Here is a 72089-nt window from a genome sequence, read left to right on the forward strand (position 1 = left end):
AACAGGGAAATGCCTTTGCAGATGAAATTGCTAGAAACCCTGAGAGTATACACACTAGTAGGATGTATGTATTACGATCCCAAGATGGGAGATGGGAAAATATATATACAGAGATCAAAGAAATACAGCAGTTAGCTACAGAACAAGAAAAAGCAGAATGGAAAAAGGAAGGAGAGTTAGATGATGAGGGATGTTGGAGGTCAAACAAAAGATATGCTGAAATGGAAGTTACCTTATGCTTATTTACTGCCCTTTGTAACCAAGGCTCATGGGCCTGCTCACGTTAGTGCCATAAACACTATCTCCCAACTAGAACAGGTTTGGGATAATCAGCACATTCAGAAAACAGCTGAACATTTGGTTAAACATTGCATGATATGTCTACAGCACAATCCTGGATAGGGAGTATCAACTCCTACTGGTGGATTTTCTCCACGCCAGGCCCCCTTCGACTACTTCAAATGAATTATATTCAGTTAGAGCGCTGTAATAATCTGAAGTATGTTTTAATAGTGGTTTGTTCTTTTAGTAAGTGGGTGGAAGCTTATCCAAACAAAGGCAACACAGCTGTGACAACAGCTTAAATCCTGTTCAAGGAGTTATTCACCCGTTTTGGGGTTTGTAGAGTCTTATGGAGTGACAATGGCCCCCACTTTACAGGCCAGATAATAGCTAATGAAGGGTTTAGGGGTAAAACAAAGGTTTCACGCTGCTAATTACCCCCCAGGCAGCGGGTCTAGTAGAGAGGTACAATGCTACATTGAAGTTAAAACTAGCAAAGATACAGGCAACAACAGGCCTTAATTGGCCAGATGCTTTGCCCCTAGCATCGTTATCTGTTCGTTCCATTCCACATAGTAAAATTGGATTCTATCCCTATGAAATAGTCTTTGGCAGGCCTATGAATGTATGGTGACCACCCAAAGCCAAATGTGATAAAGGAAATACAGTACCCTATTTTGAGTGATTATCTGAGAAACGTGACTGAAAAATTGTCTTTAATTTACCGGCAGGTGCATGAAGCTATACCAGACAAATCAGAGGGTCCAGCTCATGGTTTCCAACCTGGAGACTTTGTGTTAATAAAAAAAATTAAGCACTCTAAGAACTTGTAACCTCGTTGGAAGAACAATGAGCAAGTTCTGCTGGCCACCCGAACTGCTGTCTGTGTCACCAACAGACACCATTGGCTAAATGCAGAACACTGCAAACAAATCCCAGTGACTGTTTTCCAACCAGAAGGCAGAAACGATTTGAAAAACATCTTACAAACTCAGAAAAGTGTTGCTCCCCTGAATGAAGATACTTTGTTTCCTGATCAAACTACGCCTTTGGCAACAAGGTACAATTTTTGACCAAGGAAAGGAAGGACCAGATAGAGATACCGGAGGACCAGTTTCAATTAGTGGAATGGTTCGGCTGTGACACGGTAGGATCACAGAATTGGCTGAACTAGGTTCAGAGTGGGTTGTGATACGTATTCAGTGGTGCCTGGGTCTCTCTCCGACCAGTGGTTGTATTGTTACCGAGAAGGAGAAAATGCAGAGATTGGGCTCCAAGCTGCAAAGTAATGACTAGACTCTGTGTTTGGTGATTCTGATCATAAGGTTGATAATATTGCCAGCAGTGTTTTGGACAATGGAGAAAGTAATTCTATTTTGAAACTTATTGCCCACTACTACTCCTGTCCTCACGGAACATTATTATTTCACACTTCCCTACCACAAACGAAAATACGAGTGTCCTACCTCAATAACATTTTATTACAAATGCTACATCATACTCATAATGCCACGAACACTACCAACTGCTGGGTTTGTGGAATGATGCCAGCCCATCAGAAAAAAGGAGGAACTCCTCTCATTCCCGTACCATTCTGACAGAATGGCTCTTGTGGAGGCTGGTTCACACTTTTGTGGGCCTCTGCAATCAATAATATTACTCTAGCTGATGTTGGAAGACTCAATGTCCGATTAAAAAAGGTATGTTACCCTGATGATAAAGGTCTGCCGCAGGCTATAGGAACTGTATGGGTAATGGAGGAGTATCACAGAGGAAATTCCTCCGCAAGATATGTTTTTCCTGACCCTCGAATAGCCAAAGGTAATGGACCTCCTATTATCACTGTAACCAGAGCCGGAGCAGATCTTTGTGTTAGTAGCATTGGCAGTATTCCTGTGGGAAAAAGTGACTGTACTACAGTATTGAATATCACTGAAACAAACAATAGTAGTTTCCTATCTTCAAATAACACTTATTTCATTTGTGGAAACAAAGGTTATTATCATATACCAGTCCTTTGGTCTGGAACTTGTTGCTTGTCCTTTTTGCTTCCTCCTGTATTCTTAGCACATGCATATTATCACAAAGACCAGAGACTGTTTAATGACATTTCTTTGAATAGACTTTCAAGAACTCTAAATAATGATGAAGTAGAGCAAACTGAACAGCATTACAGCAGTACATTGATTTTAACTTGGGATTCTCTTTCTTTGTTAGGGCAGCCCTAAATAGTAGGAAGATTAGATGTCTGACCCGGGTGGTAGAAGCAGTAATTAATAAAACAGCAATGGCTCTTGGAAATATTATGGAAGAGCTTCAAATTACGAGAATTGTAACATTACAAAACAGAATGTCCTAGACACAGTATTAGTTGATTGTGGTGGAGTATGTCGCATTATCGAGTATTGCTGTGTGTTCATCCCTGACCGCACCCCATCTGTTTATGACGCTATTTCTAAATTGCAAAAAATAGCTGCAGAAATACATCAAGACCAAGGAACACGGGCTTGGTCTGAGTGGTTATGGGGAATCATTTCTACATGGGGCTAGAAACTATTAATGGGAATAGCTGCCATAGGAATCATCTTTCTCACCTGCTGTTGTTGCATTCAATTTGCCCCTATGATATGTACAGCTTGTATAGCTTCTTGTAATAATATTAAGCATCCCCGATTAATGTTCACGAATTAAATCGCGAAATGATGATGCAAACTGAAATTTACGAACTTATGAATATTGAAATCAGAGATTAATACATGTACTTTTAAAATTGATTCACCATAGGCTGAAAAGGAAGGACTGTTAAAATGTAAATCTGATACTCTTGTTTTTTGATTAAGCTGTGCCTCATCCATTTTTCACTCCTGCCCTGCTTGCAGCCCGGCTCTATCCTTGAAACCGCATCTGTATAAACATGAGTAAAGAATCTAGATTGGGGCATTGTAGGCTGTGTAATCAATCAATCAATCAATCATAGCATTTTTAAAGCGCACTACATACCTGTGAGGTTGTCAAGGCGCTAGAGGGGGTGTTCCATGTCTTGGCGGCAAGGTGGGAGACTGATCTACCGCCGGCAATCACTCTTCGGATGCGGAGGATGGTGGCGAGGGCGTGATCTGTGAAGCGGAGCTGGCGGGCGGGGGTGTAGAGGCTGAGTCATCTGTTGAGGTATGGTGGTCCAGTGCCGTGGAGTGCCTTGTGTGCGTGGGTGAGTAATCTGAGGTTATCCTCTGGTGGAGGGGGAGCCAGTGCAGGCCTTTTAGGTGAGGTGTGATGTGGCTGCGGCGCGGGATGTCCAGGATAAGGCGGGCGGAGGCGTTCTGGATGCGTTGGGTCAGCGGAAAAGAACAGCTGGCGTCCACACAAGACACCGAGGCTGTCGATTCTTGCTGTTACCTCATTTGTGTGTTTTTCCCAAAGCTCTATATGCCTCTGGGCATCCCTTGTTTGTGATCTTTTGCTATAAAAACCCATGTAACCCATTGTTCAGTGTGCTTTTTCCAGAGTATCTCTATCGTGCTTGTGGGATGGGCCTCCATTCATGAATGCTAAATAAATGATCCATGGTTTGTACTTCACTCCAGTGTCGATTCCTCCTTACTTGTTCAGAACCCGTGGACTAAAGGGTGACTCTGCACCAGTGGATTATTAATAATCCACTTCCACAGGGGAACAGCTGTGTGTAAGGACTGCTTGTGAGTTACTGCTCATCCCTGCGGCAATACTGCAGGGGAGTCAACTTTAAAAAAAAGGTGACACTTGCGCCAACCATTAGCCATTTGGAGGCTACAATTTTTTTATGACACAGGAAAAAAGCCAATCCAAAGTATGAGAGGAGTCAGACTCCACAAAGCCTATAGGCTCGACCTAATAAAGGAGGACGAAGGAGAAAGAGAAATATAGGAAAAGTTACAAAGTTACAAAGCAAGAAAGTACAGATAAAAAAGAATCCGCAAAAGTGAGGTTAAGACACACGAAGTGTAAGGTGGTTGAAAAAAGAGGCGTTTGGAAGTATCAGCTTTGATAATTAGCAAACCTGCCATTTGGCAGCACTAGAGGAGGGCTCCTAAGGAAAACTCTTGGACTTTGCAATTATTATACACATTAAGCACTGGTCATTGAGAACGACTGTAGTTACAGTAGCCCGAACTAAAATACTAAGCATCTGAGTAACCTTTCATGAGACCACAAGCCAGATTCTCCACATCTGGTTCAGGGTGCTAAGAAGCTGAATTCACACTGTCAAAGTTAGACTTTTGTCGCAGATTGCCTTTGTGAATCGGGCCCAATGTTTTCACCTATGCCGTGCAGTTTGCATGCAGCTCTTTGATGACAGTACATAGGTCACTGTACTATGCTAGATTTGCAAGTTATCAACTGCAAGTAACAAAAACTTCTCTGTGATAAAATCAATAACCCACCGAGCTATCCACATAAAACACTGTTCTTTCATCTGCATGGCACACATCCTTAGCAGCAGCCTTATGAACCCTCTGCGCAACTTTGTGATGAGTCAAAACTGCCAATAGATAAAACAGTGATCTTTCCAGTAGGAACATTAATCACTGAAGTTATCTTGAATTTTTATCTTTGCCTGCAAATTGCTGTACACATAAGGACATTGGCAGGTGATTTTAAACCCCTAGGTTAACTCTAAACACAGAGTCCCATTAACTCAGCGCTAGCTGCCAACTGCAGTTAAAAGCAGGACCCTAAAAAGGACCCTGCTGTTAACTACTTTGAATCCCCAACTGAGTCACTGGTGGAAGCTGGGACTTCCACCCCAGCAATCTATAGAACTTGAGACTCACAACCATAGACAAACACACATAAACAAAAACACATCTAATAATTGTTATATATTTTCATTTAATTCACAACAAAAAATATGAAAAAAATCAAAATTTTAATTCTAATTGAAAGTTTTAGAGTGTTTAAAAATTTTAGATTTTGTCTGATGATGATGCAATATGTTCGATTCTAGCATATCACTTTGGCATTTTTGCTCCTAATGCATGCTCTCTTTTTGTCAGCACATACCAGTGCTTCAATCGAGGCTTTCAATCATCAATTCTAGGTTCTGTTTTCAATGGTTTTGCTGCTCCCGCAAATCAAGATTAGGATACTAACCTTGATTTACCAATTCCTTCATATTTACAGAGAGTTTTAAAAATTTTTATGCAGATATACTTTATTATAATTATTATTTTTTCAGACTGTGTGGACCTCCAGAGTAAGTGTCACGGACCCCTGGGGTCCGCAGACCTTAGGTTAGAAGTGTTGCCAATAACTCATCAAAGGAAGTAGCACATAGAGTTTGTAAAGATTATTTGTGCTAAAAAATAACATAGACTGGTTTGTCCAAATTGGGGAAAAGCCTAAGAACATGTCACTGAATGTATTTAAACATATAAAATTCAATGGACTTAATTCATGCAGCCCTGCTTTAAAACATCAGATATCAACCCCTAGAATGTTCTGCATAGCCATCCAGCATTTTGGGGGGTGCCTGCCTGAGCATCCCCACGTGTAGTCTTGCAAATTTACGACAGTCTTATATTTCCGGTAGTACTTGAATTGACCAATATTTTTTAAGGCAGGTATATGCAGCTGCAAATCACCACTGCAATTTGAGTTAGCCTTTCCTCCTCAGAAACACATTTAATCTAACCACGTACAGGAGCAAATGAACAAGTAATATTGGTTTGGGGATAAACATGCAAAAACATCTGAATACCCACAAACATAAGTATGTACGGAGTATACCCCACAACATTGATAGTAGTACATTGATAGGACCCTGCATTGATTTATCAACTACAGCGATCCCCACTAAATAGATTAAAATGTAAAAGTGCACTTGATTTATGGATTACGGTTGATTAAATACTGTTAATTTAATTTATTCTAAATTATTTGACAGAAAATTACATAGGGTTATATTTGAGGTTGATATGAAAGCAATGGGACATTTTTCACTTATTTTAATGCAGATTACTTAAGGATTGGGGCTAGGTTAAAGATAATTAACTTAATTGCAAGAAATGTATGTTAATGTAGATTATAATTAGAATAAAGGTAAATTTACGGATATTTCTTTTCATTAATTACCTTTTATACAACAAAATGCACTGATATGGTTAGTTTTATGGTTAATTTACCAATCTGCAATTGATTTAAATAAATGATTTTTAATTGAAATACACAGTTATGGTTAATTGTTTAGTAATAAATTATAGTTAATTTAATCTAATTAAAAGTGAATTAATTTGTGGCTCGAGTCAGCATGTGTACTAAGGTAAGATTAACTAAGTTTAAGTATAACTAATTATTTCAAAAAAACTTACCAGAAATAATTAATTGTTTGAATTAGGATAAGGTCAATCAATAAATCAAATTATACGTAATTAGAATACATTAAGTGTGAGGATAGTGTTAGGACTAGGTTAAGGAGTATAATGATTAAATCGATCAACATATCATTAAAAGAAATTCGTAGAAGTGACAAAGATTAATTGAAAAATATCAGAAAACACAAGTATATTTTGGCGCCTGAACGTAAATGTATGCAAAAAAGTGTATTAACCAGGTCCAATCCGATTTGTGAAACAAGCCATCAAGTAGAACTCCATGGGTGCTGCACACCTGTAAAGGAATTATATCTATGACTTGATGGCTAACTCCAAATACTTGATGTAAACCCTCCTCTGCTTCTTTATACACGTGATTTGGGATCAAAGTGAGTGAGAGTTCAAGTGAAGTCCATGCTGTTTCAGCAACAGAAGTCCAGCTTCTTTTCTTTGGTGCAAGCAGAGCAGTGTATGACATAAGCTGTGTGTTGGTATCTCCCTAGACAGTCTAAACAATTCATAAATATGTCATGCAAAACCCTAGCAAGTACAATGTCAAAAAAACAAAACTATATGGAAAAGTTCTGGATTTATTATTTTAAAAAGAAGATTTTGTTAAAAAAACAAGATAAAAAATATTTGTGTCACAAGATGCAGTACATAAGGTATTCAATCACAATATACAGCTTACATTAAATCAATATAAAAATTCATTGTTAAAAAGTGCATTATTCAGACAGTGCATAATTGCATATTATCAAGGGTGTGGCGAGATTAAATTAAATTCCGACGCGCGTTTCTGCGCTATACCAGCGCCTTCTTCTGGGGAATCAAGCCACAGATTCCTGAAGGTAAATAAGAACAATATCTATATTATTCTACTCTTTAGTTTGACAGTTGCTGCAAATCCTTTTAACAACAGTAACAATGTAGGTTTAGACATAGGCTAGCATGACAAAGAAACATAATATTATTTGGAGAAAAACTATGAAGTGCCTTAAAAAAAAGAAGAAGAAGTGAATACATTTTGATAGTGTCTAAATTAGTTCAGGGTGGATCTATATCTTGACCAGTCAAAGGCAGCTATGTTAATGAAAATAGTTGAGGTGACTAGGCATGAATGAAGATGTGATAAATGAAGAGAGTAATAGTGCAATACTCAAGTGAAAATCATAAAATCACTTTTTTTCGGAAACAGGCCAAAGGAAACATAATCCGGATACCTGAGTCTCTAGAAGCCAGCGAGGTATAGGGTATTTAGAACTGTTCTGGTCCTTGAAATTTAGAGGCGGTCGTTATTCTGAAAGAAAGGGGTGTATTTTTTTTAAATGAGTCAGGTAAGTGTGTAAAAAAGTATAACTCAAGTGTTTTAATCCGAGCTGCTAGTATGAGGTTCACTGTATGTTTGCTAACCTGGAAATGAAGTAGGATACTGCCTCAGGGGGTGCTGTATAAGTTCAAGTCCTTCATAGATGTAGTTTGTAGGTGTTCTTCTACTTTGTCTCGTGTTGATGGATTAGTGCATTTCTCCGATCGGGTAGAGCTGTTTTAGGCAGATTCTAGAATATATAAACAATGACTATGTTGAAAGGTATTCACTGTTCATAACGGCCATTTTCTCCATTATCTGGTCAGGCTCTCTAATTACTCAATACATGGGAAAGCTGCCCGGCATGTTTGTACGGGGGAAAAGGGAGGGGAAGAGTTTTACCTTTTAGAGAATGGGAGCCCATCAGGAATGGTTTTCAAATAAGCGATGTTGCTTCTAGAGGACCATTAGAAGATAAAGATTTTGATAATTTTTCCTGTAGATTTCGGTTGTTACACATGATTAACCCCTTCCATGCTGGTGACGAACCCTAGCCGTCATGCACTACGGTGCTCGTGTGCTGATGACGGCTGGGGTTCGTCATGGCCCGCCCCTGTTCGTTTGTTTACCGCACGGGGGCGGAAACCGGCCAGCAGGGAAGGGGTTAATGGTACAAATAAGTGGGGGGTGTCAAGCGCTATGCCCAATCATGTGTAACAACCGATATTGCTAAAGACACTTCCAATCTCTTAGCCGATTAATGTGAGTCATTATGAATCTTAGTCACTCGCCTACGCCAGGTCCCGTTATATTTACTTATTTATTTATTTTATGCGATTTTTAAAGCGCGCAAATACCCTTACCGGTGTCTGGCGCTGGCGTAACAGAGCTCTCTCCTGAGAAGAAAAAGTGGTAGTTTATGCAGAAAACAACCAAGTCTTAAGCTTCTTTCTGAAGTTAAGAAGCGTGGGAGCGGTTTTAATATGGAATGGTAACGTATTCCACAGTTTGGCTGTCGCTATGGTAAAACATCTGTCTCCCCAGTTGTCTTTCTTGTGCGTGGAACCTTCAGCAGATGGGCTGTTGATGATCGTACGGTTCTTGAATGCTCAAGCGGGCAGAGAGCTTTTTTTAGAAACAGTGGGCCTGGATTATTGATGGCTTTGTAGGCTATGCATAAAGCCTTACATTTAATTCGACTCCTGACTGGGAGCCAGTGCAGCTTTCTGATGTAAGGGGAAGTGGATGTGAATTTGGGGATGGTTAGTAAAATCCTGGCCACGGCGTTTTGCACCGTCTGTAATCTGTTGAGGACCTTTTCTTGAGCGTTCAGTAAGAGGGCGTTGCAGTAGTCTGTTCTTGAGAACACCAGGGTACTAATTAGAGTTTTGCCCGCAGACGGCGGTAAATATGGAAGTAGTTTTTTAACTCTTTATAGAATATAAAAGGATGAGAATACCACCGAGTTGGCATGTTGGAGGAAAGTCATCTTGTTGTCAAATATGACTCCCAGATTATGTACCTTGACTACCGGTTGGGGGGGTCTCCCATCTGAGGTGGCCACCACTGAGGGGACCAGATAGGTTGCAAGTTCCCGAATGTCATCACCTCTGTCTTATCAGAGTTTAGTTTGAGACAGTTAGATGACATCCAGGAACTTATTGCCTTCATTCCCTCTTGAAAGTTGGCTGCAATTGAAGTACCATCGTTGTATACCGATAACACCAGTTGGGTGTCATCCGCATAGGTTGTTAGGGCATTTCCATAAGATTTTATAACCCTCGCTAAGTCCGAAACATAGATGTTAAAAAGCGTCTGACTTAGCGAGGAGCCCTGTGGTACTCCGCAAGGGAGAGAAACGGTCTGGGAGGTGTAATTGCCCATCTTAACTGTCAGAGGACGGTTAGCCAAGAACGAGGCAAGGAGTTCTTTGGCTTGCTTTTTATTCCTAAGGCCGAGACACGGTCGATCAAGGTGACATGATCGACCGTGTCAAAAGCAGCGGAGAGATCTAAAAGTATTAATACCGCAGATCCTCCCTTGTCCATTGTGGTCCTTATCTCATCTGCTGCTTTAAGTAGCGCTGTCTCCGTTCCATGACCTTGTCTGAACCCAAATTGGGTGTCATCAAGTAGGTCGTTGTCGTTAATGAATTTCAAAAGTTGCGTGTTCATGATTTTTTCGAAAATCTTTGCTGGGAAGGGAAGAAAGGCAATAGGTCTGTAGCTGGCGGGAAGAAGAGGGTCCAAAGTGGGCTTTTTTAAAAGTGGCTTAATGATAGCCTTCTTCCAAACAGATGGATAGGTGCCTGTTAGAAACATTGCATTGCAGATTGTGGTTAGAGCAGGAGAAATAGCTTCCGGGATGAGATTCAGGATGGCAGGAGGACACGGATCAAGGGGGGACCCCGATTTGGTGCAGGCAACAAGATGGTGAATGTGTTCCTGAGTGGTCGCTTCGAAGGTGAGTTAGTGATAGGGAGTGCCCTGGGGATAGGAGAGCGGGAGGAATGAGAAAAGGTCAAAAAGATGCAACTAACTTTATCCTCGAAAAATTTGGCCAAGGAATCCGATAGAGACTGAGATCCTTCTAGGCGCGGAGCAGGGGGGTTGGACAGATGAGTGACCACCTGAAATAGTTCCCCTACCGAGTTTTTCGCCTGGTTGATTTGGGAGGTGTAGTAAAGACTTTTTTCTAATGTAATGAGTTTTTTGTAGTTCGAAAGGGCATTTTTATAAATCTTTTTATCAGCAGGGCTGAAATGGCGGCGCCACTGCCTTTCCAGGTTCCTGCAATATTGTCTTTGTATTCGTAAGAGTTCCGTGAACCACTGTGCTGAAGGAAGCTTCCTACTGCGGTGGGAGGTTTTAATCGGAGCTAGTTTGTTACAGGCTGTCTTTAGATTGTTCAGATAATGAGAGGACACTAATATAGGGTCCTGTTCATAGGGGATATTGCTATCTTGCATCATCTCCGCTAAATGGTCAAGGTTAATATGTTTCCAGTCTCTAAAAGAGACTAGGGTCGAAGATGTGGAAGGGGGTTTGATGGAATTAATTTTAATGGAAAAGCAAACAGCTGCATGATCCGTCCAGATCAGGGGAATTACCTGGGTAACGGATATATGTGGGTTGTTGGTAAATAGTCCATCTAAGGTGTGACCCGCTTGATGAGTGGGTTCTTTTACCATTTGCAGAAGACCGGCTGCAGCTAGATCGTTAATTAACTGTGATGTGTCTGGGTCGTTGAGGGCTTCAAGGTGGAAATTAAAATCTCCTAATAAGGTGAAATGTGAGGATCCTGCCGAGGCCTCAATCATGTTGCCTATGTTCGTAAGAAACTTCGATCTAGACCCACGAGGGCGATAGATTAACATACCCTTAAATGATATTTTACCAGAGAGGCCAATAGTGAAAAGAAAAGCCTCACACTCAGAACAGTTTGATTCTACAATTGTGAGCTTAAGGTGGTCTTTATAAATAATTGCTATACCTCCACCCTTTTTTTTTAGGTCTATCCAGTCTGCAAACGCAGTAGTTTGTCGGCGTGGCTGCTCTAAAATCTGGGCCAGAGGATTTGTCCCCCCAAGTCTCCGTAATGAATAGTAGATCCAATTTGTGTGTATCAATTAGATCGGATATTTCTAATTTGTGTTTGGGAAGAGATTCCACATTTATTAGTGCTGCTAACACTTGTTGTGGGGCAGTCGTGGGGGGGTTAGGGGTATCCTCTGTACACGTCGAACATTTGTGCGGGCCTAAGATAGGATTGGTATATCCAAATTGTGGTGGGGCGTGTGGTATTTCTGCTATGTGTCTGAGGTTCAGTAATTGGGCGGATGTGTACGTACATCCCGCCGTATTGAAACCCGGACGTGGCACTGGTGTGACAGGGAGGGTGGCCCTAGGCCCGTCCTCGGCGCGGATGAGCTTGCCTTAAGCGCGCCTTCGGCGCGCAATCATCGCGCCCGCTGCGCTTCCGATTACAGAGCATAATTTATGGTGAGTAGTGACGTGGCTGGGGGCGTGGCCAGCGTCCGTGGGCGTGTCCGCGGGTCAAGTAATGGCGGCGTAGCTCCAACAACACTCCCCTGCTACAGCATGTAGTCGGCTGGGCGGGGTGTTGTGAAATAGAAGGCAGTGGCCGAGGGTAAGTCCAAACACAGTATCACATTTATATCTAAAATTTTTAAAAAGGTGAGTAAACTCCCGGCTTTTCGCCTCAGGAGCGAGTTCTATCAAACACTGCGCTAGCAGTCAGCGCGCGTTATGTAGGTATGGCAGGGGGCGTGGCCAGAGTCCGTGGGCGTGTCCGCGGGTCAAGTAATGGCGGCCTAGCTCCAACAACACTCCCCTGCTACAGCGTGTAGTCCGCTGGGCGGGGTGTTGTGAAATAGAAGACAGTGGCCGAGGGCAAGTCCAAACACAGTATCACATTTATATCTCAAATTTTTAAAAAGGTGAGCCAACACCCGGCTTTTCGCCTCAGGAGCGAGTTCTATCAAACACTGCGCTAGCAGTCAGCGCACGTTATGTAGGTATGGCAGGGGGCGTGGCCAGCATCCGTGGGCGTGTCCGCGGGTCAAGTAATGGCGGCGTAGCTCCAACAACACTCCCCTGCTACAGCATGTAGTCGGCTGGGCGGGGTGTTGTGAAATAGAAGGCAGTGGCCGAGGGTAAGTCCAAACACAGTATCACATTTATATCTAAAATTTTTAAAAAGGTGAGCAAACTCCCGGCTTTTCGCCTCAGGAGCGAGTTCTATCAAACACTGTGCTAGCAGTCAGCGCGCGTTATGTAGGTATGGCAGGGGGTGTGGCCAGCATCCGTGGGCGTGTCCGCGGGTCAAGTAATGGCGGCGTAGCTCCAACAACACTCCCCTGCTACAGCGTGTAGTCGGCTGGGCGGGGTGTTGTGAAATAGAAGGCAGTGGCCGAGGGTAAGTCCAAACACAGTATCACATTTATATCTAAAATTTTTAAAAAGGTGAGCAAACTCCCGGCTTTTCGCCTCAGGAGCGAGTTCTATCAAAACAATTAAAATAAATGCTTTACTTTTTTCTCATGCTTGTTCTTACCACTCGACTGTTTCCACCCAATTCTGAATATTTATCTATTTTCAATTGCATTGAAATTAAGCCCCAGTAACATACTAAGACTCACTGAATTCTTTATCTACAGGAAAAATTATCAAAATCTTTATCTTCTAACGGTTCTCTAGAAGCAACATCATTTATTTGAAAACCATTACTGATGGGCTCACAGTCTCTAAAAGGTTAAACTCCCCCCCCACCTTTTCTCCTGTACAAACATGCCGGGCAGCTTTCCCATGTATTGAGTAATTAGAGAGCCTGACCAGATAATGGAGAAAATGGCCGTTATGAACAGTGAATATCTTTCTACATAGTCATTGTTTATATATTCTAGAATCTGCCTAAAACAGCTCTACCCAATCGGAGAAATGCACTAATCCATCAACACAAGACAAAATAGAGGAACACCTACAAACTACATCTATGAAGGAATTGAACTTACACAGAACCCCCTGAGGCAGCATCCTACTCCATTTCCAGGTTAGCAAACATACAGCGAACCTCATACTAGCAGCCCGGATTAAAACACTTGAGTTATACTTTTTTACATACTTACCTGACTCATTTAAAAAAAATACACCCCTTTCTTTCAGAATAACGACCGCCTCTAAATTTCAAGGACCAGACAGTTCTAAATCCCCTATACCTCGCTGGCCTCTAGAGACTCAGGTATCCGGATTATATTTCCTTTGACCTGTTTCCGACAAAAGTGATTTCATGATTTTCACTTGAGTATTGCACTATTACTCTCTTCATTTATCACATCTTCATTCCTGCCTAGTCACCTCAACTATTTTCATTAACATAGCTGTATTTGACTGGTCAAGATATAGATCCACCCTGAACTAATTTAGACACTATCAAAATGTATTCACTTCTTCTTCTCTTTTTTCAAGGCACTTCATAGTTATTCTCCAAATAATATTATGTTTCTTTGTCTTGCTAGCTTGTCTAAACCTACATTGTTACTTTTGTTAAAATGATTTGCAGCAATTGTCAAACTAAAGAGTAGAATAATATAGATATTGTTCTTATTTACCTTCAGGAATCTGGGGCTCGATTCCCCAGAAGAAGGCGCTGGTATAGCGCCGAAACGTGCGTCGGAATTTAATCCAATCTCGCCACACCCTTGATAATGTGAAATTATGCACTGTCTGTATAATGTACTTTTTAACAATGAATTTTTATATTGATTTAATGTAAGCTGTATATTGTGATTGAATACCTTATGTACTGCATCTTGTGACACAAATATTTTTTATCTTGTTTTTTTAACAAAATCTTCTTTTTAAAATAATAAATCCAGAACTTTTTCCATATAGTTTTGTTTGTTTCACATTGTACTTGCTAGGCTTTTGCATGACATATTTACGAATTGTTTAGACTGTCTAGGGAGATACCCACACACTGCTGTACCCTGCCCTGGAAGTTCTTATAGAACCAGGGGATCCCTGTTATCTCATTTAAATGACATAAGCTGCTACAAAATGTTTAGCTACAGCTCATCATTTTTGAAGGCAGAATTCCTAAACAATTAATGCACTTCAAAGCCTTTGTCTAGTAGAGGCTGGTGTAAACAGGGCTGGACTGGCCATAGCAGGCACTGGACGTTTCCCCGGTAGGCTGCCAGGGTAGGGGTTGGTCTCGGACCTCTGGTGGGCCGTTTTTGCTACCCGGGGCCTGTTTTATATTGGCTCCCTATAATAAAAGCAGCTGTGTTTTTAACATGCGCACCTTCCCTTGCCCCGACGGCCGACTCAACTCAATTGCCAGGGATGGTTTAACTTCCTAATACGGCCTTGGTTGTAAGGGAAATGTGGCCGGGCAGCGTGGGGAGGGGAAGCCGGGGGGGGGGGGCAGCAAGGGGGCCTGAAACATTTAAATAAAATACTTACCTGCAAATCTTCTGCTTCCTGCTCTGATTGCCGGTCTTCTCCCCTGGGCACAGACTGAAGCTCCCAGCTTCCCCTGTGGCCAACCCTGAGGCTGCTCTCACCATCAGAGTAGTGTCGGGATTGGGGGAGCTGGCTTGTTTTGCGCTCCATCAGGAGCTGAGAGCCTGTGCCTGCTGATCTCTCCACCCAGCAACATAGCTGAGTTGGAGAGATGTCAGTGTACCCGATGGTTTAGCCATCCTAAGACGGCCAGACAAACCATCATGCACACTGACAGCAGGACCCACCACTCCTCCTCCCCCTGCTGCAGTGCTGTTGCCCCGCACCCAAGATTCAGCCACAGGATGAAAAATAAAATGATCTGCATTAAGATAATTTTAATTTTCTTTTGTCTCTGTGGGCAGTGGGGTGATGCTCCTCTGCCATAGCAGAGGAGCCGCGCCTTCCTTTGTGGTACCAATTTGATCTGGACTGCATCAGCTATTTCAGCATTGCAGTATTCAACAATTGCGAAAGGTTTGGATTAACACCAAACTTCTTCTCTGGGCTCCTTGCTTCTGCCCCCCACCACTGGGTGAATCATTTTTCCTTAAAAGATACATTAGAGAATGTATCCGTTGTCAAGGGGAGGGGCAGAAACTCCCACTAGATTTCTTCCAGTTGTCTACTGCTGATTCCCAGAGAATGCTAGTCCTTTATCAGCATTGTAAATAGCAACCTGTTTAGCCAGGATTATGATCCCAGTCAAACTTTATAGCTTGATGGCCTGTTTGTAGTGACTTGTAAAATTTAAAAATTTTTAAATTTTCAGGTACTTTTAGACTTGGCAAAGAGGCAGCTTTAGTTGTCTTGCCAGCCCCATCTAACCTAAATATTATAAATTAATAAAAAATGCATACACATGGACATACACAGAGAGGCTTTGCGTCTGACCTCTTGACCCATTAGTCTGTTCAACTGTACTTCAGATTTTGCTTCCACCCAGGTCAACATACAGGATGATGCACTGTTCAGCTAACTTCGGCCAAAGGCTCTCTGGCATTGTGAATCACAGTAACACTGTCATTCACTGATCTGCTTGCAACAAAGAAAAGAAGCTGGACATCTCTTGATGAAGAAGCTTGGACTCCTGCCTGGACTTCATTTGAACTCTCACTTACTTTGGCCCCAACTCATGTGTCTAAAGAAGCAGAGCAGGGTTTACATCAGGTATTTGAGGTTAGCCATACAAGTCATAGATATACTTCCTTTATAAGTGAGCGGCACCCATGGAGTTGTGCATGTTGGCTTGTTTCACTATTGAAGTCTATGCTGAAAATAGAAATAGAATAAGAAAAGTAGCCATAGCACACGTTTGAGAAGAGCAGACCTATTGGTTTTCCCAGTATCTGTTGGAAAAAAATAATTTTTGGGAGCTGATGTAGCTACATCTGCGCCCTAAAGAACGGACACAGTCTGGGCCACTATAGAAAAGTTATATTGATATAGCTTTAGTTTAGCTCATGTTGTTAGTTGTGTAATTTCAAACAACGCAACAGAGTGCAGTGGCGAAAAGTGTAGTGTTACATTGCAGCACTCAGCAACTTATGTAACGAATAATGCATTGATGGTAATTACAAGGGAGTAGTCTTAATCCCAAGGTGATAATTTGGTTGAGAAAGCCTCAACCACTGTTTGTGGCTTGCTTCATCATTGGTGACCTCATCCCACCCTGGTAAGGTGGTACTAGGACGGACTGAACCTCACTGTGAGGGTGTTCTTCATAAGAGTATACTGGACAGAAAGGGATCCAGAACAGCTAAAAATATCTTGTGATAAACCCTGGATTATCCCTCCATTAATGGGTACCTTAGGTACTGCTAAAATAACAGGAAGGGATGTTAAATACATTTAATGACCCATTCCTCTCCTCTATGCCAACATGTTTCTGCCCACTCATGTGCCAGAACCAGCCAGGGGAATTTGTCACGGTGCTGAGGATCCCTATGCAAAAAGAGCAATTGATGGACAGGATGCTGAACAATGTCAAAACTTCACCACCAGTACAGAGATCTGGTCCTAAATCCATCGTCTTTGTGCTTACTGCACCATTCCAGTTTGCACCCAGCCATATGTAAATCAGTCTTGATCCTGCTCCCCATGGGAATATTGTAGCCTGATCTGCCAGACCAGGTTCTACCCAGACCGGAAGCAAGCATCCTACGACCAGTTTCTGCATATCACCCCTCATCAGCAAGGATAGCTTGACTCCAGTGGCATGGTGAGTATGGTACCCATGTCTGGGAATATCCTTCCATCCATTCACCCCCAGTACAGAGATCTGGGCCTGAATGCATCGTTTTTTTGCTCACCATGCCATTTTAGTTTGGACCCATCCATATGTGAATCAGTCTTGGGTCCCGAAGTGGGTCTACTGCTCACTATGCCACTGAATTCAGGCTAGCCTGGCTGATGGGAGGTGATACTCCGAAAATGGTCCCAGGATGTTTGTTTTCTGGTCCAGAGAAGACCTGGCCCGGCAGTTCGGGCTAGACTGTTTCCATGGGGAGAAGGGTCAAGACTGATTTGCATATGGCTAAGTCCAAACTGGGGTGTCATGGTGAGCAACAAAATGATGGATTTAACCCAGATCTGTGACTGGGGGTGAATTTATGACAATGTTCAACATTCTGTTTGTCATCGTTTTGTGTTGCTAATGAGGATCTCTAAACATATTCCCTACTCTAAATTGAGTCTGGGTGAGGTGCAAAGTTGTAGTGACAGGCTTTTCCCACCTTAACACCTATTATAGCTTTGATCCCTAACTTTGGAGAACTAATACTAATACTAAGGTGGCATCATCTGTAGTCACACAGTTGTCATGAGCAATACCAACCAGGAACCTACTTGGTCTCCCAAACACCAGCACCTTGCATAATTTCCTCTGTGACACTTGTCTCCATTTTCTGGATATAACAACCTAGAAACAGGTGAGGTGTTACTCAACTGTCAATCTAGATAAGGCAGCTTCATTCTTTTGATCAGCGTGGCTCAAGGAAAATGTAATACCTTGTATGGAAACACATGAGAAATAATAAAAAGAAAATGTCACCCAATTCCTTGGTGGTGGTCTATAACTAGTGTTCAGCCAAACAAATCACCTTGAGTTTCACATGTGGTAGATAGCTCTCCTCACATACTTCTAACAATAACATATGACTGGTGTCCTCCAACCGCCAAGCTTTCAGCTGCAAAAATGCCAAGGCCCTCATTTAGATAACGCTGGTAACAGCATTATCACTGCAAATATATCTTTAAATGGTAAACAATTTGGAAAAAAACAGAGTTCACCAGCATTTTTCACACTTATAAGCGCAGTGTTATCTCTAAATTCTGATGATGGCAAGAGGCAGACCTTTCTGAAAGATTTTTAAGTTGCCAAGAAACACGTCCAGCACACATGTCTATCATGCCCAATTGAACTGAATTATAGCTCTTAACTGTGCTTGGCCATGTTGTAACATACTCAAGTCATCTAGTAGTCGCCCATATGCAGATGTCAATATTTTATTCAAGGAATAAAAATGTCTAAAGGATGTATTCATGCCATTGTCTACCACTTGCCATGCTTTTTCGAAATTCTCTTTGTCAATTTTCCCAATTCTTCCAGTTGACTTCCTCTGTGAAACTTTCCATAATTCATTGTAAACAGCATTAATCATGTGTTTTTTCTCTAGAAGCTTGTGGGCCTAAAATGAAATCAGAAATATCCATGTTTTCTCAAGTTTGTGGCAAGTATTGTTTTACAGCCTGTAAACTGCAGTGCTGTAACCAATGTTGTCATAATTTTTCTACACTGTATGTGGTAACTATAACAGGCATGTATACTCCCGCTATTATACCATGGATCAGGATGGTTGGCTTTGAAACCTCAATTGGTTGAAAGAATGCAATAGATGCATTCATCTGTAGTATCCGGCCATAAAGTTCAACATTCTGTGTTGCACATGAATGTATTGTAAGTACCATTTCTAATCATGTAATTTATAATGTCTTCAGACATGTTTATTTTCTGTTCCTAATCTATGAATCGTGCTGCTTTAGGAATGACGGAGTTTCTACTATCTTTCATACTAGCAGCCAATCCCGACGTTGTCCGGGTGCAATGAGGCTTCCAGGTAGCAGGAACTCCCTTACCTCGCGTCATCCTACTGTGTGATTGTCGGCTCATAGAAGGTGCGAACGGAAGGCCAACTATTGGTTCCTCACTCTCTCTGACACAGCACGTTAGGAGTTTACAATCCCCAATGAGGCTGCATCCTCCACTCTGGCCTGCAGCAGATTGCGACTTGGAGTATTAATAAACGTGCACCACACACGACAAATTGCCCTCAAATATTTGTACTCAGTTATTTATGGTCTCTGCTGTCAGGTTTGTGTAGCTCAGTCAAAATAGCCTTTTTCACACGAGGGGCGTCGCTTACCTCGCGTCTTCCTCGGGGGCCGTCTCAGCCCCACGGCCCCATTGTCGCCGCCGCTCTCTTCCACGCTCCTCCCGCCGAACGCAGCATTCGTTTTCCTCCCCACGGCTCCGCACATTTCAGTGAACCCGGTGTCAGTTCCGCGCCATCTCAGCCCCACGGCCCCACTGTCGCCGCCGCTGTCTTCCGCGCTCTTCCCGCTGAACGCAGCTTTACTTTTCCTCCCCGAAATTTTTTCTTAGCCCCCACCAAAATTTGGCTCTAGTTGCGCCTCTGGAGGGCAGCCTTTGAACCATCAACAGAAAGCAATGTGCACAGCATAACTGTCGCAAACAATGAAAAATACCACGAACTTTAAATTATTACGCAGACGGAACCCATGTTTTCACCTGGCGCACGTGAGTAGTTCGGTCATTTTGTTAAAAGTTGTATTATGGGGGTTGTAGTTCCTGTTCCCGTTTTACATTAGGACATGCAAAACCACAACTATAAGAAAGCCAGGAAACAAACAGAAATGGTAATCTACTCCCACCTGCCATGATACGGTACTGAGACAACCAACAGAGCGGCATTTACGGATGCACGAGGTCACCGCTACTCCAGAGACAAACTATAACTTTCCACCTTGTAACAAAGGCAGCGGGACTGCTCAGCGTTAGCACTTCCTCTGTTCGGAAGGTTGGAAAGTTGCTCTTTCTTGCAAACATGTTTTCAAGGGAGTAACAGAACATCATGCTCCGAGCCCTGACTGCAGCCCATGGGCTGTCATGGAAGACGTAAATGATAACCCCCGCATTCCTCCCATCGGCGATGTATTTGGCGAGCTGTTTGCCGTGGCACCAAATGCTCAGTTTCACGTCCGAGCAGGAACTTAAACGCCGTTTTTAAGGGAGTTGCGCGTAAACAGAAACACAAATATGACAGTGGACGCCTACCGTAAAACCATCCAGTCAGGGGATCCAAGTCAGAGAGTACATCCATTGTAAAGTGCTGAGGGGGGGTCAGCAAGCAGCGCCCAGCGCCCAGAGGACAACACAAAACAACAGCAATGGTAGTGTCCTCCTCGCGCTCCTGATGATGTCAGCACGTTAGCGCACACGGCCGGTGCTACTTCCAAGGGACTACTTTTTTTTGTAAGGTATATTTTTTAAACAACGTATATTTTTTGGAGGTATATAGCCTATGTCACTCTGCAGACCCTTCCAATTCCAATGATGTATTGGGTGTTTGGATTGGCGCTGTTGTTCCCGAGTTTACCCGCCTTAAAGGTTCCCAGTTCTTACTTTATAATAGTAGTATAGATTACCAAATCCTAAACTTGTAATTTGCTAGAGTTTGCTGAATTCTTTCATTTAGAAAATCAATTCCCCGGGTTTCAGGCATGCTCCAAATAGGACTTCTGTGCTTTGAATTTGCCAGGATTTCATTCTCTACACACTTTTCAACTCTACATTTTCTTTCCCAAATGCTCATAACTTTGTGGTTTTAATTTTCTATTGAGTTCATAAGAATAAATCAACCTAGTGTTTGTCAACATGTGGTTTTGCACTGCTTCTGCATTCTGCTTGAAATAACAAGCAAAAGGGTCTGCTCTTTTCTCATCTGAAAAATACGGAAATTCCTTCATGCAATATGCAGTTCTGTCTAAAGGAGGCATCATGCAGTGTTCCTACTGTGTGCAATTGAATATCTCACCAAGGAACGCTGTTTCTGTGTAAGTAAAAATGTGCATAATACATTTATCTATAATTATAAGCATTTAAATAAGGGTCTTCATTTTGAAAGGTCGTATATGCTTCTAAATCGGACATCAAACATTTCACAGATTCTATATTACATTCATCCGAAATTCAACCAGCAGTTATATTTTTATCCATTGAAACTTTTATGACATACAGTAAATGTAAAATCTAAGTAGCCGCCATATTCTGGGTATTTAACTCTTTTCCAGGCCATATCATCCGGTGTAGAGTAAGCCGTTATGTTCACAGCTGACAAGTCTCTTCGAACTCTGCTGGAAGAGCAATGAGATTGTAGCTTCGTTTCTCCAATCTGTGGTAAATGTTGTTCAGAATGTAGGGGCAGATTTACAAGCCCCTTGCAACACTTTTACTCCGCCGTTGTGTTACTTTAGTGACGCATGGGTGTCATAAACAATGCGGCCAATTTATAACGTGATGCTTCTAGGGAGATGCTTTACGTTGTAAAGCCCTTCGTGACATTATAACTGTGTCAGGTATAATGTATGCATGGTGGGCGTTCCCATGCAGGAAAGCCTCGTAAAAGTGATGCCGTGAAATCTACAAGATTTACATGTGCCACTTATAGGACGCTACTGCATCAAATCCTTATGCCTGATTCAAGCAGGCATAAGGAGTGATGCAGTTCAATAAATATAAGCCTCAACATGCAATGCTGGAGTTGTGTCGTCCTTTCGCCACGACTCCAGCAATGCATGACTTTTGGACCAACAGATGCGTCGGAATTTCTGACGCATCTGCTAATTTGTGCGCCATGGTGGCGCAAGGTTATCGCAGCCTGGCTCAGGAAAACTGACGCACCGCTACAGATGCGTCAGTTTCTTGGAAATCTGCACTGTAGTGTCTACTTAACAATAAAACAATAGTTAAGCCACATAATAAATGAGAATGTTCCTGTAGCAAGCCAAATATAGGACCACAGTGGCATCAAATACCTGTCACAAAACCAATGCCAAATGGTGAAACATTTCATGCATTCTGCGTTTAAAGAATTTGAAAATTGTTCAATTGCAATGTATTGAGATTCTGTCTCATCAAAAGTTCTGGATCCAATGGGCAGCATTTCCATAGATGGTGGCTAGGTAGAGGGGTCATAATACACCCCAGTTCCTGATTGCGCAGTTGTCTTCATAGAAACTAATGACCTAATTTAGGTGCTGGCGGGCGTCCCATTTCTTCCATCTCCCTAACGGAGGTGCCGTCAATCAAATTGAGAAATTACCACTAAGCACAGCAGTCCCTGCCAAGCTTTTTGAAGTTTGGTACATGGCTCCATCAACATGATGGAGCCTTGCAACAAACTGGTTTCCTTTTCATTTTTAAAAAGAGAATCCCAAAGAGGAATTTTCTTTTTGAAAATAAAGAAGAAAATGCTCCCCTCAGCATGGGAGTCCTCTCTGCTGTATTTGAGTTAGAAGACTTTAGAGAATCGGTCAGATGATGCTTTTTGATGTAATCAGTTAATACTTGTCTGTTCTTTGTTGAGCCAGCGAGGGGAAGCAAGACTATAGGGCGTGGGCCTTTTACTCCCAAACAGGTACGGGCGGTCGATATGCAGGCCCAAACACAATTTTACAAACAAGATCAAGGGACACCCTCTGTTAATGCAACAAAGAGATTCTCGAGACCCACAGGCAGAGTCAAAGTCGGCTGAGTCGACTGAGCTGAAAGGGAACTCCTTTCTGGTGATTCTGAAATGTGTTATCCGACGCTCCTGATAGTGGTTGTGCTAAACTTGAGGCAACACTTAACACATCTTCATTAAGAGCGCTCATGTCCCTTGAAGGGGTCCCCTTATCCTTGGACTGGAGGGCCGGACCTGTGGCTTGGGAGACTAGGTCCTTTGGAATGGCCACCTCTGTAGGTTTTTCTAATTCAACTATATTCTCCATTCCTATCATAGGAGCTATGTCTGAAGAATCGGCTGGTAGGGTAGATGGAAGTGTAAAGGGAATTAAACTGACCGGACACTGACTCAGAGATACAGGACCTGATTGTTTGCCAATAACTAACACTTCTGGCTGAACCCTAAAACAGGAGCGTAATGAAGGAGTCGCTTTAACCCCGCTAATAGGCACCCTACTTTTTGGCATTCTAGGTTTAATAGACTTCCCTTTCACCTGGTAAACCTGAAAGGCAGAGTCACCACCAGTAAGCTTGGCTCTTTCGACAAGAGAGACCTGGACTCCACAGGAAGAGGAGAGTTCGGCAGCAGCAAGAGTTTGTGATGCCGCCACCTCAGGGAGATCCTTTCTGTTATTCATTTTTCCAGAGGTAGTTTAAATACATTTTTTAACCTTTTTACCACTTACGATAGCTTTCTTAGGACCCCCCTATCACCCCTCTTATAGATTTCTTTTGTGTTGTCCCAGCCTCTATCTGTAAACTTCCAGCGGTAGGAGTGGTAGCCTCCCGTATACTAAGGGGAGACTGTTGTGTCTCAGGACGCTGTGCTGATAAAGGAGAAGACCGTTTTGCCTTTAAAACGCCTTCAGTGCTTCTAGTAAACTCCTCCACAGCCTCCCCACCCTCTCCAACCTTACTGCTGACTCCGTTTTCTTTCTGCTCCTCTTTGTTTTCCTGTTTGCAGCTGTGATCTAGGTCCTTCCCACGCTGAAAAAAGCAGGTGATACTGGTTTTATTGCCCCCTCTAAGGAGGCCCCACGCTACAGCCTTACACCCCCTCCTGAGCTCCAGCACGGCTTCCAACAGTTGGGGGGAGTAGAAAAACATATCCCCTCCACTTCCCTGCACATCTCTAGCTCCCCCAGCAAGCTCCTCCCCTCCTCAGCGGCCCCCAGGAAGGAACCGCGAAAGAGCTGCACCCAGGACCAGACCTCGGTCCACCGACACCGGCCCTAGCCAAGAGAAGCCCAGAAGCGGAAAAATAAGCCCTGTCATGCGCCGCTAAACAAACACAGCATCTCCAGTGACGAACCGGCGTCTCCCTGCTTCCTGGCTTCATGGAAGGAATCCAAGCACCAGCACAAGCGCGAGAGTAGCGAAGAAACGCTCCAACCGCCAACACTCAGGTAGCGGCCCCCCTACTCCTGCTCCCCCTCCTCTGATCAATTACGAGCTGCTGTTGCTCTCTGGGTCCATAGAGGCTGGCGCAGAGATCCTGGCTAGCGGCTAGCAATCAGCCGCCAAGTTTCTCCCAAACCTATGTCAAGTTGTGGGTCATATAGACCCATCTCGCTCCTAAATGTAGATTATAATGTTTTTACTTCGATTTTGGCAGCGAGATTGGGTCTTATTGTGGGAGATGACTTTCATCCAGATCAGAAAGGTTTTGTAAGGAATAGGCAGCTCTCTGAGCTCACATATAACCTTATTGGGGCTATAGATCTTGCCTCTACCTATTCCCTCCCGCTGGCTGCTATGACTTTGGATGCAACCAAGGCCTTCGACAGAGTGAATTGGATTTACCTGTCAGAGGCCTTGCAGAAATTCAACCTAGGGAGCAGATTTTGCCACATAGTACAGCTGATATACCAGAATCCCACAGCTAGACTGTTGGTTAACGGGAATATCACCGAATCCTTCAAGTTTACAAGAGGCACCCGACAGGGCTGCCCACTCTCCCCTCTTCTATTTGATCTCTAGATTGAGCCATTTGCTCAACGGTTTAGGGCGGATTCCAACATAGTGCCATTTAAGTATGAGGAGTGGGAGAGGAAGGTAGCCCTGTATGCGGATGACATTTTGGTCCTCTCTGCGGATCTACAGTCAGCTTTTTTTGCGTTCTGTGATAACAAAAGACAAGCCTTTGCTCAGCAAAGAGATTTCATCAGATGAGAGGGTAAAAATGGGAATCACAGTGGGAGTATCCGTTTCACATCTCAATATGGCTTGGGGCCCCACTGATAATTTCCTCTTTCTTTGGCGCTCTGCTGTATACCATGTTTCCCCCCTGGCTTTCCCTCCTCGCTCTACAAAAGGTTGTGCAGAACGATTATCTGAGCGGCTGGTGCCCGGTTGGGGATCTGAGTCATCTGAACAACCTGATGATTCAGTGAATGTGATGGGCTGGTTACTTCTAAATCTACCCCAGGTGTTCTGTCTTTTTTGGATCTACAGTGGTGTAGTAATCTTCCCTTAAGTAGAGGTAGGCTCTCTCTTTAGTAAAATTCTTGATGTACTTTGTCACTTTATCTGCCTTCTTTTTGAGTTCAAATGTATTAAAGTCGTCTATTGTCGTACTAAGTTATCCAGTAACGTTTTGGCTTCTGCCCCTCCATCACCACCTAATAATTCTTTTTCCAATTCTTCAATCTCCTTTGGTTCAGCTTTTGTGTGTTCTATTGCAGTTTCCACCCCTAGCACCATCCAGTGCCGTGAGCAGGTGGTGGAAATATTGCTGAATTTGCCTATGAATTTAGGATCCTCACAGAAAATACCTGGGATGTTCCTAACCTGAAGCCCTTGGGGAACTATTTCTGCCTTTAGGTACTCTGTGAGCATGCGAGCATGCAGCTCAGTTCTTACGTGTTTTTTTCTTAGCCTTTTCTATCTTTTCAAGTAACTGGGATTACTAATACTAGTGGGTTGAGCGGAAAACAGCGATGATCCACTAAAGATCTTGGCAATGTATTCGTCCGTGTACAAGGGCGCCTCACGGTCTGACATCATGACCCAGAGAAAGAATGAACCTATGATTACTCAGGGTATGGGGGAAATCCTTTTAAGAAGACATCTCCCTTGTGGTGTAGCCACCGTTCTAAATGTTGAAAACAAGAACAAGGGTCACCCTACTCACTAGGAACCAGGATAAGTACTGTGTGACAGAACCAATGGTTCCAGCGTGAAAGTATTTATCTATATTGGTAATACAGTGCACAATCGCAATGGTCACGGGTAACAAGGATGTCAAAAAGAGAGGAGACCGAGTACACTTCTGTTTGGTATCTCCCTTGTAGTGTAGCCACCGCTCTAAATGTTGCAAACAAGAACATGGGACACCCTACTCACTAGGAACCAAGGTAAGTACTGTGTGACAGAAACAATGAAATGTGCGTGCTTCAGTGCGCACTTTATGTCACTGGCATGCATATCGACCCCTGTTTACAGACTTTGATAATTTGTGAATTACAGAGTACACCGTGACGGTACGATCAAGTACCCACGCCCTCATTTTCACCATTTCAAAGGAGCAACTGCCCTGCCCACACATAAGGCTCTACATTGGTAAGCGGCTTTGTATTGGGAGGCTTCACCGTTTGTGTTACACACATTGTCCTAGGTCCCGGCCATTCAACAATATTACTTTCTTTACCCTGCAGATAGAACCTCTGACCTTACCATAGGTCAAGCCCACAGGAAGTCTTGCCTCTTAGACAGTGGCATTTGCCTTGTTACATATTCGTGGTTGCCAGTATCCCTCCCCATCTTCCACACTGAGGTAAGGAACCATAGACATTGCGGCCGCTCTGCACAGTATTCCACTTTTTCTGCTTCTCTAACTGCATTCCTCTTTCTTTTCTCTCACACTTGTAGTGCCCGGCTGGGTCCAGTGTGAGTATATATTTACTTTTTCTTCTCACTCAACCGGTGTTCTCACTCTCCTTTCACGTGGCTGCATAACTCCATATTTTCAGGTACCACATGGCGTTGTTTATTCCTTTTAAATATTGTAGTCACTCCCTAACATCCTTGCTGACATTGTTTTTCTTTGACTCTTAGATGTCCCTACATCCGTAGCTCCTAAAGAGACCCTATATCCTATGAAGGGTCGAAACGCCGTCGACAAATGTATAAAGCGAACCATTTTATCATCTCTGTTTATTCTATATAGTGGCTGTAATTATTGTAAATTCATAGTTGGTAGTTTTTTTAAAATGATGGAAACCAAGCTCCATATATCCCAAATTCACTAGTTTGTCTTTTCAGTTCCATTCACACTGGGGACACTAAGCACTGCTTCATTATATGTTTTTGCTTCTTGCATAATATAAAATATTGATTGTGAATACCAAACAGAAGTGTACTCAGTCGCCTTTCCTTCTGACATCCTTGTTACCCGTGACCATTGCAATTGTACACTGTATTACCAATATAGATAAATACTTTCCCGCAGGAACCATTGTTTCTGTCACACGAACTCAATTTTAGCTGGAAACTTTTCTAGAAATCAAATCTCCTACTTTGGGTATCCACTCTTCTGTGACTGGCAAAGCTTCTCTCCGCCTTTGGCAGGATCAGAACGCTTGACATTCATAAGCATGCCTTTGATTTCTTGTATTTTCTGCAGAACAGTCAAATGTTAGTCTAGGTCAAAGGAATTTTCATTTGTCACTTTTCCAGAGTTGTCTAGGGCAGGCATATACATAGGTAATCAGAAGAGTACTTTGTGTGGCTTGTGCTGTCCCAACACTTCGCTCTGCAAGTTTTGTAATTCTCTCTGGACTCCATACAGATGATGGACCCAACTAAGACCTATATTCGACACCTTGGTTGTTAGAGCTTGCTTGAGTATGTAGTTTGTGAGTTCTGCTAACCTATTTGTATTACTTTTAAATGGGTTACTGAATTGGAGACACACTCCTAACAACCTCATGGTATCCATGTAAGCCTCTGAGGTGAATATTGTTCAAATTAAATGTGTGTACCCCTCATGGGGCAATCAGACACTGCATGCCCTTTATGACAGCTCTAGCATTGAGAGATCTTCCAGCCACCCCTATGGGAACTGAGAACATGAATAACCCACCACTAACATATATTTGAAGTGGTAATCAGATTGTAATGGAAAAGAATGGTCTAGAAATAAAATTTGAAATGGTTTAACGGAGATCAATCATGGGGTTGGCTCTGTTGATGGTGGAAAGTTTTATTTGTTGACAGTTATCACACTTTTTACATAATCTTTATTTTTTTTTAGGTAAACCAGGCCACCAGTAGTGTTGCTGAACTAAGAAGAACTAAGAAACTGTGGCCGACATTCCAGCATGTGCAGATGCCAAACCCTCATGGTCTGCCTTAATTAAATCTAATCTAGACGGATTATTATGTATTATGTTATGTTATGTTATCTAATGGTATGTTATAACCTATTTGTAAAGCGCACTTCGACCAAGGTTTCTCTCCACACTTGTGGTAGACACACCATTGGAGTCTTTTCTGAACTAAGGGTGCAGGGACATGTATCAGGAAACTCTACAGGAGGTGCTTCACTCTGTAAGGTTACCTCAATGGCAGCTGGTATGTCTTTGTAATCAAAAAGGGAGGGAAGAGGAAAAGGAGTCCATTCAGTTCCCCTACGTGAGTAACTAGTAATCAAAAGGAGAATGGACACTGGTATCTGCAAAAAACCAAATAGTTTTTTATCGAGAACCCTCATAGACTTCCTGGAATCGTGTAGTAGCGGTATATCTTTTATCCGCCCCCTCAGGAGTCATGGTATAGTCATTGGGTTGACGATTAACGTGCAGGGTGCCTGCCTCACCAGAGGCTACTTCTGGTATTTACAGAAGTGTCCAGAAATAAAAAGTGGGTAGAAAAACTGTTAAAAATAGTGAGTAGATCAAAAGAGTGAATTTTATTTACAAAGTCTAATCACTAAGCTAAAAAACGTTGTGATATTAAGTAGTCGAGTTAATGAACTACTACATCGTATTCAAAAAAGGTGTCGACATGTTTCAGCTCTCGGGGCCCTACAGGGTCAGGGGAGCTTTCGTCAGGACAAGGACAAGAAACAAAATTACAAGGAAATACACACACTATTTGCGTGGTATTGGATGCTGATGGCATGGAATTTCCAAGCTGTATTCAAAGACAAAAAGAACACCAACAAATAGTGAGTTGGGTAGTGTGTGAGGTGCGGCATTATCGGGCACACATTATGTACAAAGCATCATTAATGCTATTAACAGATTATTCTGGTTGTAGAAATAATCTCAGAAAAGGTTACAAAAGTGGAGAAAGTTACAGGTACACGTGAACTTCGGGGAGTGGGAACAGCCAAATCGCCGTCTGGTTTATCAATGTCTTAGAGACGGGTATCATGCAGGAGTCTTTACACGATGACAGGGTGGGAGTAGAGCATGGATTAGTGCATCATATTCATGTCTCTGCTATTAAAGACCCTAGCATACATCCAGCAGTCAGTGTTCGTCATACATGTATCCGAAGGATACCCAATCATTCAGTTAGGTTTACCTTTATGATTGAGTTTTTTGGCATCAACAGGGACTCGGAGTCGCTCCAGGAGTTTCACTCTGGGGGAGACAACAGCGGGTCTCAGGTTATTAGTAGAGGCGTTCTTACCTTGGTAGCTGTGTGGAAAATCAGGAAACGCCATTCTTACCCATGCGGCCCGGATTTCGTGCCTAGTGCTGACTCTGCCCCTGGTTCATGGTAGGTCAGAGCTCACGGCACTTATATGCTGGTTGTAGACACTAAAAAAGGACTACTAATCGGACATGTAATTGACATACCAAGATGGTGGACTCACTGGTAGGGTATCTAGGTGTAATTAGCTGAACTGATGCCAGGGGATATGGTCATTCATACCTATTACATCAGTTCTCAAGCGGTCAACCCATCTCTGTTCCTTGTTAAACAAGACTTGTTCGGCATTGTGATCTTTGAAGTCGAGCATTTCCAAAACTGTCCATTTCAGGTCATCACACGTGTGACCGGCTTCTACAAAATGGGCACATAGTTTGGTCGTGTTCTTTTTCAGCCTCACATTGCTTCGGTGTTCTCCTATACGGAGTTTGACTTTACGGCAGGTCATGCCAATGTATTGTTTTTGGCAGGGACATGTGATCATGTAAATCACATGTGAGGAGTTACAGTTCGTGTGACTCCTTTGGGTCCAGAGCAGATCATCATTTAGTTGGAGGGTTTTTGTACAGGTGGTAAACTTGCAGACCCCGCATGTACCACAAGGGTAATGTCCGGTCACTGGAGTCATGTTAATGTCTCTAATGTTGGACCTTGGCATAGGTTTCCTCGGTCTTGTATGGACCAGAACATCTTTTATATTTTTTGTTCTTCTGTTGGCAAACCTAGGTTTGGGCCAGTTTAGGTTGCCAGAGGTGAGTATTTGCCATTTCTTCTTGATGAGTTTTTGGACTTCATGGGTGGCTGGGCAATAGGTGGTTACGCAGGTTACAAGGTCTTTCACTGGCTCTTTGATTGTGCTTTGTAGTAGACAGTCTCTCGGCTGATATTTCGCACGTTTTGCGCACTTCTTTATTATTGCCGGAGTGTAATTCCTTTTCTTTAGTTTTCGGCTTAGTTCTGCTGCTTGTAGTTTATAATCAGTTATTTTGCTGCAGTTACGTTTATGTCTCAAGAATTGGCTGTACGGGAGATTGTCTCGTAACGGCCGCGGGTGGTAACTGTGGTAAGATAGTAAGCAGTTTTTGGCCGTGGGCTTGGTGTAGGTTTTGGTCTCAAGTTTGCCATTTTCAGAAAAAATGGTTAGATCCAGGAAGTCAATTGTATTCCTGCTGGATGTGAAGGTGAACTTCAGCCAAGGATCTCTGCCATTAAGCCAGTCCATGAAGTTGGTTAGATCTGATTGAGTGTCCCATAGTAGTATGACGTCGTCAATGTAACGTTTCCAATATTTGATATTGGAAAAGTAGGGATTGGTGTTGTTCAGGATGCAGTCCTCTTCCAAACGACTCACATAGAGTCCTGCTACTGAGGGCGCAAATGCACTCCCCATGGAGGTCCCATGACATTGGAGGAATAATTGCCCATTATACTCAAAATAGTTCTCTTGTAATGCGAGTCTGCAACATTCAAGAATGAAGTGACGTGGGGTCTTGTAGTTCCAATCTTCTTTGAAGAGAAGGTCCTCCAACATTTTGAGCGTGTCTTCTTGCGGTAGACTGGTGTAGAGGGATTCTACATCCAGTCCCACTAGTAGCATGTTATTTTGGTCATATTCCACATTTGATATTTGGCCCAATAAGTCTCGTGTATCCTTGAGATATGTGGGTGTTTTCTGGACCAGGGGTTTTAAGTACTCATCTGCGAACTTTGACAATGGCTCCAAAAGGGACCCTATTCCCGAGACTATCGGGCGTCCAGGAGGAGGGAGTCTGTTTTTGTGGGTTTTTGGCAGGGAGTAAAAGAACGGAGTTTTGGGGTTCTTTGGTGTGAGGTATTCTGCCTCTTTTTTTGATATCCAGTCATTAGTCTCAGCCTCATGTACCATTATGGCTATGGTGTTGGTCAATCTTTCTGTGGGATCGGTGTCAAGGCGTTTGTAGAAAGTCTCATTCCTCAAGAGTGTTTGGCACTGTTCGTCATAGCCTTCTTTAGTGAGGATAACTACCCCACCCTCCTTGTCTGCGGGCTTGATGATGATCTCTTCGTTGTCTCTGAGCTCAGAGAGCGCCTTTTTCTCTCTCTTTGTCATATTTTGATAGACGTTTTCCTTGTAGTTCATTTCGTCTATCCCTTTCATCACGGCTTGTTCGAAAGCCTGGATCTCAATGGGTACTGCTGTGGTTGGTGGGCTGAACTTGGATTTTCTCCTCAAGTTTGTGTCTCCGTTTATCCCTGGGTTTGTGGAGTCTTTAAAGAAAGCTTTCAATTTCAGCGTCCTGCAGAATTCTGAGACTTCACACTTGAGTTTGAACCGGTCTGTAGTAGGAGTGGGGACGAAACCTAAACCTTTGTTGAGGACATTTTTCTGGTCCTCCGTCAGGGAAAGGGTAGTCAGATTCACAATCAGTGTGTCTTCTTGCTCGTGCTCGGTTGTGCTGACGCCATGCTCCTGGTTTGTACACTGGGCTGTTGGTCCTGCCACCTTAGACTTTTCTTTTTGCCTCTCGAAATGTTTTGGCCTCTCCCTAAAAAAGGCTGTGCCTGGTGTTGGTTCGCATTTCCTGGCATGTGTTGGTTGTCCATTTGGTGTTGCTGGTTACCATTGGGATGGAATGGATTCATCCAACCGGCAAAAGGAGGCATATACGGAGGGTAGTACGGCATTGGGTTGCCATGATAGAAAGGTGGTCTTTGCCATCTATTTCCCCGTCTCGGGCGTTGGAATCTGATATTATTCCGACCCCTCCTTGGAGTCGATCCATCAGAGCTTGTGTCTGAGCCGTCTGACGAAGTACCCCCGTTGGAATCTGCGTCAGATCCGTGGTTCATAACCACAAAGTCCTCTTTAGAATAAGGGTGCATTTTTTCTTGACTAAATTTTTTTAGTTCCTTTGCTAGTTTTTGAAGTTTATTTTGTGTCAAGTATTCTTGCATTTCTTCCATTTCTTTTGTGATTTCGTCCAGGCGTTTCTTGTACACTTGGGGATTTATATTCTTTTTTAGCTCGTTTTCGCACTCTTCTATTTCTTGTAGAATGGCATCAGACAGCCTTTTAGCTGTTTTCACTATTAAGACTAAATAGTCTAGTGTACATTTCCATGAGATGGAAGACCAATCACGACGGAACACTAGGTCGTGTAAAAAGATTCTGGGCGCATTGGTCACCCATAGACCTTTTGGTGCAGATTTAGATCTGAGGTATTCAGTCATTATGATCCCGTGTATAGCTGTCCGGATCTGCTCTCGCTTTTTGTTTGTTAGCGTTTCCCACTCATCGGTTTGTGCTATGGTTTCAATGAATTCTTGGTTTTGTAATAGTGAGTTACCTGTCAGTATTTCATCGATGTCGCTCCCCGAAAAGCTTAAACCCATATTATTCTCCATTTTTAGAAAGTACAGAGTCTAGTACAGTACTGTGACTATTTCTGTAGTATTCCCTGCAGCTGTGCGCTGCTTAATACATTCGTAATCAAAAAGGGAGGGAAGAGGAAAAGGAGTCCATTCAGTTCCCCTACGTGAGTAACTAGTAATCAAAAGGAGAATGGACACTGGTATCTGCAAAAAACCAAATAGTTTTTTATCGAGAACCCTCATAGACTTCCTGGAATCGTGTAGTACCGGTATATCTTTTATCCGCCCCCTCAGGAGTCATGGCATAGTCATTGGGTTGACGATTAACGTGCAGGGTGCCTGCCTCACCAGAGGCTACTTCTGGTATTTACAGAAGTGTCCAGAAATAAAAAGTGGGTAGAAAAACTGTTAAAAATAGTGAGTAGATCAAAAGAGTGAATTTTATTTACAAAGTCTAATCACTAAGCTAAAAAACGTTGTGATATTAAGTAGTCGAGTTAATGAACTACTATATCGTATTCAAAAAAGGTGTCGACATGTTTCAGCTCTCGGGGCCCTACAGGGTCAGGGGAGCTTTCGTCAGGACAAGGACAAGAAACAAAATTACAAGGAAATACACACACTATTTGCGTGGTATTGGATGCTGATGGCATGGAATTTCCAAGCTGTATTCAAAGACAAAAAGAACACCAACAAATAGTGAGTTGGGTAGTGTGTGAGGTGCGGCACTATCGGGCACACATTATGTACAAAGCATCATTAATGCTATTAACAGATTATTCTGGTTGTAGAAATAATCTCAGAAAAGGTTAAAAAAGTGGAGAAAGTTACAGGTACACGTGAACTTCGGGGAGTGGGAACAGCCAAATCGCCGTCTGGTTTATCAATGTCTTAGAGACGGGTATCATGCAGGAGTCTTTACACGATGACAGGGTGGGAGTAGAGCATGGATTAGTGCATCATATTCATGTCTCTGCTATTAAAGACCCTAGCATACATCCAGCAGTCAGTGTTCGTCATACATGTATCCGAAGGATACCCAATCATTCAGTTAGGTTTACCTTTATGATTGAGTTTTTTGGCATCAACAGGGACTCGGAGTCGCTCCAGGAGTTTCACTCTGGGGGAGACAACAGCGGGTCTCAGGTTATTAGTAGAGGCGTTCTTACCTTGGTAGCTGTGTGGAAAATCAGGAAACGCCATTCTTACCCATGCGGCCCGGATTTCGTGCCTAGTGCTGACTCTGCCCCTGGTTCATGGTAGGTCAGAGCTCACGGCACTTATATGCTGGTTGTAGACACTAAAAAAGGACTACTAATCGGACATGTAATTGACATACCAAGATGGTGGACTCACTGGTAGGGTATCTAGGTGTAATTAGCTGAACTGATGCCAGGGGATATGGTCATTCATACCTATTACATCAGTTCTCAAGCGGTCAACCCATCTCTGTTCCTTGTTAAACAAGACTTGTTCGGCATTGTGATCTTTGAAGTCGAGCATTTCCAAAACTGTCCATTTCAGGTCATCACACGTGTGACCGGCTTCTACAAAATGGGCACATAGTTTGGTCGTGTTCTTTTTCAGCCTCACATTGCTTCGGTGTTCTCCTATACGGAGTTTGACTTCACGGCAGGTCATGCCAATGCCATGAAGTCCAAAAACTCATCAAGAAGAAATGGCAAATACTCACCTCTGGCAACCTAAACTGGCCCAAACCTAGGTTTGCCAACAGAAGAACAAAAAATATAAAAGATGTTCTGGTCCATACAAGACCGAGGAAACCTATGCCAAGGTCCAACATTAGAGACATTAACATGACTCCAGTGACCGGACATTACCCTTGTGGTACATGCGGGGTCTGCAAGTTTACCACCTGTACAAAAACCCTCCAACTAAATGATGATCTGCTCTGGACCCAAAGGAGTCACACGAACTGTAACTCCTCACATGTGATTTACATGATCACATGTCCCTGCCAAAAACAATACATTGGCATGACCTGCCGTAAAGTCAAACTCCGTATAGGAGAACACCGAAGCAATGTGAGGCTGAAAAAGAACACGACCAAACTATGTGCCCATTTTGTAGAAGCTGGTCACACGTGTGATGACCTGAAATGGACAGTTTTGGAAATGCTCGACTTCAAAGATCACAATGCCAAACAAGTCTTGTTTAACAAGGAACAGAGATGGGTTGACCGCTTGAGAACTGATGTAATAGGTATGAATGACCATATCCCCTGGCATCAGTTCAGCTAATTACACCTAGATACCCTACCAGTGAGTCCACCATCTTGGTATGTCAATTACATGTCCGATTAGTAGTCCTTTTTTAGTGTCTACAACCAGCATATAAGTGCCGTGAGCTCTGACCTACCATGAACCAGGGGCAGAGTCAGCACTAGGCACGAAATCCGGGCCGCATGGGTAAGAATGGCGTTTCCTGATTTTCCACACAGCTACCAAGGTAAGAACGCCTCTACTAATAACCTGAGACCCGCTGTTGTCTCCCCCAGAGTGAAACTCCTGGAGCGACTCCGAGTCCCTGTTGATGCCAAAAAACTCAATCATAAAGGTAAACCTAACTGAATGATTGGGTATCCTTCGGATACATGTATGACGAACACTGACTGCTGGATGTATGCTAGGGTCTTTAATAGCAGAGACATGAATATGATGCACTAATCCATGCTCTACTCCCACCCTGTCATCGTGTAAAGACTCCTGCATGATACCCGTCTCTAAGACATTGATAAACCAGACGGCGATTTGGCTGTTCCCACTCCCCGAAGTTCACGTGTACCTGTAACTTTCTCCACTTTTTTAACCTTTTCTGAGATTATTTCTACAACCAGAATAATCTGTTAATAGCATTAATGATGCTTTGTACATAATGTGTGCCCGATAGTGCCGCACCTCACACACTACCCAACTCACTATTTGTTGGTGTTCTTTTTGTCTTTGAATACAGCTTGGAAATTCCATGCCATCAGCATCCAATACCACGCAAATAGTTTGTGTATTTCCTTGTAATTTTGTTTCTTGTCCTTGTCCTGACGAAAGCTCCCCTGACCCTGTAGGGCCCCGAGAGCTGAAACATGTCGACACCTTTTTTGAATACGATATAGTAGTTCATTAACTCGACTACTTAATATCACAACGTTTTTTAGCTTAGTGATTAGACTTTGTAAATAAAATTCACTCTTTTGATCTACTCACTATTTTTAACAGTTTTTCTACCCACTTTTTATTTCTGGACACTTCTGTAAATACCAGAAGTAGCCTCTGGTGAGGCAGGCACCCTGCACGTTAATCGTCAACCCAATGACTATGCCATGACTCCTGAGGGGGCGGATAAAAGATATACCGCTACTACACGATTCCAGGAAGTCTATGAGAGTTCTCGATAAAAAACTATTTGGTTTTTTGCAGATACCAGTGTCCATTCTCCTTTTGATTACTAGTTACTCACGTAGGGGAACTGAATGGACTCCTTTTCCTCTTCCCTCCCTTTTTGATTACGAATGTATTAAGCAGCGCACAGCTGCAGGGAATACTACAGAAATAGTCACAGTACTGTACTAGATTCCGTACTTTCTAAAAATGGAGAATAATATGGGTTTAAGCTTTTCGGGGAGCGACATCGATGAAATACTGGCAGGTAACTCACTATTACAAAACCAAGAATTCATTGAAACCATAGCACAAACCGATGAGTGGGAAACGCTAACAAACAAAAAGCGAGAGCAGATCCGGACAGCTATACACGGGATCATAATGACTGAATACCTCAGATCTAAATCTGCACCAAAAGGTCTATGGGTGACCAATGCGCCCAGAATCTTTTTACACGACCTAGTGTTCCGTCGTGATTGGTCTTCCATCTCATGGAAATATACACTAGACTATTTAGTCTTAATACTGAAAACAGCTAAAAGGCTGTCTGATGCCCTTCTACAAGAAATAGAAGAGTGCGAAAACGAGCTAAAAAAGAATATAAATCCCCAAGTGTACAAGAAACGCCTGGACGAAATCACAAAAGAAATGGAAGAAATGCAAGAATACTTGACACAAAATAAACTTCAAAAACTAGCAAAGGAACTAAAAAAATTTAGTCAAGAAAAAATGCACCCTTATTCTAAAGAGGACTTTGTGGTTATGAACCACGGATCTGACGCAGATTCCAACGGGGGTACTTCGTCAGACGGCTCAGACACAAGCTCTGATGGATCGACTCCAAGGAGGGGTCGGAATAATTTCAGATTCCAACGCCCGAGACGGGGAAATAGATGGCAAAGACCACCTTTCTATCATGGCAACCCAATGCCGTACTACCCTCCGTATATGCCTCCTTTTGCCGGTTGGATGAATCCATTCCATCCCAATGGTAACCAGCAACACCAAATGGACAACCAACACATGCCAGGAAATGCGAACCAACACCAGGCACAGCCTTTTTTAGGGAGAGGCCAAAACATTTCGAGAGGCAAAAAGAAAAGTCTAAGGTGGCAGGACCAACAGCCCAGTGTACAAACCAGGAGCATGGCGTCAGCACAACCGAGCACGAGCAAGAAGACACACTGATTGTGAATCTGACTACCCTTTTCCTGACGGAGGACCAGAAAAATGTCCTCAACAAAGGTTTAGGTTTCGTCCCCACTCCTACTACAGACCGGTTCAAACTCAAGTGTGAAGTCTCAGAATTCTGCAGGACGCTGAAATTGAAAGCTTTCTTTAAAGACTCCACAAACCCAGGGATAAACAGAGACACAAACTTGAGGAGAAAATCCAAGTTCAGCCCACCAACCACAGCAGTACCCATTGAGATCCAGGCTTTCGAACAAGCCGTGATGAAAGGGATAGACGAAATGAACTACAAGGAAAACGTCTATCAAAATATGACAAAGAGAGAGAAAAAGGCGCTCTCTGAGCTCAGAGACAACGAAGAGATCATCATCAAGCCCGCAGACAAGGGGGGTGGGGTAGTTATCCTCACTAAAGAAGGCTATGACGAACAGTGCCAAACACTCTTGAGGAATGAGACTTTCTACAAACGCCTTGACACCGATCCCACAGAAAGATTGACCAACACCATAGCCATAATGGTACATGAGGCTGAGACTAATGACTGGATATCAAAAAAAGAGGCAGAATACCTCACACCAAAGAACCCCAAAACTCCGTTCTTTTACTCCCTGCCAAAAACCCACAAAAACAGACTCCCTCCTCCTGGACGCCCGATAGTCTCGGGAATAGGGTCCCTTTTGGAGCCATTGTCAAAGTTCGCAGATGAGTACTTAAAACCCCTGGTCCAGAAAACACCCACATATCTCAAGGATACACGAGACTTATTGGGCCAAATATCAAATGTGGAATATGACCAAAATAACATGCTACTAGTGGGACTGGATGTAGAATCCCTCTACACCAGTCTACCGCAAGAAGACACGCTCAAAATGTTGGAGGACCTTCTCTTCAAAGAAGATTGGAACTACAAGACCCCACGTCACTTCATTCTTGAATGTTGCAGACTCGCATTACAAGAGAACTATTTTGAGTATAATGGGCAATTATTCCTCCAATGTCATGGGACCTCCATGGGGAGTGCATTTGCGCCCTCAGTAGCAGGACTCTATGTGAGTCGTTTGGAAGAGGACTGCATCCTGAACAACACCAATCCCTACTTTTCCAATATCAAATATTGGAAACGTTACATTGACGACGTCATACTACTATGGGACACTCAATCAGATCTAACCAACTTCATGGACTGGCTTAATGGCAGAGATCCTTGGCTGAAGTTCACCTTCACATCCAGCAGGAATACAATTGACTTCCTGGATCTAACCATTTTTTCTGAAAATGGCAAACTTGAGACCAAAACCTACACCAAGCCCACGGCCAAAAACTGCTTACTATCTTACCACAGTTACCACCCGCGGCCGTTACGAGTCAATCTCCCGTACAGCCAATTCTTGAGACATAAACGTAACTGCAGCAAAATAACTGATTATAAACTACAAGCAGCAGAACTAAGCCGAAAACTAAAGAAAAGGAATTACACTCCGGCAATAATAAAGAAGTGCGCAAAACGTGCGAAATATCAGCCGAGAGACTGTCTACTACAAAGCACAATCAAAGAGCCAGTGAAAGACCTTGTAACCTGCGTAACCACCTATTGCCCAGCCACCCATGAAGTCCAAAAACTCATCAAGAAGAAATGGCAAATACTCACCTCTGGCAACCTAAACTGGCCCAAACCTAGGTTTGCCAACAGAAGAACAAAAAATATAAAAGATGTTCTGGTCCATACAAGACCGAGGAAACCTATGCCAAGGTCCAACATTAGAGACATTAACATGACTCCAGTGACCGGACATTACCCTTGTGGTACATGCGGGGTCTGCAAGTTTACCACCTGTACAAAAACCCTCCAACTAAATGATGATCTGCTCTGGACCCAAAGGAGTCACACGAACTGTAACTCCTCACATGTGATTTACATGATCACATGTCCCTGCCAAAAACAATACATTGGCATGACCTGCCGTAAAGTCAAACTCCGTATAGGAGAACACCGAAGCAATGTGAGGCTGAAAAAGAACACGACCAAACTATGTGCCCATTTTGTAGAAGCCGGTCACACGTGTGATGACCTGAAATGGACAGTTTTGGAAATGCTCGACTTCAAAGATCACAATGCCGAACAAGTCTTGTTTAACAAGGAACAGAGATGGGTTGACCGCTTGAGAACTGATGTAATAGGTATGAATGACCATATCCCCTGGCATCAGTTCAGCTAATTACACCTAGATACCCTACCAGTGAGTCCACCATCTTGGTATGTCAATTACATGTCCGATTAGTAGTCCTTTTTTAGTGTCTACAACCAGCATATAAGTGCCGTGAGCTCTGACCTACCATGAACCAGGGGCAGAGTCAGCACTAGGCACGAAATCCGGGCCGCATGGGTAAGAATGGCGTTTCCTGATTTTCCACACAGCTACCAAGGTAAGAACGCCTCTACTAATAACCTGAGACCCGCTGTTGTCTCCCCCAGAGTGAAACTCCTGGAGCGACTCCGAGTCCCCGTTGATGCCAAAAAACTCAATCATAAAGGTAAACCTAACTGAATGATTGGGTATCCTTCTGATACATGTATGACGAACACTGACTGCTGGATGTATGCTAGGGTCTTTAATAGCAGAGACATGAATATGATGCACTAATCCATGCTCTACTCCCACCCTGTCATCGTGTAAAGACTCCTGCATGATACCCGTCTCTAAGACATTGATAAACCAGACGGCGATTTGGCTGTTCCCACTCCCCGAAGTTCACGTGTACCTGTAACTTTCTCCACTTTTTTAACCTTTTCTGAGATTATTTCTACAACCAGAATAATCTGTTAATAGCATTAATGATGCTTTGTACATAATGTGTGCCCGATAGTGCCGCACCTCACACACTACCCAACTCACTATTTGTTGGTGTTCTTTTTGTCTTTGAATACAGCTTGGAAATTCCATGCCATCAGCATCCAATACCACGCAAATAGTGTGTGTATTTCCTTGTAATTTTGTTTCTTGTCCTTGTCCTGACGAAAGCTCCCCTGACCCTGTAGGGCCCCGAGAGCTGAAACATGTCGACACCTTTTTTGAATACGATATAGTAGTTCATTAACTCGACTACTTAATATCACAACGTTTTTTAGCTTAGTGATTAGACTTTGTAAATAAAATTCACTCTTTTGATCTACTCACTATTTTTAACAGTTTTTCTACCCACTTTTTATTTCTGGACACTTCTGTAAATACCAGAAGTAGCCTCTGGTGAGGCAGGCACCCTGCACGTTAATCGTCAAACCAATGACTATGCCATGACTCCTGAGGGGGCGGATAAAAGATATACCGCTACTACACGATTCCAGGAAGTCTATGAGGGTTCTCGATAAAAAACTATTTGGTTTTTTGCAGATACCAGTGTCCATTCTCCTTTTGATTACTAGCTGGTATGTCTTTGTCAATTCTCATTTGAGATTGTCTCACAGCAGCTATTTTTACAGTCTGCATTGCAGTTTGGTTGCGGAGTCAGCCGCAGAGTTCCCTAACACATGAATACCACCATTCTGATGTTAAACTGTGCTCCTCACTTGGACCAGTAGAAGTGCATCCCCAGAGCTGTTTATTTTTAATGGGTTTCCCTTTTGAGTCTTTCAATCCATTTATTCTCCAATGCAGTAAATCCACATCATTCCATCCCAAATCAGAGCACTCCTGTATTTTTAACCTGACGGAGCGTGGTGTTAGCAATTTTGGAGCTACACTGAGCTCCCCAGTTCATTGTAAATATACCCATTAGTTTAAGCTCCATGAATCCAACTTAGGTCCAGGAAAGTAAGCAGTCATTGATCTGGAATCTGACACAGTGGCGGGTCCTCCGCTTAGGCGGAGGAACGTTGCCTCACATGTTCCTCACCATGCTGTAATGCACAGCCTGGTTGGGAACATGCAAAGCCTCCCAGTCCCCAGGCTATAATGCACATCCTGTTTGGGAACATGCAAAGCCTCAAAGTCCCAAACTGAGCACTGAACCGCGGCACTCAGACCAATCACAACACTGCAGGTAAGTGCTTTTTCTCTTTGTTTTTTCATCCCACCACCCTCCCCGTCTCACCATCCCAATCCGGGAGCTGCCACTACTGATCTGGCATCTCTCTGGATTGCTTATGGGCAAGGACATCTCTAATCTGAATGGTCAAATCCCAGTGCTTATATAGTAGAATGACCATTGCCTTATCTAACTGATTGAACAAAAGCACAGTGGCAACATCCAGCCGCCAAATCAAGTATTATTGGGATGCCTCATCTTGTTGCCTTTCGTTATATACCAGACAGCCCTGAGATACAGATATTCTAGGGCACCTTAGCCAGATGTCAATCAATCAATCAAAGTACTTGTAAAGATCGCTACTTACCCGTGAGGGTCCCAAGGCGCTGAGGGGAGGGGGGTGCTGCTACTGCTCGAAGAGCCAGGTCTTGAGGAGTCTTCTGAAGGCAAGTAGGTCTTGGGTCTGCCGTATGTGGGTAGGGAGGGTGTTCCAGGTCTTGGTGGCCAGGTAGGAGAAGGATCTGCCACCGGAGGTCATTCGTTGGACGTGGGGGACAGCGGCGAGGGCGAGGATGGCGGAGCAGAGCTGGCGGAGCTGAGCTGGCGGGTGGGGGTGTGGAAGCTGAGTCTGCTGTTCAGGTAGGCTGGTCCGGCATTGTGGAGTGCTTTGTGTGCGTGGGTGAGGAGCTTGAAGGTGATCCTCTTGTCAACGGGAAGCCAGTGTAGGTCTCTCAGGTAGGGGGTGATGTGGCTGCGACGAGGGACATTGACGATCAGTTGGGCAGAGGCGTTCTGGATGCGTTGTAGTCGTCGTAGGTGTTTTGCTTGGATTCCTGCGTACAGTGTGTTGCCGTAGTCCAGTCTGCTGCTGACGAGGACCTGTGGCACCGTTCTTCTTGTTTCGGTCGGGATCCACTTGTAGATCCTGCAGAGCATGCGGAGGGTGTTGTAGCAGAAGGAGGTGACGGCGTTGACCTGCTTAGACATGGAGAGGGAGCAGTCGAGGATGAATCCTAGTTTGCGTGCATGGTCGGTGGGTGTTGGTGCTGTTCCCAGTGTGGTCGATTCAGAAAAGGAGGTGGTGATGAACAGAGTGTCTGAATTAAGCAGACCACTCTTACCCAGTCCAAAGATCAGGGCTTGATCCATCACAGTTTTTTAGCTCACTGCACCATCCCAGCTCAGAACCTGGCTAAATGCAAATTAGTCTGACCCTGGCCCAGTGCATCATGGGAACAGGGCAGACCAAACTACCAAGCCAATTCTTATACTGGGAAGGAAACAAGCTTCCGGGGCCCGGTTTCTGGCATTTCAGCCGTCTTTGGCCCGACTTGCTTGAATCCTGATGGTGCAATGAGCAAGGGACTCACATCTGAGTATACCCTTCCACGCTTATGGTGGACAAAAACGATTCAGAAAAGGAGGTGGTGATGAACAGAGTGTCTGAATTAAGCAGACCACTCTTACCCAGTCCAAAGATCAGGGCTTGATCCATCACCGTTTTTTAGCTCACTGCACCATCTCAGCTCAGAACCTGGCTACATGCAAATTAGTCTGACCCTGGCCCAGTGCATCATGGGAACAGGGCAGACCAAACTACCAAGCCAATTCTTATACTGGGAAGGAAACAAGCTTCCGGGGACCGGTTTCTGGCATTTCAGCCGTCTTCGGCCCGGCTTGCTTGAATCCTGATGGTGCAATGAGCAAGGGACTCACATCTGAGTATACACTTCCACGCTTATGGTGGACAAAAACGATTCAGAAAAGGAGGTGGTGATGAACAGAGTGTCTGAATTAAGCAGACCACTCTTACCCAGTCCAAAGATCAGGGCTTGATCCATCACCGTTTTTTAGCTCACTGCACCATCCCAGCTCAGAACCTGGCTACATGCAAATTAGTCTGACCCTGACCCAGTGCATCATGGGAACAGGGCAGACCAAACTACCAAGCCAATTCTTATACTGGGAAGGAAACAAGCTTCCGGGGACCGGTTTCTGGCATTTCAGCCGTCTTCGGCCCGGCTTGCTTGAATCCTGATGGTGCAATGAGCAAGGGACTCACATCTGAGTATACCCTTCCATGCTTATGGTGGACAAAAACGATTCAGAAAAGGAGGTGGTGATGAACAGTGTGGTCGGCCACCAGGAGTCGTCCCAGGCTGAGGGGGTGGGTCCGAGGATGAGGACCTTCGTCTTCTCTGAGTTCAGCTTCAGACGGCTGCTCCTCATCCAATCGGCGACGGCCTTCATTCCCTCATGGAGGTTGGTTTTGGGGGTGTGTGGGTCCCTGGTGAGGGAGAGGGTGAGCTGGGTGTCGTCAGTGTAGGAGATGATGTTGAGGTTGTGATGGCGGGCCACTTGTGTGAGGGCGGCCATGTAGACATTGAACAGTGTTGGGCTGAGGGATGAGCCCTGGGGGATGCCACAGATGATGTTGGTGGCTTACGATCGGAAGGGTGGGAGGCGGACGCTCTGGAGGTGCTCCAGTCAAGAGCCTTTTCTTGGATTCCGGCTTCTTGGAGGCGTGTCTTTAGAGTGCGATGGCAGACCGTGTCAATGGCGGCTGATAGTTCCAGGAGAATGAGGGCTGATGTTTTGCCATTGTCTAGTTGGTGCCTGATGTCATCTGTGGCGGCGATGAGGGCTGTCTTGGTGCTGTGGTTTCATCTGAATCTGGACTGGGAATGATCCAAGATGTTGTTGTCTTCGAGGTGGCGGGCCTGTTGCATGTTGACGATTTTCTAGATGACCTTTGCGGGAACGGGAGCAGGGAGATGGGCTGGAAGTTCTTGAGGTCCTTGGGGTCCGCTTTGGGCTTCTTAAGGAGGGCATTGATTTCGGCGTGCTTCCAGCTTTCCAGGAATGTCCCTGTTGCGAAGGAGATGTTGATGACCTTCCGTAGTTGGGGTGCGATGGCTGCGTCTGCTTTGTTGAATACATGGTGGGGGCACCGGTAAGACGGAGATTCTGATTGAATGGAGTTCATGACCTTGCGTGTCTCGTCATCGTTGATGTTGGACAAGGAGGTCAGGCGTTGGCGCTGGTGGTGTTCATAGGGAAAGTGGAGTCTGGCGTAGTCGGGCGGTCGTGGTGTTGAAACTGTCGTGGATGTCAGCGATCTTGCGGTGGTATAAGATGGCTAGTGAGTCGCTCAGTTCTTGTGAGGGCGGGATGTCGTTGGCCTTGGCGCTGGGGTTGGAGAATTCCTCTATGATGCTAAAGAGCTCTTTGCTGTTGTGTGCGTTGTTATCCAAGCGATCTTTGAAGGAGGATCTTTGCTAATTTGATTCTGGTGTTGTGACGTTCGCTGGGTCCAGGGGTTCTGGCGCTGGGTGTGGTTCAGGCGCGGATGGGTGCAGCGCACCAACGGCGCGCCCACTGCGCGCGTCCGCTGCGCAGCTGCTTCTCGGCCTGCATATGAGGTGGCTTGGGAGGGAGAAGCAGCTGGGAGGCGGGAGCGGGGAGGCAAATGGGTGTGCAGGGGGGGCGGGCCGCAGGGATGCAGCAGCGGGAAAGGGTCAGATCGGGAGCGGCGGGGGGGAACTGGTGCACAGGGCAAAGGGGAGGGAAAAACCCAGGAAACAAGGAGGCAGCAAGGAGGCAGGAACCAGGCACTCAGGTGACGAGCAGCGGCGTGTGGGCAACCTGCCTGCAAGCAGGGTCAAAGGTCACAAAAAAGCACAGAAAGGTCACAAAAAACGGGGGGAAACGAGTGGCACAGAGGCACAAAGGTCACAAGAAAGGGCAGAAAGGTCACAAAAAATGGGGGGTAACGAGTGGCACAGAGGCAGAAAGGTCACAAGAAAGGGCAGAAAGGTCACAAAAAACGGGGGGAAACGAGTGGCACAGAGGCAGAAAGGTCACAAGAAAGGTCAGAAAGGTCACAAAAACAGGAAAAATGAGTGGCATAGAGGCACAAAGGGGAGTAGAGGCAAGAAAAACGAGTACAATCAGGGGAGCAGAACGCAAGAAAAACGAGTGCAATCAGGGGAGCAGAAGGCACAAAAAACGGGTACAATCAGGGGAGCAGAGGCAAGAAAAACGAGTGCAATCAGTTAAGTAGAAGGCAAGAAAAACAAGTGCAATCAGGGGAGCAGAAGGCAAGAAAAACTAGAGCAATCAGGGGAGCAGAAGGCATGAAAAACTGGCACAATCAGGGGAGCAGAGGCAAGAAAAACTAGTGCAATCAGGGGAGCAGAGGCAAGAAAAACGAGTGCAATCAGGGGAGCAGAAGGAAAGAAAACGAGCACAATCAGAGAACAGAAGGCAAGAGAACGGGCACAGATAAAAATGCAGGCACGGGGGTAGACAGGCATCAGCGGTCACAGACACCAGAAGACAGTATGGGCAGTACAGGGAAGACAGACAGACAGCGACAGTGATACAAACCTAAGGCCTACCACTGGCCACCAGGGATGAGGCGCAGGTGGTAGCCTGCGGGTGGAGGAGGTCAGTGGGGAAGCGACCTACCAGCAAGGTCAAGGGTCGCCATTTCCTATGCTGCTGATAAGCTGACAAGAAAATGTTTGTACCCTCATGTCTCGAAAATGTGTACAATAGCTCATTAAAAACTGACAAAAGGGAATAACCTAAGGCAGGCTGATACTACATACTTTTAAAGATGGAGTCTGGTGTAGGAATCTATATCACCATGCTGAGTTGTGGTATTGGAATATTACAATATGTTACTATTTTATTTGTAATACTCTAATTTGCAAGATGTGCTTAATATGCTGTAATCTGCTTGGCACTCATTTAACACAACTTTATTCCCGTCTGCATGTCTGTAAGTCAGTTCATCCCTATTTTGCCAGCAACCACCCTCAAGATTTTCACTAACAATGCAACATTAAAGTCATACCTGATCTTCAGCCACCACAATTTACCTGCTTCAGCTCCTTCAAAGATTTATTTTGGGCTCCTGCAAGCCTATCTAATTCCTTTTAGAAATGTTCCCTTCCTCTGAACTTGAGAATCATGTTTCTTCTCTAGCTGCAGTTCTGCATGACTCTTGCATGCCACAAATTATGGAATCATACCTGATCTCATGGCACCTTCTTAAACACCTAATCAAACCATACATACACACACATGCCCACAATCCTACACATACACACTCAGTCACGCAAACGTATTCATACACTCAGAGAGACATACTCACACAGTATGGCCAGAGAATTGTGAGTAATCCTAGGCCTGAGTGGAATTGTAATTCTTCTCACAGAGTTGGCAGAGTTCAGTAACTCTGCACTACATGTGTAACATGGAGCTCCTGCTAAATTCCACCATCCAGCTTGTGGTAAAATTATAATCCCATTAGTGCATGCAAGACTTTTATTAGTGTGCTTTGGCAAGTGTGATAAGATTTGCTGGGTGCTAGCGAGCATGAGCGAATCTTCTGGCCGCGAGCGCTGCTTCCAGTCTCCACTGAGCCCTCCGGAGCTGTTTTCATGATGCAGGCAAGTGCAAGCAGCCACGGCTGCTTCTCGAGCAGATTCTTTGCACGAGAAGCAGAATATTCTACTCCTAAAAGCCATTCAGGTTGATTTTTAGTGTGAAAAGCAATTCTTTTTTAGATTACTTTTTCTCAACAATAAGGAAGTGCCCCAGAGACTCCAGCTTCCTTTTCCTGTCCAGCAGGCTTCTTCCAGTATTTTGTTTATCTCCTGCTCACTTTTTATTTGGATTTTGAGGTGGAAGGATCGCTCCCTTGGTCTGCAATTCCTGCTACATATATACTATCGGGTTTTAAAGACTTTGAGCCATATGTATCAAGATACCCATTTGCGATTCTCAAATAGCGATTTTTAAAAAATTCGCTATTTGAGAATCGCAAATGGGTATGTATGTACAAAATCACATTTTTTTTGCGATTCTTTAAAATTCCTTAATTGCAATTTGCAAATTGCGAATCGCAATTAAGGAATACTTTACCATTCATTTCTATGGGCCTGGAAGCCCATAGAAATGGATGGGAAGTTATTCTCAATTTGCGATTCGCAATTTGCTAATCGCAAATTGAGAATAAATTCAAGTGTGCAGGGGTGTCCAAAGGACACCCTGTTGCACACATGAAATATGCATGGGTGCACATGTGGCGCACATACATGCCCTAAGGGCATGTATGTGCTTCACATGGCACTTTGAAAAATGCAAAAATGTGGATTTTTACAAGGAAGTGTATTTTGCAAATTTTTTTTGCTACATACATTGCATTTAAGGAATCACAAAATTTGTGATGCCTTAAATGCAATTGCAAAATAAGGAATCGCAAATGTTGCGATTCCTTATTTTGCACCAAATTTTTCTTAATATATTCCATTTAGCTAATTCCCCCTTTGTTTTTGTGACATTACAAGTTCAAAAACGTCTGTAGAAGGGTGTTGTTTGTTTGATATAGGGCATGCACACAATATTCATTTGTACTTTTATTTGATTTTTTAAAATGTGTTTGTGGTTGTGGTTTCAGTGGATGTCCTGGAGTTGCAGTAGGGGACTAGGTATTTTTGGGGATTTACTTTTTTATCTTTTACAAGGGAAAAGGGTTGCATAGTTCAGTACATTAACAGCCTGATTCATCAAAGACCCGTTTTGCGAGTCTATAATAGCAATTCATAAGGAATCGCTATTACAGACTCGCAAAACGGGATTCATGTAGGAATCGCAAAAAGAATTGCGATTCCTACACATTCCTTATTTGCGATTAGCAAATTGCTAATCGCAAATAAGGAATAACTCCCCATTCATTCCTATGGGCCAAAAGGTCCATAGGAATGAATGGGGAGTATTCCTTATTTGCGATTAGCAATTAGCTAATCGCAAATAAGATAGCGATTTAAAGGGTGCCAGGGGTGTCCAAAGGACACCCTGTAGCACCCCTTAAATGCTAATTGAAACAGGTGTTGCGCACACACATGTCCAAAGGACATGTGTGTGTGCAACATGCAACTTAGAAAAATGCTTTTAAAAGCATTTTTCTAAGTTTACGCTATTTACCACGACGTTTGACCTCGCAGTATATAGAGGGCCGAAATTGCGAATTCGCAATTTTTAAATGGATGATGAATTGCATTTAAGGTGTCATATAGATGCTGCTTTTCTATATACTGTGTTAAGTTAGCATGAGTTTATTAAGTGTTTAAACAACATATTTTCCTTTGGCTTTAGTTTGCACACGACACATAATTGTTATTGTAGCTTTCAACCTAGACGAAAGATGTGATTTATTTGAGAATAATATGTTATTACTCTGATATCAGTCGTGCTTGGTACACTGTCTGAACAGTGAGTGCTGAACCCTCTAAGAATAACCTAACACAAGGTTGCTGGGAGGTCTGATCCTCGCACTACTAGACATAACACAAATACAGTTGCTGCCAACATTGGGCTCTAAGCGGGTTTAAGATAGAGTTACTGGGAATGCAAAAACACACTTGATGGTGCTTCGCATGCAGAGAGCTGGTAGCTGATGATGTGATCCTCTTCTCCTGACATTTAGAGGTATGGGCCCGCCTTGCTAAAACCCAAAAGAGACCTTCATAATATAATATAATATGCTAAATAGGGAGGTGAGAAACAGGTGTTGTTAATTCCTATTAATTTATAGCATTATAATATGCTATCACCGTTTGCGTACTACGGACTAGTAACTATGCTGATAACTTTGATTCTTATAATCTGTTTGTTAGTATTGTACAAGATACTGCGTTTGAGAACATTGCATTGATTAATAAATATTTCAAATATGCACGTGTCCTCTTTACTCCAAGTTCTGGTTTGAAATGATTATAGAGCGAAAGAGTGTTCATGTGTTCCACGATACGTGAGGTAACCTAAGTTCATGTTCTGGTTTGCCTAAGTCATTGGGAGTTTGTTATGACCAATGAGACACTGTAGCTAGCTCGGTAAGGGGAGTTTGGATACTGAGGTGAGTTTTGGGTCACCCTAATTCACTAAGGTTCTAGGTCTCTATGCACAGTTCTGTGGGAGAACGGAAACCCTGCTACATGGCGCCCATACGTTGGTGGTCTTATATCATGACACTCGAGTAGTATATCATTCAAACCTTAACCCCTTCATTGCCGTTTCCGGTAAACGGTGGTGTCGGAAAAACCTACCTATTTTTGAAATAGGTCTTTTCAAGCTTGAATCTATCTAAAACGGTTTCCTTGAATTACTACCCAGTTGTGCTACAAAGTTTGCTTTGTTTTTTCTCTTTCCGGTGCTTTCATGGCACAAGCCGTGGACATTCCTCTACATAGTCGCATTGCGGTGCGTGACCATTTGCGGGCTTATGATGTTCCCTTGGAAGGCTTGGCTGTGGTTCTGGTGGTGAGTGCGGAACATGCTTACCCGTACGAGCTTTTCTATTCGTGGGTGACATTTCCGGCAGTGGACGCAAATTCTGGAGTGTTCCACTCATACACTGCCTCTCCTGTACCTGCTGAGTATGCTCCGTACAGGGCACAGGAAGTTCCTATAGATGTTTGGCAGCATGGAGTTTGGTTTGGTGGCGCCCTACCCCATTCTATGACCGCTCCGAGGTTAGGTCCTTTGTCCATTCCGGGCGCAAATTGGCCCGCTTTGGCTGGATTTACTCCTCACCCTAATCACGGCAATTGTAACGTAGGTGAACTTAGGCGACTCCATGTTGTCGCTATTGCCGTGATTAGAGCGCTTGTACATTACACAAGTCATAATGTTCAAGGTGCAGCCCCTAGAGGTGCGCATCTTCCGGCAGGGCAGGCTGGTTTGAAAATCAGTCTTGTCATGGTGAATTCCGTAATGGGCAAGAAGCCCCAGGATAAGGATGATTTTCCTTTCTGGCTTGCCGATAAATTTGACCAGCTGGAGGCTGTGTTTCCTAATACGACTCCTGGTGAAAAACACCAGATTCTTACGCTTAGTTTGCCGAAAGATTTGGCCCCTGAGCTTGTTGACTGTGAGACCTGGGGTAAGACTTTTTCAGCGGTCTATTCGAGATGCTTTGGCACCCCGTCTATGTCCAATCTTTCTACGGTCCTTAAACGTGTTCAAGATGATCACGGACCGGAGTCTGCGGTTGAGTTGGGTATGCGCCTGTGTGGCACCTTTGATGTAGTTTGCGATCTGATCCTTGCGAATGTCAAGGGGGATGCAGTGAACTTTCAGGTGGCTAACGCTTTGGCGGTAATTCCCGATGCCGAGAAACCCCGACAGTTAGCAAGGATAATTGTGGCGGCTTATAAAACAGTTGGCCGCAATGCCAAGGGTCTTAAGCCTTTTTCTGATAAAGAGAAAAAGCAGCCCCAGGGACAGTCTTCGGAAGCGGGTGTTCCGCCCAAGTCCAAGAAACAAAATTGGCCTAAAAAACAGAATCAGGGTAAGCAACAGCCACAACAACAAGCACAGGTTTCTCGTCCTGCGTCTCCATTGCCTGCGCAGTCGGATCGAGTTTATGATTTGCGCGATCGCGCGATGATTAAATCACCTGACGTTTTCAGGCTTCTGACCAACGCTCTCCTCGTTCCTTTCAGGACTCATCGGCCCGACAACCGGTGGAGGAGGGGGCGGCAGGGGACGGGGTGGACAACAAGGTTGTGGTCAGCCCCGCCCGCGAACCGGTGGAGAGCAGCAGGAAGGCACTACGCCCAAGAGACCGCAGTTTGCAAAAAAGAAGGTTGCCGCCTTAACAGCGCATCGATATGCCCCAGATAGTGAGAACGCGGCTTCGGAATCTGACGTGGGCTCTGACCTTGCTGGACAGCGCGGCGGAGATTACCATAGTGAGAGAGGCCCTCCGTCCACTGTTGAAGGTGACAGCGACTGACACTTATGTTGTGATTAAAACAGCTGATACACGAGTTGCTCCCCCTGAAAGACTTTTTGAAATTGTCCTGTTAATAGAAGGTGACATGCAGCAAACTGTAAAAGGGGTATTTTGGGAAAATCTTTCGTCTACGTATGACATTTTGCTTTCGGAGGCTGACTGGCCCCCGCCTTTTGTTCTCGCAGCTCCGCGAGTGGAGGAGGTGATCCTCCCCAGTTTCGCGCACACTGTTTCGAGAGTGGAAGCGCTGCATTTTGCAGAAGAGTGGGCTCTGGCGCTTGCGCCGGCTGTGTACCGCAATCAATGTGGCTGGGATAAATTGTCTCCAAGCCACGAGATTCCTTTACGGTCTCAGCCGCAGCCTCAACCCCAATATCCTATACGGCGTGAAGCCAAAGCTTCAGTCGCGGCTATCCTTGAACAATTGGAATATCAAGGTGTAATTGAAACATGTGTGTCACCGATGAATAACCCCCTTTTTACTGCAAACAAGCCGGATGGCTCATATCGTTTGGTTTTGGATTACCTGCATTTGAACTCGCATTGCCGTAACTGTGCAGTACAGAATACTCACGGCTCTGCCCTAGTGAATAGTCTTGGGCGTAAACGGTTCAAAACCACGCTTGACATTTCCAATGGTTTTTATGCCCATAGATTGGATGGTCTAAGTTCCCAATGGACCTCCTTTACATGCGGCGGTGTGCAAAAAATGTTTTGGCGTCTCCCAATGGGCTATAAGAATAGTCCTGGAGTATTTTCCACCCGCATTGTCTCTCTTAAAGGAGAGAATCGACCCAGTTGCTTGTTCGTATGTGGATGACATTTATCTCACAGACGACGAACTTTGGGAGCATCTGTGTCATGTTAATAGCATAATTTGTAGCTTTGCAGACATGGGTTACAAGTTTAACTTTGCAAAATCGCACATTGCGGAGTACACAGTGTTGTTTCTGGGTTACGAGCTTAACAATGAAGAAAAGGGGTTGGCTCCTCATTTCCTGGAGAAATGCGCACAGTTGCGCTCTCCGACAACACTGAAAAAATTACAATCTTTACTGGGCTTTTTGAATTTCGGGAGAACTTACATTCCGGAATATGCCCAGCGTATCAAGCCGTTGTTTGCTTTGATACAACCATCTTTTTCCAAATCATGCTGGCTGCCTGAGCATTCAGCTATTCTGCAGTCCTTGCAAGCTGATTTGCTCGCTTCTAAATACTTACAGACTCGTGACAACCAGACCAACCTGGTGATAAGAATTATCCCTGGGACAGTGGGTTTCACGTACCTAACTTTTAATGAAGGAGATACAGTACCTATTGCTTACAAGTCACACTTGTACACTTCGGCTGAAATGCGATTTTCCACTGTGGAGAAAGTTTTGACGGCTGTGCAGATGGCAATTCTCAAGGAACGTGCCCTGTCACAGGGAAAACGCATGTTGGTTGTTACCCCATGTCCTGCCTTGGAGGCAGTTACGAAAGCCAGTGTACCAAATTCCAAAGCTTTGCACCCTCGGTGGATTCAATGGGCTGCATCCTTGTCATCCCAGGATGTCACGTTTATTTTTTACGCCACTTTACGGTCGCAGGAGTACTTACAGTATGAGTTTGTTCATCCTGCTCCTTTAGCAATGCGGCCGTTGGAGGATTTCCATTGCATCATTCACACTGATGGTTCGGCGCAGGTTGCGCATGGCTCTAAACATGCCTACGTTTCCGCGTGCGCCATTGTGGTCGGTGCCATGCTGAACGATGAGTTCAAGTCCAGTGTCATGACACGCAGACACTTGGGGACTGCACCGCACAATTAGCAGAACTTCAAGCTCTGATGCTTGCATTGGAGTACGCTGATCCTTGTGTGACGACTTTAATCGTAAGTGACTCTTACTACTGTGTCCAGTCTTACAATGAGACCTTGTTTTTTTGGATTCAGAATGAATTTCGTGATTCCAAAGGTAGCACAATAAAACATAAAATGATCTGGGTCCGAGTGGCGGAACTTAAGGAAAAGTTACCACTCGTGTTTGTGATTCATACTCTTGGCCACCAGCGTGTGGGAGTCCACACTGTCGGTAATTCGCTTGCTGATGAGGCGGCGAAGTCAGCAGTATCAAAATACTTAGTTGCAGCTGTTACACGGTCCAAAAGTAAAATAGATGATGAAATCTTGGCGGCTGTAGCTGCCACTGAGAAGGGAGGTAAATATCCTGCGGGGTTCCCTTCGAAGTACACATACCACTTAAGTCCCGATAAGGTTCCTAATGTGAAAATTCCTGATGTTGGTGAACGTTTAGTTCCCAACTCGGATCGCAGAGCTACTCTGATTACAGCGGCTCATGAAGGTGTGGCGTCTGCGCATGCGGGCGTCTCAGCCACTGTAACTCAGCTACAACAGAGGTTCTGGTGGCGGGGACTGTACAAACAGACGCGTGATTATGTCCTTCAATGTGACATTTGCCAGCAAATCAAGCCTTCGACTGCTGCGCGTCCGCCACAGACACAGTTGTACATTTCTAATAAACCACTAGGATGTGTTTATTTAGATCACTGCGGTCCTTTTTCTTCTGATACTGCGTATAAGTACATCTTAGTAGCAGTTGATTCATGCACACGCTTTGTGTGGGTATGGCCCCATCGCAGCGCTGATTCACGGACTGTCATAAGAGATTTGCGTGTCTTTGTAGGGATTTTTGCCTGTGGTACCTTCCATTCGGATCAGGGTCCGGCTTTCCCCTCTAAGGCGTATAAGGATGCTATGGTTTCGTTGGGGGTCCAAGTCAAGTTTTTGTCTCCATACAGACCTGAGGGTAACAGTGTAGTGGAACGAATGAACCGTGACTTAAAGCAATCTTTGACAGCTCGAGTTATAGGCACTGGCAGAAACTGGCTGGCCCACCTTAATGGCGTGCAGCGTGCTCTTAATAATCTCCCTAGAAGGTCTCTGGGTGGGCGGACCCCTTACGAAATGCTCTTTGGTATCAAGATGTACGTCCCTGACCTCGACGGTCTAGACAGCAAGGCCCAGGCCGCGGCCTTTGACGTAGATGAACATTACAATGTTTTACAGGATCTACAAAAGACCAGAGACAGTCTAGCTAAGGAACATTTGCCCACCACATCGGAAGATGCGTTGCAGATCCCGGTAGTTGGCTGGCTAGCCCAAGTTGGAGAACTGGTTCGAGAGAAGATCGATAACAAGAAAGAATTTGGTCCTTCATATCATGCTCCGGTTCGAGTTCTTGGAGTGAAGGGCACGAGAACAGTCATTTTACCACCACTTCCAGGTCGTAAGGAAAACAGATTTATCTCAATTGACAATGTCAAGACACACAGGGTGGCCGATTCTTCATAGCATGACACCAGCAGTATCCTGTCCTTCCATGGTGAGGCATTCTGTGTTGGCCATTACTTCTGGTGCTGAGCCAGAGGTGTCCCTCGAGATGCCTGTTATTTCCAGTCCCTTATTAAATACTTTTCCTGTTAATGACACTGATGAGCTGAACTACACCTATCCAACTGATTTCTCAATGCCGGATTTGCAGACACGTTTGGCCACACAATCCAGATTCTCTTTTGACTCTGTTTCAGTACATTCAAAGAAACCCTCAAACATTGCAATATATGCCACTTTATTTAAAAAACATTTTTTGGTTCCCCCTTGGACATACATTTGGATGATTCTATTTTCAGTTTATCTTTTCATGTCAATTGGTTTTGTGTTTTATTTTTTCTGTCTGATCGATGGCCACTATGTCAAAGAAAGAACAGGAATTCGGTACCTTAATGGAACATTGGCCCCTCTTTCCTCTTCACATTCAGCACACAGACTGAAAAGAGATTTGAATACAGTTAACATCACTGCTTGGCCCGTTCTTGATGGGATTGTGTGGGATGCGGTTAGGTTTCAAATACATGGCCCTACTGAAGTGATTAATGTTCCGAATGTGCTTAGAGTAAACATGGGGGATGTAGTAAAACAAAATATACGTTCTGATGATTGGGATATTCAGGCCGTGGAAGCATTATTCTCTGATTTGAAATACTATGCTGCCTTTGATGCTGAGGATTTATACTTGGATTCTGTTAATTATGGTGATTTGTTTTGCTTTCAACATTATGGTAATCATTTTCTGCATAAAACAAGTTCCAGAAGGGTTACTGTCAATTACACACAGTGGGAACATTGCCCAGCTCTATTAAGAGGCAGCTCCAGTACATTTCTGAAAAAATACACTTATTTTACAGATTTTAATCAATCAAATCCTGAGTCATTTTATTTTAAAATGACACAAAAGTCCATGTCCAAAGTTAGACTTACCGATACAAAATTGCTGTATTCGAAGTCCTTTCTAGACAAGTTAGCTGTGGATGGCTACGAGCTATGGAAGGAAACAATTGACCTTAAATCGGTTTGGGGTTTGCACCGTGCATGTCTCATCCCGAATCACATATTGTTTCTAAATTCTACTATTTCCCAAACAACATGCTTTGGATTGGCTACTTCTAAACAAATTAAATACACCACTTATCCCCGAATTGGAAGAATATTCAGGTTTGGGTAATTATACTGAATTGTCCATTCGTGAGTTACAAACTCATTTGCATAATTCATCCTTTAATGTATCCAGTTTGGATCCGAAGGGTTGGCTGATGTGGCATAGAAGTGCTGATTCTTGCCAACGTCGTTTTCTGGGTTTGACTAAAGGGTTTACACAAGTCAGGCCTGATCCCCGTTTTGAAACTGATCATACTGTAACAACTTACTCTGTGGGGAAACTGTGTCAGAATTGGTTGCAACATTATCACAGTTAAATGATAATGTGGATTTAAATGATTTTATAAAAGGCCCGGCTAATGGTAGATCTAAACGGTGGATTTATGCGGTTTACAATGAAATTTGGAAATACTCACAAATTGAGGCTGCTAAGCGCCTAAGGGCAATAGACCAAGCAAATTTGGAAAAAGTGCTTGCAGTTGTTGATAACAGTATTAACATGCTTTCCTCCCGAATTTACACGTTGAATAATATTGTTTCTTCTGTAGTTGACATTGTGAATGATGAGGTGTCTGTATTATACCATGGTCAAAATCAATTGCGTTCTGTAATGCAGTTTGCATGGACACTACAGACTCTTAAGGCGGGCCGTGTGCCCTGGAGTTACATGAACGTGTCCTCCCTCTTTGCCCCATTTAATTTGACTGACAAGCAGCGCATGCTTTCAATGCGGGATGCATCATTTTCTATGTTACATATTGAAAAGTTAGAATCTTTACCCTTTTCTGTAGCTGAAGCAGCTGCTGCAACATGGCTTATCTATGGATTAATTAAGTTACCATTTGCTTTGTACAAATTTACTAATTGTATGCGGTATATTGCAATAGGGCGACATGAAACACTAGGCAGCGCATTCCTCCATGAGGCATGGTCTTTACCATACACATACAGATGTCTGAAAGATGGAAAGGAAGTGAATCTTAATGGTGAAGAATGCACACAGTCGCCTGACCGTTCATTAATATGCAGACACATCCAGTTACACGGTTCTTGTAATCAGGACCGGCCTAATTTAGCCTGTGTTTTGAAAGGCACACCAGTTCCAGCAATAGTTCCCACATTTACATTATTGGCAAATGGATAGTTATTTGCTTTTGAATAACAAAGAGTGTTGTGGGTTAATGGTCGGTATCGCTTATGTGGTTACTGTATCAGAACGTGTGGTGTGTTGCAAAAATGTACTACATCCTCCCACACATGGGAATTCAGATGTTTCCATCTGGCCGCGCATCCCAACCTTGAAAGCGGAGTTCAATGGTATGAGTAGAATAAGAGCTCTTTTGTCTCAAAAGGAAGTGGCCCTGAGCTCGGCCCGTGAAACTTATGTCCTTCACATAGCTAACACATGCACAGAGGTGCAGGCCCTTTTAAATAATGACTTGCCGTTTCATTTCTGCGAATTAGTTCATCAAATCTTTAATGCCTCCTCCACGTCTGACTTAGCTCATTTTTTTAAATTGGTTAGCAGTGGTCTCGTGACTACATTCGAAAAGATTTTTGGTGTCATCCCCGCTTTCTTCCATTCTATATTTTCGAGTTTGTTTGGCGGATTCCCTGTTTTGCTGGCTTTGGCTGCAGGCATTCTGATATTATTCTGCTTCCTAAAACATGGATGCCCGTCCTGCGCAAGAAGCCGCTCAGCTCCTTCTGACACTGTTTCGTAACCGGATGCTTGATTACTATGGCACCCTGCCGCTTGGGACTTTAAGCACGGCATTTGGATTATCGTTTCGATTTTCCTATTTCACATGTGTCCAGCCTGTGTTTCATTGCCTGAGCTGCGATTTCGGCTGGGCCATTGATTTGTGTCTCTGCTTGCCGATATCTCCTGACGTCGATTTTAATCACCTGATGGGCCCCGTAGTTGCTCACGAGTTGGTTTGTTCTGGCGAAAGGATTATGGCCTTGGCAGCGATGCATGGACTAATGGGTCAGTGGGACATACCCGCAGCGGCGCTTGAGTTTCTGGCACATAGCGTTATTGAGAACCCACGAGTTGTCCTCTGATGTTGCTAGAGGATCCGGTGCTGGAGGAGCACGTATGTTCTTTCCCATTACTTAATTGGATGGCTGAACTGTTTTCGGATGATGACAGTGATTTCATGTTGGAAGCTGTTGCTGCCTATTTTGCATATTCTGTCCAATGATGAGATGCCTTGGACACTTTCATTATTATGGCACATGACTTTTTAGTATTTTTGAAAGGTGCCTTTATTCTTACGAACATTTACCTTTATATGTTCTAGGCCTATAACTTTATACTTGGTCTCGAGTTGAAGACTTTGGATTAAAAAAAATGTTTTTGCCACTATAGGCATTCGTACATATTTTTATATAATTTTTATAAACACATTTAGCTTGGCTCAATATTGTTGAACTCTGCTTTCATGTTATGGCTCTGTTCTAGTATTGGCTTTTGTAATTTGGCCGTCCTCGGATCATTGGGGGGATGTCATATAGATGCTGCTTTTCTATATACTGTGTTAAGTTAGCATGAGTTTATTAAGTGTTTAAACAACATATTTTCCTTTGGCTTTAGTTTGCACACGACACATAATTGTTATTGTAGCTTTCAACCTAGACGAAATATGTGATTTATTTGAGAATAATATGTTATTACTCTGATATCAGTCGTGCTTGGTACACTGTCTGAACAGTGAGTGCTGAACCCTCTAAGAATAACCTAACACAAGGTTGCTGGGAGGTCTGATCCTCGCACTACTAGACATAACACAAATACAGTTGCTGCCAACATTGGGCTCTAAGCAGGTTTAAGATAGAGTTACTGGGAATGCAAAAACACACTTGATGGTGCTTCGCATGCAGAGAGCTGGTAGCTGATGATGTGATCCTCTTCTCCTGACATTTAGAGGTATGGGCCCGCCTTGCTAAAACCCAAAAGAGACCTTCATAATATAATATAATATGCTAAATAGGTAGGTGAGAAATAGGTGTTGTTAATTCCTATTCATTTATAGCATTATAATATGCTATCACCGTTTGCGTACTACGGACTAGTAACTATGCTGATAACTTTGATTCTTATAATCTGTTTGTTAGTATTGTACAAGATACTGCGTTTGAGAACATTGCATTGATTAATAAATATTTCAAATATGCACGTGTCCTCTTTACTCCAAGTTCTGGTTTGAAATGATTATAGAGCGAAAGAGTGTTCATGTGTTCCACGATACGTGAGGTAACCTAAGTTCATGTTCTGGTTTGCCTAAGTCATTGGGAGTTTGTTATGACCAATGAGACACTGTAGCTAGCTCGGTAAGGGGAGTTTGGATACTGAGGTGAGTTTTGGGTCACCCTAATTCACTAAGGTTCTAGGTCTCTATGCACAGTTCTGTGGGAGAACAGAAACCCTGCTACATGGCGCCCATACGTTGGTGGTCTTATATCATGACACTCGAGTAGTATATCATTCAAACCTTAACCCCTTCATTGCCGTTTCCGGTAAACGGTGGTGTCGGAAAAACCTACCTATTTTTGAAATAGGTCTTTTCAAGCTTGAATCTATCTAAAACGGTTTCCTTGAATTACTACCCAGTTGTGCTACAAAGTTTGCTTTGTTTTTTCTCTTTCCGGTGCTTTCATGGCACAAGCCGTGGACATTCCTCTACATAGTCGCATTGCGGTGCGTGACCATTTGCGGGCTTATGATGTTCCCTTGGAAGGCTTGGCTGTGGTTCTGGTGGTGAGTGCGGAACATGCTTACCCGTACGAGCTTTTCTATTCGTGGGTGACATTTCCGGCAGTGGACGCAAATTCTGGAGTGTTCCACTCATACACTGCCTCTCCTGTACCTGCTGAGTATGCTCCGTACAGGGCACAGGAAGTTCCTATAGATGTTTGGCAGCATGGAGTTTGGTTTGGTGGCGCCCTACCCCATTCTATGACCGCTCCGAGGTTAGGTCCTTTGTCCATTCCGGGCGCAAATTGGCCCGCTTTGGCTGGATTTACTCCTCACCCTAATCACGGCAATTGTAACGTAGGTGAACTTAGGCGACTCCATGTTGTCGCTATTGCCGTGATTAGAGCGCTTGTACATCACACAAGTCATAATGTTCAAGGTGCAGCCCCTAGAGGTGCGCATCTTCCGGCAGGGCAGGCTGGTTTGAAAATCAGTCTTGTCATGGTGAATTCCGTAATGGGCAAGAAGCCCCAGGATAAGGATGATTTTCCTTTCTGGCTTGCCGATAAATTTGACCAGCTGGAGGCTGTGTTTCCTAATACGACTCCTGGTGAAAAACACCAGATTCTTACGCTTAGTTTGCCGAAAGATTTGGCCCCTGAGCTTGTTGACTGTGAGACCTGGGGTAAGACTTTTTCAGCGGTCTATTCGAGATGCTCTGGCACCCCGTCTATGTCCAATCTTTCTACGGTCCTTAAACGTGTTCAAGATGATCACGGACCGGAGTCTGCGGTTGAGTTGGGTATGCGCCTGTGTGGCACCTTTGATGTAGTTTGCGATCTGATCCTTGCGAATGTCAAGGGGGATGCAGTGAACTTTCAGGTGGCTAACGCTTTGGCGGTAATTCCCGATGCCGAGAAACCCCGACAGTTAGCAAGGATAATTGTGGCGGCTTATAAAACAGTTGGCCGCAATGCCAAGGGTCTTAAGCCTTTTTCTGATAAAGAGAAAAAGCAGCCCTAGGGACAGTCTTCGGAAGCGGGTGTTCCGCCCAAGTCCAAGAAACAAAATTGGCCTAAAAAACAGAATCAGGGTAAGCAACAGCCACAACAACAAGCACAGGTTTCTCGTCCTGCGTCTCCATTGCCTGCGCAGTCGGATCGAGTTTATGATTTGCGCGATCGCGCGATGATTAAATCACCTGACGTTTTCAGGCTTCTGACCAACGCTCTCCTCGTTCCTTTCAGGACTCATCGGCCCGACAACCGGTGGAGGAGGGGGCGGCAGGGGACGGGGTGGACAACAAGGTTGTGGTCAGCCCCGCCCGCGAACCGGTGGAGAGCAGCAGGAAGGCACTACGCCCAAGAGACCGCAGTTTGCAAAAAAGAAGGTTGCCGCCTTAACAGCGCATCGATATGCCCCAGATAGTGAGAACGCGGCTTCGGAATCTGACGTGGGCTCTGACCTTGCTGGACAGCGCGGCGGAGATTACCATAGTGAGAGAGGCCCTCCGTCCACTGTTGAAGGTGACAGCGACTGACACTTATGTTGTGATTAAAACAGCTGATACACGAGTTGCTCCCCCTGAAAGACTTTTTGAAATTGTCCTGTTAATAGAAGGTGACATGCAGCAAACTGTAAAAGGGGTATTTTGGGAAAATCTTTCGTCTACGTATGACATTTTGCTTTCGGAGGCTGACTGGCCCCCGCCTTTTGTTCTCGCAGCTCCGCGAGTGGAGGAGGTGATCCTCCCCAGTTTCGCGCACACTGTTTCGAGAGTGGAAGCGCTGCATTTTGCAGAAGAGTGGGCTCTGGCGCTTGCGCCGGCTGTGTACCGCAATCAATGTGGCTGGGATAAATTGTCTCCAAGCCACGAGATTCCTTTACGGTCTCAGCCGCAGCCTCAACCCCAATATCCTATACGGCGTGAAGCCAAAGCTTCAGTCGCGGCTATCCTTGAACAATTGGAATATCAAGGTGTAATTGAAACATGTGTGTCACCGATGAATAACCCCCTTTTTACTGCAAACAAGCCGGATGGCTCATATCGTTTGGTTTTGGATTACCTGCATTTGAACTCGCATTGCCGTAACTGTGCAGTACAGAATACTCACGGCTCTGCCCTAGTGAATAGTCTTGGGCGTAAACGGTTCAAAACCACGCTTGACATTTCCAATGGTTTTTATGCCCATAGATTGGATGGTCTAAGTTCCCAATGGACCTCCTTTACATGCGGCGGTGTGCAAAAAATGTTTTGGCGTCTCCCAATGGGCTATAAGAATAGTCCTGGAGTATTTTCCGCCCGCATTGTCTCTCTTAAAGGAGAGAATCGACCCAGTTGCTTGTTCGTATGTGGATGACATTTATCTCACAGACGACGAACTTTGGGAGCATCTGTGTCATGTTAATAGCATAATTTGTAGCTTTGCAGACATGGGTTACAAGTTTAACTTTGCAAAATCGCACATTGAGGAGTACACAGTGTTGTTTCTGGGTTACGAGCTTAACAATGAAGAAAAGGGGTTGGCTCCTCATTTCCTGGAGAAATGCGCACAGTTGCGCTCTCCGACAACACTGAAAAAATTACAATCTTTACTGGGCTTTTTGAATTTCGGGAGAACTTACATTCCGGAATATACCCAGCGTATCAAGCCGTTGTTTGCTTTGATACAACCATCTTTTTCCAAATCATGCTGGCTGCCTGAGCATTCAGCTATTCTGCAGTCCTTGCAAGCTGATTTGCTCGCTTCTAAATACTTACAGACTCGTGACAACCAGACCAACCTGGTGATAAGAATTATCCCTGGGACAGTGGGTTTCACGTACCTAACTTTTAATGAAGGAGATACAGTACCTATTGCTTACAAGTCACACTTGTACACTTCGGCTGAAATGCGATTTTCCACTGTGGAGAAAGTTTTGACGGCTGTGCAGATGGCAATTCTCAAGGAACGTGCCCTGTCACAGGGAAAACGCATGTTGGTTGTTACCCCGTGTCCTGCCTTGAAGGCAGTTACGAAAGCCAGTGTACCAAATTCCAAAGCTTTGCACCCTCGGTGGATTCAATGGGCTGCATCCTTGTCATCCCAGGATGTCACGTTTATTTTTTACGCCACTTTACGGTCGCAGGAGTACTTACAGTATGAGTTTGTTCATCCTGCTCCTTTAGCAATGCGGCCGTTGGAGGATTTCTATTGCATCATTCACACTGATGGTTCGGCGCAGGTTGCGCATGGCTCTAAACATGCCTACGTTTCCGCGTGCGCCATTGTGGTCGGTGCCATGCTGAACGATGAGTTCAAGTCCAGTGTCATGACACGCAGACACTTGGGGACTGCACCGCACAATTAGCAGAACTTCAAGCTCTGATGCTTGCATTGGAGTACGCTGATCCTTGTGTGACGACTTTAATCGTAAGTGACTCTTACTACTGTGTCCAGTCTTACAATGAGACCTTGTTTTTTTGGATTCAGAATGAATTTCGTGATTCCAAAGGTAGCACAATAAAACATAAAATGATCTGGGTCCGAGTGGCGGAACTTAAGGAAAAGTTACCACTCGTGTTTGTGATTCATACTATTGGCCACCAGCGTGTGGGAGTCCACACTGTCGGTAATTCGCTTGCTGATAAGGCGGCGAAGTCAGCAGTATCAAAATACTTAGTTGCAGCTGTTACACGGTCCAAAAGTAAAATAGATGATGAAATCTTGGCGGCTGTAGCTGCCACTGAGAAGGGAGGTAAATATCCTGCGGGGTTCCCTTCGAAGTACACATACCACTTAAGTCCCGATAAGGTTCCTAATGTGAAAATTCCTGATGTTGGTGAACGTTTAGTTCCCAACTCGGATCGCAGAGCTACTCTGATTACAGCGGCTCATGAAGGTGTGGCGTCTGCGCATGCGGGCGTCTCAGCCACTGTAACTCAGCTACAACAGAGGTTCTGGTGGCGGGGACTGTACAAACAGACGCGTGATTATGTCCTTCAATGTGACATTTGCCAGCAAATCAAGCCTTCGACTGCTGCGCGTCCGCCACAGACACAGTTGTACATTTCTAATAAACCACTAGGATGTGTTTATTTAGATCACTGCGGTCCTTTTTCTTCTGATACTGCGTATAAGTACATCTTAGTAGCAGTTGATTCATGCACACGCTTTGTGTGGGTATGGCCCCATCGCAGCGCTGATTCACGGACTGTCATAAGAGATTTGCGTGTCTTTGTAGGGATTTTTGCCTGTGGTACCTTCCATTCGGATCAGGGTCCGGCTTTCCCCTCTAAGGCGTATAAGGATGCTATGGTTTCGTTGGGGGTCCAAGTCAAGTTTTTGTCTCCATACAGACCTGAGGGTAACAGTGTAGTGGAACGAATGAACCGTGACTTAAAGCAATCTTTGACAGCTCGAGTTATAGGCACTGGCAGAAACTGGCTGGCCCACCTTAATGGCGTGCAGCGTGCTCTTAATAATCTCCCTAGAAGGTCTCTGGGTGGGCGGACCCCTTACGAAATGCTCTTTGGTATCAAGATGTACGTCCCTGACCTCGACGGTCTAGACAGCAAGGCCCAGGCCGCGGCCTTTGACGTAGATGAACATTACAATGTTTTACAGGATCTACAAAAGACCAGAGACAGTCTAGCTAAGGAACATTTGCCCACCACATCGGAAGATGCGTTGCAGATCCCGGTAGTTGGCTGGCTAGCCCAAGTTGGAGAACTGGTTCGAGAGAAGATCGATAACAAGAAAGAATTTGGTCCTTCATATCATGCTCCGGTTCGAGTTCTTGGAGTGAAGGGCACGAGAACAGTCATTTTACCACCACTTCCAGGTCGTAAGGAAAACAGATTTATCTCAATTGACAATGTCAAGACACACAGGGTGGCCGATTCTTCATAGCATGACACCAGCAGTATCCTGTCCTTCCATGGTGAGGCATTCTGTGTTGGCCATTACTTCTGGTGCTGAGCCAGAGGTGTCCCTCGAGATGCCTGTTATTTCCAGTCCCTTATTAAATACTTTTCCTGTTAATGACACTGATGAGCTGAACTACACCTATCCAACTGATTTCTCAATGCCGGATTTGCAGACACGTTTGGCCACACAATCCAGATTCTCTTTTGACTCTGTTTCAGTACATTCAAAGAAACCCTCAAACATTGCAATATATGCCACTTTATTTAAAAAACATTTTTTGGTTCCCCCTTGGAAATACATTTGGATGATTCTATTTTCAGTTTATCTTTTCATGTCAATTGGTTTTGTGTTTTATTTTTTCTGTCTGATCGATGGCCACTATGTCAAAGAAAGAACAGGAATTCGGTACCTTAATGGAACATTGGCCCCTCTTTCCTCTTCACATTCAGCACACAGACTGAAAAGAGATTTGAATACAGTTAACATCACTGCTTGGCCCGTTCTTGATGGGATTGTGTGGGATGCGGTTAGGTTTCAAATACATGGCCCTACTGAAGTGATTAATGTTCCGAATGTGCTTAGAGTAAACATGGGGGATGTAGTAAAACAAAATATACGTTCTGATGATTGGGATATTCAGGCCGTGGAAGCATTATTCTCTGATTTGAAATACTATGCTGCCTTTGATGCTGAGGATTTATACTTGGATTCTGTTAATTATGGTGATTTGTTTTGCTTTCAACATTATGGTAATCATTTTCTGCATAAAACAAGTTCCAGAAGGGTTACTGTCAATTACACACAGTGGGAACATTGCCCAGCTCTATTAAGAGGCAGCTCCAGTACATTTCTGAAAAAATACACTTATTTTACAGACTTTAATCAATCAAATCCTGAGTCATTTTATTTTAAAATGACACAAAAGTCCATGTCCAAAGTTAGACTTACCGATACAAAATTGCTGTATTCGAAGTCCTTTCTAGACAAGTTAGCTGTGGATGGCTACGAGCTATGGAAGGAAACGATTGACCTTAAATCGGTTTGGGGTTTGCACCGTGCATGTCTCATCCCGAATCACATATTGTTTCTAAATTCTACTATTTCCCAAACAACATGCTTTGGATTGGCTACTTCTAAATAAATTAAATACACCACTTATCCCCGAATTGGAAGAATATTCAGGTTTGGGTAATTATACTGAATTGTCCATTCGTGAGTTACAAACTCATTTGCATAATTCATCCTTTAATGTATCCAGTTTGGATCCGAAGGGTTGGCTGATGTGGCATAGAAGTGCTGATTCTTGCCAACGTCGTTTTCTGGGTTTGACTAAAGGGTTTACACAAGTCAGGCCTGATCCCCGTTTTGAAACTGATCATACTGTAACAACTTACTCTGTGGGGAAACTGTGTCAGAATTGGTTGCAACATTATCACAGTTAAATGATAATGTGGATTTAAATGATTTTATAAAAGGCCCGGCTAATGGTAGATCTAAACGGTGGATTTATGCGGTTTACAATGAAATTTGGAAATACTCACAAATTGAGGCTGCTAAGCGCCTAAGGGCAATAGACCAAGCAAATTTGAAAAAGTGCTTGCAGTTGTTGATAACAGTATTAACATGCTTTCCTCCCGAATTTACACGTTGAATAATATTGTTTCTTCTGTAGTTGACATTGTGAATGATGAGGTGTCTGTATTATACCATGGTCAAAATCAATTGCGTTCTGTAATGCAGTTTGCATGGACACTACAGACTCTTAAGGCGGGCCGTGTGCCCTGGAGTTACATGAACGTGTCCTCCCTCTTTGCCCCATTTAATTTGACTGACAAGCAGCGCATGCTTTCAATGCGGGATGCATCATTTTCTATGTTACATATTGAAAAGTTAGAATCTTTACCCTTTTCTGTAGCTGAAGCAGCTGCTGCAACATGGCTTATCTATGGATTAATTAAGTTACCATTTGCTTTGTACAAATTTACTAATTGTATGCGGTATATTGCAATAGGGCGACATGAAACACTAGGCAGCGCATTCCTCCATGAGGCATGGTCTTTACCATACACATACAGATGTCTGAAAGATGGAAAGGAAGTGAATCTTAATGGTGAAGAATGCACACAGTCGCCTGACCGTTCATTAATATGCAGACACATCCAGTTACACGGTTCTTGTAATCAGGACCGGCCTAATTTAGCCTGTGTTTTGAAAGGCACACCAGTTCCAGCAATAGTTCCCACATTTACATTATTGGCAAATGGATAGTTATTTGCTTTTGAATAACGAAGAGTGTTGTGGGTTAATGGTCGGTATCGCTTATGTGGTTACTGTATCAGAACGTGTGGTGTGTTGCAAAAATGTACTACATCCTCCCACACATGGGAATTCAGATGTTTCCATCTGGCCGCGCATCTCAACCTTGAAAGCGGAGTTCAATGGTATGAGTAGAATAAGAGCTCTTTTGTCTCAAAAGGAAGTGGCCCTGAGCTCGGCCCGTGAAACTTATGTCCTTCACATAGCTAACACACGCACAGAGGTGCAGGCCCTTTTAAATAATGACTTGCCGTTTCATTTCTGCGAATTAGTTCATCAAATCTTTAATGCCTCCTCCACGTCTGACTTAGCTCATTTTTTTAAATTGGTTAGCAGTGGTCTCGTGACTACATTCGAAAAGATTTTTGGTGTCATCCCCGCTTTCTTCCATTCTATATTTTCGAGTTTGTTTGGCGGATTCCCTGTTTTGCTGGCTTTGGCTGCAGGCATTCTGATATTATTCTGCTTCCTAAAACATGGATGCCCGTCCTGCGCAAGAAGCCGCTCAGCTCCTTCTGACACTGTTTCGTAACCGGATGCTTGATTACTATGGCACCCTGCCGCTTGGGACTTTAAGCACGGCATTTGGATTATCGTTTCGATTTTCCTATTTCACATGTGTCCAGCCTGTGTTTCATTGCCTGAGCTGCGATTTCGACTGGGCCATTGATTTGTGTCTCTGCTTGCCGATATCTCCTGACGTCGATTTTAATCACCTGATGGGCCCCGTAGTTGCTCACGAGTTGGTTTGTTCTGGCGAAAGGATTATGGCCTTGGCAGCGATGCATGGACTAATGGGTCAGTGGGACATACCCGCAGCGGCGCTTGAGTTTCTGGCACATAGCGTTATTGAGAACCCACGAGTTGTCCTCTGATGTTGCTAGAGGATCCGGTGCTGGAGGAGCACGTATGTTCTTTCCCATTACTTAATTGGATGGCTGAACTGTTTTCGGATGATGACAGTGATTTCATGTTGGAAGCTGTTGCTGCCTATTTTGCATATTCTGTCCAATGATGAGATGCCTTGGACACTTTCATTATTATGGCACATGACTTTTTAGTATTTTTGAAAGGTGCCTTTATTCTTACGAACATTTACCTTTATATGTTCTAGGCCTATAACTTTATACTTGGTCTCGAGTTGAAGACTTTGGATTAAAAAAAATGTTTTTGCCACTATAGGCATTCGTACATATTTTTATATAATTTTTATAAACACATTTAGCTTGGCTCAATATTGTTGAACTCTGCTTTCATGTTATGGCTCTGTTCTAGTATTGGCTTTTGTAATTTGACCGTCCTCGGATCATTGGGGGGATGTCATATAGATGCTGCTTTTCTATATACTGTGTTAAGTTAGCATGAGTTTATTAAGTGTTTAAACAACATATTTTCCTTTGGCTTTAGTTTGCACACGACACATAATTGTTATTGTAGCTTTCAACCTAGACGAAAGATGTGATTTATTTGAGAATAATATGTTATTACTCTGATATCAGTCGTGCTTGGTACACTGTCTGAACAGTGAGTGCTGAACCCTCTAAGAATAACCTAACACAAGGTTGCTGGGAGGTCTGATCCTCGCACTACTAGACATAACACAAATACAGTTGCTGCCAACATTGGGCTCTAAGCAGGTTTAAGATAGAGTTACTGGGAATGCAAAAACACACTTGATGGTGCTTCGCATGCAGAGAGCTGGTAGCTGATGATGTGATCCTCTTCTCCTGACATTTAGAGGTATGGGCCCGCCTTGCTAAAACCCAAAAGAGACCTTCATAATATAATATAATATGCTAAATAGGTAGGTGAGAAATAGGTGTTGTTAATTCCTATTCATTTATAGCATTATAATATGCTATCACCGTTTGCGTACTACGGACTAGTAACTATGCTGATAACTTTGATTCTTATAATCTGTTTGTTAGTATTGTACAAGATACTGCGTTTGAGAACATTGCATTGATTAATAAATATTTCAAATATGCACGTGTCCTCTTTACTCCAAGTTCTGGTTTGAAATGATTATAGAGCGAAAGAGTGTTCATGTGTTCCACGATACGTGAGGTAACCTAAGTTCATGTTCTGGTTTGTCTAAGTCATTGGGAGTTTGTTATGACCAATGAGACACTGTAGCTAGCTCGGTAAGGGGAGTTTGGATACTGAGGTGAGTTTTGGGTCACCCTAATTCACTAAGGTTCTAGGTCTCTATGCACAGTTCTGTGGGAGAACGGAAACCCTGCTACAAAGGAATCTCAAATAGAGATTCCCTAAATGTAATTCCTCGCAAAATAGCGAAATCGCTATTACCGATTTTTGCATTTGGGATGATGAATCCCAAATGCAAAAATAGCGCTCGCAAAGGGCCAGATTCTCAGAATCTGGCCCTTTGCGAGCCGATTTCGGCTTGATGAATCAGGCTGTAAGTCCCTGTTTGTTAAATTTGCACTATTCATTATTTTTTTCTATGTGGACTAGTCTGGGCCATTTCTGTGGAAAATGTTGTTTTAAAAAAATCATTAGGCCAGGGATTGCATTTGATTTGATAAAAAATGAGGGTTTTCTTTTTTCTGTATTTCATGATTTTTCTGCAAAAAGTGCATTTTGGTGGGGTAATATTTGATTCCTAAAGGGAAATATGTTGTTGTAAAGTTCTTATAGCTCACTTAATTTTCATTTTTGACATTACTGAATTAATGGTAGTGTTTTCTTCATTGTTTACCACGCCTCTTTTTTTTAGCCATTGAGTGTGTGCGTTTGCAATAGGCCACCATTGGTCTTTTTCTATATGCGATGTGTCTGGCAGCCATTTTGTGCAGCCAACCAATGTGCTTTTGCCATAGGCCTGCATGTGTTCTTTGTTTTCCATGACTCCTTGTTTTTTGTTGTTGTTTTACCATGTGGCCAGAGGCCATTTTTTGTAGCCAGTCAGTATGCGTATATCATAGGCCACCATGTGTTCTTTGCTTGTTGTTGTTTGACCATGTGGCCAGAGGCCATTTTGTGCAGCCAGCCCGAGTGCGTTTACCATAGACCTGCATGTGTTCTTTGTTTGCCATGACTCCTTGCTTGCTGTTGTTTGACCATGTGGTTGGCTGCTATTTTGTGCAGCCAACCAGTGTGTTTGATCTTTTTTTCCCAGTTTTCAAAGCCATTTTCTAGGGAGATTGATAGAAGAGGGCTATGTCTTTTTGTTTTTGTACATTTTTGAAGATAGCCTAAAAAAGGACTGCCAAGAAAGTAGCCAGTGAGGAGAAGAAGAAGCAGATTGCCACCGCTGTTCTGCCACACTCTTCCTTTTTCAAGACAGTTAGTGTGCCTGCGACACCTTCACCTAGGCCACAAGATGTGAGCAGCACTTTCACATCAACGACGGAACTACCCAAATTTAAGCCCAAGCCCTTGTCTTTCAGTGAGGCAGCTGATGCATCATGGCGAGAAGGAGTGATTTACTCACACAATAGAGGGGAGAGGGTCAAACAGCTACTCTACCACCCGAACCCCCTAAGTCACTATACTACACATGTAGAGGGGTGGAGAGGACAAAAACACAAATCGTGGATTTCACAAACAGTGACAAACTCATAAGTTTGGAAAAACTGCCCTCACTCACACACAGATGTGCGTAACATGCTTCATCATAGGGTCTGCTGCAAAGCCCTGGCGTAGCCACGTACAGGGCAGAGCATAGAAGGGGGAACATATAACGAAAAGAAATCACAAACACTAAATGTGACAAACAGTGTACTAACCAAGACGTGTCAGTACAAGACTGGGTACAGTGATAAGACAAAGTGCAGTCACAAAAGGTAGTTTAAAACTGACTCATGGATACCTGATATCCCTTTATTTGTTGGTTCCAAGGTCAGGATTAAATTTCAATGACGGATGGTGGTGTTAAGGAAGGACTATTAGGAACCTATAACACCCCTCCTAAACTGCTGGAGTCAACATGTTTCGACCTGGGTGTGCCCCCAATCAGTAGTTCACATTGGTCTTCGTCAGGACGTCTATCAGTCCCAGTCCCATGTGAAAACTCCTTACCTTGATACGTAGTCAAGGAGATAATGCTAGATCTAATTGATCCTGTCTGTGTAGAGGAAGTTCCGTCAACATGGAATACATAAACTGTGAAGAGATAAACAACAATCCAAGAGGTGTTCTCCAGACACATATAACCACTACCAATGTTGTTTAATGCTTATTCCCCTCCAGTTCATACTACTGTCTCTGTATAAAATGTGCAATTCCCTTGTCCCCATTCCTGACTACCAAATAGTTTGTCATTTCCATTCATGTTCCATATTTTCAAACTTAAATAAAATGTAGAAGTGTATCATGAAATTCAATAGAAGATGTAAGCCTCTTCAATGAATAGTTGCAGTTGATTAGAGAGAAATTTCATAATTAGCAAACCATCATGATCTAATACTCTATATGTATACTTGATCACAATCACACATATGTACTCAAACACACTTTAGAGCGTAATTAGGCCCATGATGTTAATTAGACATATTCACTCACCGAGTTTATTAGCCAATTAAACTTGAAAAGGCATCTTTGGGGTGGAGTTCCAAAGGGCACAACCTATAATTCCGGGGCACAAAAGGAGACTGATGTCAGTGTACCCACACACGAGAACAGCATCCGGAATGTTAACGCTCTGCGCGAGTATTGTTTTCCCCAGTGTATCAAACAATCGTGGAAACCAGGGCCCCATCAGTTATCAGTCCAAAGCGTGGTTTTCCTAAATATACCACGAGGCAACCTAGTCAGTGTGACATATACCAAATGTAAAACTCCCACACGTTGCACGATCGAGGGTATTCTCAGGAGTTCAGATCGTGTAGCATATATCACACCGTTTCATTTTTCGCCGGTAGAGCTCTATAATTATGCCACCAAAGTTACGCCAGCAGCTTTATACCAGCCCGTGGTCAGGCTCTCAAAAGCCTGTAGTTCTGCCCCCGTGTTCCGCCAGTAGCTATATTTCAGCCCGTGGTCAAGCAATCACAATACTAACAGATAGGCCATTGTTTTTCCCCGGGGTTGCAACCATATGGAGCATTGAGTTCTTTGCCCCTACAATACCAGCCCACTGGCCCAGTGCCCTTCTTACTACTCTGCAAGACGCCTCCGTCACCTCCCGTGCCCCTAGATACGATGCTGCGAAGATGACTGGGTTCCGAGGCATTTTCCCTTATGTCCTTCCACATTGTGGAAGTTGCCCGTCCCCTAACGCCCCCAACGTGGCAGCGTCAGTACGTGTACGTGTGCTCCTAAGGTGCTAATCATGGGAAATGTAGTAACAGCCCTGCAGCACTTGTAAGTCCCATCACGACAAAAGGCATCATCCTGGGTTAACTGAGGCTATCTGCGGTTATAAAAAGTTGTTTACTGTATCCCGTATAGCTCATATTTTATATATATATCCATATAGCTGGGACCAATGGAAGGG

This window comes from Lissotriton vulgaris, chromosome 6 (assembly GCF_964263255.1).
Source record: "Lissotriton vulgaris chromosome 6, aLisVul1.2, whole genome shotgun sequence".
NCBI classification, from domain to species: Eukaryota; Metazoa; Chordata; class Amphibia; order Caudata; family Salamandridae; genus Lissotriton; species Lissotriton vulgaris.